Genomic DNA, 56,803 nt, shown 5'->3' with positions numbered 1-56,803 from the left:
GACCCCTGAGCCAGCCACAGAACTATGTTCAAGAAAGAGGAGGGCTGAGGGGAGCCGTGCTCTGCCTGGGGGTGGGGTGAGGAGGAGGTGCCTCGCCCACCCCACCCCCAGCCTAGACCAGTGATGAGGCTCAGAGACCCTCTCACCCTGGCAGGGAGGCCTGCGGGACAGGAGCTGGCTCTGCTCCACCGGGCTGCCAGGCAGGCCGCTGGGTGGGGTGAGGGTGTCCTTGGGAGGGGTCGAAGGTGGGGGCAGAGGCCACCTGAAGGAGTGGAGCTCGGAAGTACAAGGGCTCCTACATACAAGGTGCCCACAGGTCCCCAAAGATCCCATATCCATGCCCTGCCTATCTACCACAGCCACCACGGTGGCCTGGTGCCATCCTGCCCCACCACAGAGCCCCGGGCCTCTCTCCCCTGCCAAGCTCCCCCTTGCGTTGGCCACAAGAGGAGGGAGAAGGCTGGGTTGGGGACCGGGGGTGGGGCTCTGACCCCCACCACAGTGGGACTGCATACCTGAGCACAAATAGTGGTGACCAAGGTGACCTGAAGGGGGACAGGAGCCTATAAGACCTCCTAATCGGGGTCACAGGATGGGAGGGGAGATCTGGCAGAACCCAGTTTAAAGGCAGAGTGGGGTGCGTGACCCACCCATCCCATTCCCGTAGCCCACTGCTTCAGACTGGCCTCTAACACTGACCACCTGCACCCCTGACCTGTGAAGTCAGCTCTCACGTGTCACCTCTCTGGCAGAGAATTTTTGGATTTGCCAAAATTTAAAAATCAACAGATTTAGCAACCCAATCTGGATTTCTCTTCAAAGGCAGTGATCTGGCCACAGGGGCCCTTGTCCCTGCAAGCACTGACCAGCTGGGGTCAGTCACTCACAGCCCCTCAGCTCCTCCAGTTCCCCACGGACCCCCTAACCCCCACCTCGACCTGCCATTTGTCCTCCCGCCCTCCCTGGCCAATGTTACCAGGGGCTGGTGTTTCCAGCGGCTGACTTTTCCCCCCACACTCCTCTCTTCCCTTTCCTGTTCCCTGATTGGCCCCGCGGTGTCTCTATCAGTGACACTTTTAATACAAGTACAAGAAAAAGCTGCAAAGGAAATACTCCAAGACCCCACACTGGTTTGTTAGACAATACGAACAGCGGATTTTTATTCTCTTCTTGACAATCTTCTGAAGGTTCCAAATTCTCTACAACAGACATACTTCTTTTAATATCAAAAGACACAAATTGCTACTTACAAAGAACATCCTCGAAAAGAACACCAAAGAACCCCTCCCCCATCCTTAAGAGTGAGATGTAGAAGGGACGCTGCCTCCTGCAGGGAGTCCTCCTGGATTCTCAGCTGCAGCTCTGGCCCCTGATCCGCACCTGGGCTCCGGTGGCTCCTCAGCTGTCAGCGTAGGCTTCACCTACCAGGCCAAGACTGTGCAGAGGGCGTGGCCAGATCCGGTCATCTGTGTCCCTACCATCCAGCCCAGGCTGGCAATGGACCAGCGTGGGTTTATAGGCAGAATTCACCATGACGGTGTGTCCCGGCCATTTGCAGGGATTTAAGGTGACTCCTTAGGAGGCATCAGGCTCAGGCCAGTGTCCCCAGAGCAGGACAGCCCAGCCTTCGGGGTGCTGGGATGGAAATTAGACGAGGCTCCTGTGTTCCATAGTTCTTGCCATAGGAGGGCAGGGCCGGCCCCTCTGGAGTGTGAGCAAGGGGGGAGGCAGCTCAGAGAGAGGCCCAGCTGGATGGATGGCCGGGCCAGGCAGTGGGTGGAGGGTTAGAAATATGTTGGCAGATGGGCAGAGCGACTGGGGGGCTGGTGTTGAGGCAGGACTGGGCTCAGGTGGGTGCCCTGCAGCTCACTCTGGAGAGGAGGCCTCTCCTCCAGTGCTCCGGCTCAACACTCTGCCTCAACCCACTGGCCCCCACCCTCAGGTTAAAAGGACAGGAGCTTCAGGGTGCCGCCATGGTGATCACCAGGGACCGAGTTGCTACCACCATGTTTTTGTCCTGGGTAGGGGCACAGGCTTAGGATGCCTGTGGCCTCCATGACCCAACGCCTGAGCCTGGGGCCTGCAGGTCCCACCCAACAATGAAGGCTGGGCCCTGGGGTGGGCAGGAAAGACAAGGCTTCAGCCCCAGTTCAGACAGCTGTGGGGACAGTCCCACAGCCTCCGTGGCAGTATGGTGAGCCCTTTGGAAGCTAGACCTGGGAGCCGAGTAGTCCCCAAGGCCAGATGGATGTCTGGTTGCGGTGGTGACAGTCCGTCCTCCAGGGTCCTCGGCCTTCTCTGGCCGGCCACTGGCTGTCAGAGGTGGTGCTCAGCCTGGGGGCCGTGGGCAGCGCGAGCAGAGGCCTCGTCTCTGCGTCCTCATGCCGGGCAGCAGGGCTGGAGGCCTAGATGCGGCTGGACGAGGTGCTGCCCGAGCTGATGGGCAGCCGGGCGCTGTCCGAGCTGCTCTTCAGAGGGGAAGGGCCGCCGCGAGCCTGCAGCCGCATGGACCAGTACCAGAGGAAGATGAGGAAGCCTGCGGGCAGGAAGCAGGGCAAGGCTCGAAGACAGGGCTCCGCTAGAGGACAGGGCTCGGCTGCTGGGGCAGCCCCACAGGCCCCTTGAGCCCCTCCCAGGGTCACCTCGACTCAGATCTACCCTTCGACTCAGAATTCTCTTGAGTCCCTTTCAATTTCACAGGCCAGAAAATGAAGACTCAAAACTTAGGAGTCTAGATGGTGTGGGGAGGGGAGAAGGAGGGTGCAGGAGGCGCCACGCCCCACACCACGCCCCACAGGCCTCGCCCCACCGGCCACGCCCTCAACGACCACACCCATCGACCACGCCCCAAACGGTCACGCCCCCAAATGGCCACGCCCTCACCGGCCACCTTCAGCCACACCCTCACTAGCCACACCCTCACTAGCCTCGCCCTCACTAGCCACGCCCTCACTAGCCACCTTCAGCCACGCCCCCTCGCTGTTCCAAATGCGCAGCCTCCTTCCAACCTCAGAACCTTTGTTCCTACCTCTCCCTCGGCCCAGAGCTCTCCTCCCCAGGCCAGGGCTCCTCAACCTCTATGTACACGCGAATCCCCTGGGCATCTTGTTAAATGCAGATGTGACCACCAGCTCTGGGTGGGCCGCATTCTGCGCGCGCGCACACACACACACACACACACACACACACACACACATATTCGAGCTCCCTGGTACGTGCTGTTGCTGGTCTGTGCCGCACACTCTAGATCTCTCCATGGCTGGACCTCTGTTGTCCTCAAATGTCCTCCCAGGCCACCCTTCCTAAAGCATCCCCGCCCCAGCCTGGCCGCTGTCCATGACATTGCCTGACTCTCTACTCTCTGAGGTGGTGGGGGGCTGCCTGTTCTCTGGCTCATGCTCAGCCTCCCCATCAGCACAGAGCAAGACCCTCCTCCTACGGGCTCACCACAGTGGCCGGGGCTCAGCACAGGGCCTGCGCATGTGAGGTGCCAATACAGCCTGGTCCACTGTGGCCCGGATGGGAAGACTGAGGCCCAGAGAAGGAGAGCCTTTAGCTTGCCCTGGGGCCTCCCTTCCCTCACCTACACTCCCGGTGTGGACAAGCCGCCTTGGGGGGGGACCAGATCCTCCCCAGACCTACCTTGGAAGGAGGTGACGATGCTGAAGAGGTAGAGGATGACGAGCTGGAAGGTGCCAGAGGCAAAGGAGAAGAAGACCAAGGCCCAGGGCAGGCCGAGGACCAGGCTGAGGCCCAGCAGCGTCAGCACGTGGGGCCACTTTTGATTATGTGGGCGCAGCCGCAGGATCTGCACCACCATGGTGCCCAGCATGGCCATGTTGAACAGAAACACCAGGCTGAAGAGGCCGAGGTTGGTGACGTAGCTGACCAGGGAGTCCCGGATCCAGCACCTGTGGCAAGGGCACAGGGCTCAGTGCCCAGCCAGCTGGACCAGCCAGCTGGTCACTGTTATGGCATGTGCTGCTTATTTTCTATTTACAACATTGGTGTGATTTTTTTAAACACACTGAAGTTGCCAAGTTAGACGATTTAAAGAAAGATATTGAGCCAGTCCTGATATGGATGGTAAAGGGGGGAGGCGGGAGCCACAGGCCATGGTGTAAGGGCTGATCATGTCAAAAACACGGAGCCAGGGGATTCTTCCTTCCTGGCCTGGAGGTCAGGAGCTCTCGCTTCCAATCTAGGGTCGGGAAGTCCTCGGGCAAGGCCACCAGGTGAGTGGAGGGGGCTGGGATCAGCCCCACTCATCTCCAGCTGGGAGCCTTTGAGCAGGGCACTGGCTCCGTGTGGGCCGGTCCCTCTCTGGACCTCTGTCTGTGTGGGAAGGCACAGCAACCCTGCCCAGCAGCCAGTGGGGGCCCCTCTGCCCAGCCCCACCCCCTCCATGGATGAGGCGGCTGAGGCTCACAGAAGGGCAGGGACCGTCGGATGGTCACCTGGTAAATTAATAGCAGATCTAGATTTTTATCTCCCTCCATGATCCTTAGCCCAGTGCTCCGGCCACCACTGAGCCAATCCCGCCAGTCACGGGAACCCAGGGTCTCCTGTCCAGCATGGAAGGCACCCAGGCTGCTCTCTGTCCCTGCAGCCAGGGTCCACCTTCCTGCCCCGCCACCCGGCCACTCACATGGAAGGGTAGATGACGCTCACTGGGGTCCTGTGCACAGCCAGGATGATAGGGCCGTAGTTGTTCACGTCCACCAGTGCCACCAACGTCACCAGGAAGATGGGGAAGCCTGAGGGCAGCAAGGCCTGGGGCTGCATCTCCACCTGCTGAGGCCACCTCCCCTGCCCTCCAGCGGGTCTAGGGGTGAGACCCCCTCCTCAAGCCTTTGCTCCCAGAGCCTGCCCAGCCCCATCTGAGGTCCCTGGGAGGAGGGACCACAGCTGTGTGCCAAGGTCTAGATGGTGCAGGGGAGGGGGAAGAATGACAGGACAGTAGTGGGGTGGAGGCCGGTGGTTCCGAAGGGCAGCAGAACTCTGGCCAGCAAAATCTGCACTGGCCTTGACCTTGTCCATTCCCCGACCTCTGCACACCTGGGTCTTAACACAGAACCAACTCAAGGACTTCATGTTACTGGAGACAGTGAATGAAGAGGTGGCCCATAAGGCCCCAGGAGGAGCAGCAAGGTGGGGTTAGGGACCATGCAATGGTGTAAGTCCCTGGGCTCTGAATCTGACATGACTGGTCTGAGCCATGGATGAAATGAGCTCTGGTCAAGAATAAAATTCCAAAGCCACAGAGGATCTGTTACCTGAGGTTCAGGGGGACCCATAGGCAAGGCCACTGTGGCCTGAGTGAATTAGGTGAGTGGCACAGGACCTGACTTCAGTCCACTCATCTCCTGGCTGGCTGCCCTTGAGCAGTGTGCAACCTGTCCATCCATACCTGGTGGCCCTTGTTGCAAATTCCCTTTTGAATGGAGTGAGTGGTGTGGAGAATTGGGAAGTGTTTCTTGGGGACAGGACTCACCACTTTATCTTCCTAAAGGGGACCTTGTTCTAGACCAGGTGAAGGACCCCTGCCGAGGGGCAGGGGAATGAAGCAGTAAGGAAAGTCAGGGAGAAAGGTGGAGAAGCTGAATCAGCTACCTGTGTTCTGCCCGAAGACAGTGGGAGCAAGGGTTCTGGGGCCAATGCCCCCCACTTACCCCAGCCCACGACACTCATCTTGAGCATGTAGCCAGGGACGTAGGTGCCGAAGACCTCGACCACCAGGCGGTAGAGGTTGTAGCCCTCGAGGCCCATCCAGGAGAGGCAGGCGAGGAGGGAGAAGTGCAGGAAGATGGCGCTGGCCCGGCAGCCGGCCTCGGAGCCCGTCAGCGCCACGGGCTCGCTGAGCAGGAAGCTCACGTCCAGCAGGAAGACGGCCAGCAGCAAGTTCATGTGCACCTTGACCGTGTAGTCCCGGGGCTTCTTCCTGCGGAGTCGGGGCCACCACAGTGAGCGCCTCCTCCGCTCACGCATGCGTTCCAGGCCATTCCCTGTCCCTGTGCACCTACTTTGTGCCTGGCGCCTACCTACTGTGTGCCAGACACCGTGTGCGTGTTTAGCAGCAGTCTTGGCAGGCAGTGAGGAGAACAGAGTGGCTGTGACAATGAGCCAGTCACTCCCCAAGTGGAAGAGGACACTGGGGAATCCAGGCCACTGTGCTCCGTGTCTGCCCTCTGTCCTCGCTGTGCCTCTGAGTGCCGGGGTGCGTCTGTCTGCAGATCAGTGTGTGACTACCCTGCTCCAGGGTCCCAAGTGGCCCCAGAAGTGCAGCACACGAGCCCCAGCGTCCCCAGCCTGGGTGTGTGGCCCTGCACTGTCCCCAACTCAGGACCCACCCTGGACCCATCCCTTCCTCCTGGGACTCCCAGTTGTACATCTGTGAAGCAGGAGGTGGGTCTCGCAGGTCGGGGTCAGGGTCACACTGGTGCAAAGCCTGGCACTAGTGAAACTGTCACCTCCTACCAGCCCTGTCCCTGAGCTGTTGGGTGCATTGGTGCTCAGCCAGGTGCTCTGCCCTCCAGCCCACCCGGCCTTCCCCAGGCCCATCAGCTGTCCCTCCTCGTCACCATCACGTGCTCGGCCCCCCAGGTGCACAACGTGGTCACAGACGTGCTGTGGCCTGTGCCACACAGTCATTCGTGCACACGTGTGCTCCCCGCACACACCTGTACAGACTCTCCCATTTTTAAATGGTGGCAATTAACTACACTGTGTAACGCAGTTATCCAAACACCCGGGGCGGGGATGAAATGTGGCCCCGGGGGTCAGCCCCCCTCCCCCAGCCACACACACACATGTGGGGACCGGGCGGGTGGGCCAGTCTCCCCGGCTGGGGGGCCCTCACCTGGAGCAGAGGTAGGCAGCGATGGTGAAGAGGCAGGCCAGGGCGGAGACCACGCAGCCCACGTAGGACAGGAGCGTCAGGTAGTTCCGGTGCTCAGCGCCCACCTCCGCGGAGACCTGGTCAGGGGACGGGGTGGGGCTCAGCGCCAGTGCGCACAGAGGGAACCCGGTGCTGGCCCCGTGTGAACTACAGGTGGGTCCCGACTCAAGGGCTCAATCTGGGATTGTCCCACTTTATCATGGTGTGAAAATGACCTGCACCAGCAGGGGACAAGCTAGGGACCCTTCCGGGGATGCTGGGCACGGCCTCACACGACAGCCGCCAGCCTCTGGCGCACTGTGCCTAAGCTGGAATGTTCTGTGGCCCGGCAGACTCAATGCGTTTGTTCTTTCCTTTTTGGCACCGGGGATTGAACTCAGGGACACTCAACCCCTGAGCCACATCCCCAGACTTTTTTATATTTTATTTAGAGACAGGGTCTCGCTGAGTTGCTTAGTGCCTCACTAAATTGCTGAAGCTCGCCTTGACCTTACGATCCTCCTGCCTCAGCCTCCGGAGTTGCTGGAATTCCAGGCGTGAGCCACTGCACCTGGCTCGGGACATTTTCAACTAACAGTTGGTTTATGGAGACATGTCTGCATCCTAAGTCAAGGGGTGTATACTCTGTGATTTTTCCATAATGTTTCTATAACATTCCATGTGAGGACTGGTTTGCTGCAAGGGAGTGAGCTTCCCACGCCCAGGGGATTCCAGGAGCAAGAACTTGAGAAAAATTCTTTGAGATCTTGGAAGTACTGAAGCCGGCCTCGGGGGCCTCCATGCTGGGCCTCAGCCTCCAGACAGGGACTCAGAAATACACTCCTGGCCCCAGCCCTGTAGGTTAGCAGTGAGAATCTACACTTTCATCACGTACCAATGTTTAGGACTAAAGAGCGCGGGCTTTACAGACCATCTCTTTTTAAAAACAGAATCAGCTTTGTGATCTTGGATAAGTTGCTTAGCCTCTCTGAATTTCAGTTTCCTTATCTATAAAATGGGACGATGACAAGAACTGCCTTGGAGTGTAGTAATGAGGACTAAACAGATTAATAAGCGACAAGTGCCGGGCAGGGGACAAGAATTCAGCCCGTGTTAGGGGTCAGGGGAGGGGCGCCCACCATCAGCACTGCGAAATAGGTGAGGTGGTTGCAGAGGCAGGATGTGTGCGTTTCCCTGCTGATGGTCTCGCACCCCGCGTTGCTCCAGCTCCCGGGGCTGCTCACTGAGGGGGGGGGGGACAGCATGAGGCTCCATCAGTGCCAGTCCCCCAGGACCCCACTGTCCCCACCCCCTCGCCCAGAGGCTGACTGCACCCTGATTCCAGGACTTTGCTCCATGCCCCCGGTCCCGCCCCCGGTCCCGCCCCCGGTCCCGCCCCCGGTCCCGCCCCCGGTCCCGCCCCCGGTCCCGCCCCCGGTCCCGCCCCCAGACACCCCTCCACACTCACTCGTGGGGTCTTCCACCCAGAATACACACTGTAGGGTCACGTTCTTCTGTGGGGACAAGAAAGGAGGAGAGCGGGTCCCACTGCGGCCCGGCAGAGGGGGTCAGGCCGCGCCCACCCCAGCGGGAAGGCGAGGGGGACGCGCCACAGGGACCCTCGCTGCCGTGGGTTCGCGCACGCTCACCGGCTGCGGCTGGTGCTGGAAGGTGAGCACCACGGGCTCCGGGAGGTTGGCGACTTTGGTGTCCTGCACCACGATGCCCAGGACCTTCTCACCCAGAACCTGGCTGGCATTTTTATCCTGATAGACGGGGAGGGAGAAGAGATCAGGGCTGAGAAGAGAGGCTGGACGTCCCCCGGCCTCTGGAGACTGGCATCTATCCCAGCCCTGAGTGCCTCGCGGGTAGTCATTCACACCGTAGTGAGAACAACCACACTTCAGCCTCTCGCAGGCTGTGCTACATCTAATTTTGGACTTGACAGGGAGAAGCTCTGGCTCCTGGAGGTGGGGGCCGACAGCATGCTCTTCCCAACACTCTGTCAGACAGAAGCCCATCCTGGGGGGCGGGGGGGGGGCGGGAGGACGCGGGGTACCTGGAACAGGGCCTGGCTGCTGAAGTCCACCAGCAAGAGTCTCTTCTCGGCCTCCCCTCTCCGGCCTTTGCCCTGCTGGAGGAGGGCGCGGGGCAGCAGCACCGAGTACTCCCGGACCTGGCTCTGCTCCTCCTGCGGACACAGTCCCCAGGGCTCAGCCCACCGTGGACCCTGACCTGCCTGCGGCGCACCCAAGCCCCTCCTCCACACTGCGCTCTGAGCAGCCTCCTCTGGAGGGTCAGGCTGGACCAAGGACAGTCCTTCCAGCCGGCTATGGCTGGGGAGCCCGTGGTCAGACCCAGGGGCGCGAGGCCTGGGAAGTCCGAACAGGTTTGCTGTCTGGGCCCTCAGACACCAGCCCAGCCTGTAGCATCCTGGAGTGGTGGCCGCGAGGGAGGGGGTGACCCACTAACAGACGCCCTCACAGGGGCCTCAGGACACAGGGTGGAGAGCAGACCCTGCCCTTGCCACTGTGACTCAGCACTGTGACAGCCATTGACCCCAGGGTCGCCCTGGGCCTGGAATCTGCCCGAGAGGCCCCAGGGAGTGGCCCCAGGGAGTGGCGGGGGTCCTGCCCTGCAGGGACAGGTCCTGGCCTGCGCTTCCACTGCCCGCCCAGCTCAGCACGCACCTGCCTCCGGCCCGCCCTGCCGCTGACCCTGGCCTCACCTCCTGCCGGGAGTGGATGTGCAGGTCCTGGAGGCTGGCGCTGGGCTGCAGCTTCCACACGGTGGCGTTGACCAGGTCCTCCTCGAAGGACACGGAGTCCCCGGGAAAGCTCACGGCGGCCAGCTTGGACTCCAGGCTCTGCAGCTGCCTGGCCGGGAGGAGGGGTGTGGGTGACACACGGAGGGACCCCGGCGGCAGGGAGACGCAGGCACAAAGGGGGGACTGGGGCAGGGGCGGGGATGAGGAGGGAGGGGACAGGAGGACAGGCAGACCGCAGGTGTGGGGGGGACCGGCCTGGAGGGCGGGGGACAGTCTCGGAGCCACTGCCTGTGGCTCCACCGCGGGCCAAGGCTGTGCCTTCCTGGTGGGGAGTGGCCTGGGTCCCTGCCCTGGGCTGGCTGTGACACTTGTCTTCACTGGCCTTGGGGCTTGGCCTGGGGCCACACGTCAGCTCCAGAGAAGAGTCCAGCCCAGGAGGCTCCGGCCTCCCCGGCAGGTCTCCCTGCCAGCTCCGGTCTGCCCACCTCTGCCCACCTCTGCCCGCCTCTGCCCGCCTCGCGCCCAGAGCACACTCACTGGCTGGCGAGGGTGGACGAGGGCCTCCTCGGGGACTTCACGGGCTGCCTCAGGAGCCGGCTGAGCATCCCCAGGTCCCTCTTCAGGTCACACATGTCCCAGGAGGCGTTGGGCAAGGCCTTCTCGGTGGGCTCTGGGGGAGGAACGGACGGAGGCCCTGAGGCTGGGGCCGAGGTGCCCGTCCCCGACCCTCAGTCCTCAGGAGACTCTCCGAAAGGAAGTGAGTGGGCCCCCAGGCCACCCAAGGATGAGGCCAGCCACGGGCCGTCTTCTAGGACCCTCCAGCAGCAGGGGGGACCCTGCCGGCCAGGCCTCAGCGGGAGGGATGTGGGGCGGGTGAGGTGGTTCTGGGGACTCTGCCCCACCAGCCTCCGGGCCCCACCAGCCTCCCTGACTCCAGGCCCCCTACTCTGGGCAGCCTGCGCCTGAGGGTTGTAGGACCAGACGGGACCACTGGGGTGGGCAGATGGAGACAGTGGCCTGTGCCCTGTGCCACGAGGCAGGCAGGCCCTGGGGGTCTGAGCTTTTCCATTTATAACCCAGAGAGCCTGGCTATGGGCCGATATGAAAACTCCAGCTAAACCCTCTGCGGCCCCAAGCCCAGGCGCCTGCTCCTCAGGACACATGGAGAGAGGCCACCTGGGGGCATCCCTAGCCCTGCCTGCCACGCTGCAGGGCACCGGGCCAGGCCCACCCGACCACCTGGGACCTTCTCTGGCCCCGACCTGCTGACACATCGAGGGGCTGTGTCCCCTGTCCTGGGGACCCCTACCCCCAACAGCAGCTGCCTGAGAGGAGCAGCAGCAAGAAAACCCAGACCCCCGGAAGCCTAGCGCCCTCTGCCACGCGCTTTCCACGCCCTTGGGAGGCGGCAGGCACATGGCACCTGCCACACTACCCTCACCCCTGCCTGAGGCTCACACTGAGTCTCGCTCCTCCCCTCCTCAGGCGCCCTCTATGGCTCCCCAGTGCCTGTGGCCTGAGGCTGTCTTACTGTGGAAGGAGAAGGTGAAGCCGGTGGCACCCGGCAGGCTGCTGTTCTGGGGGCTCCACCAGGAGCTGACGGAGGTGGCGAGCAGCAGGGGCCCCTGGCCCCGACCTTCCTTTTGGTGCTGGAAGCAGAGGAGGTCTGAGGCCCGGTCACTCAGCAGGAAGTCGTTTTTGCCATAGCGAAGGTGGAATCTGCCCGTGTGGCGGGTCCAGTAGAGGCAGAAGTGGTAGAGGCCCCTGGGCTCGGGGAAGGCCCGGGAAGCCTCGGGGACCTCGGGAAAGGGGGCGTGGATGGTGAGGGCGTCCTCGGAGTTCCTGATGGAGATGTGCAGCTCCGGCGTCTGCAGGTACTGGAGCCTGCTCCGCTGCGTCTGGTTCCGCTGGCCACAGAAGCGGAAGTCTTCCCGGGGGCCACCACCATGGGCACCTGGGAAGGCAGAGGCTGCAGCAGGGACCCATGGCAGAGACTAGCCAGGGGACATGGGAGGGGACAGGACCTGGGCTGAGAACATGTGAGCCCAGAGCCGGTGACACCCACGTGTTCCTAGGGCCTAGAGAGCAAAGGGTCTACAAAAATGTGTGGGTCCCTGGCTTCAGCTAGGCGCAGTGGTGCACGCCTGTCATCCCAGGTACTCGGGAGGCGGAGGCAGGAGGATCACAAGTTCAAGACCAGCATGGGCCACTAAGTGAGACCCTGTTTCCAAATGAAAGGATATAAAGGGATGGGATGTGGCTCAGCGGTAAGGCCTTCCTAAATTCAACCCTAATACCACATTAAAAAAAAAAAAAAATCTGGCTTCAAAAAGAGAAAACTGAAAATAAATAATAATTCCAAAGGCAAAAAAAAAAAAGAATTTTAATGGCAATAAAGTATCTCATGAGGACACTGTTACTATGTCCTGTTGTGCAGGCTGTATACTGTCCAACAATATTTGCTGCCAAGGTGAGCAGAGCATCTCTGAGGACGAGGCCAGGTACAGAGGTTGCTAAAACCCAGTTCATGATCCCCATCCCAAGGAGCTGTGTGCTTGTGGGGTTGCATTTGCCAGAAGAAGGAGGTGACCATTTCTTTTCTCCAAAGCACCATTCCAAGCCAAGTGGACCCCCAGACCCATACTGCCCAAAGGGGCTGGCATGTGCGGCTCCTGCCTTGCATGGCCCTGATAGCCCCAGGGCCCCTGGGGAAGGCCTACCTTTAGCCAGGAAGAGCAGACTCAGGAGGAATATCGGCACCGGGGCAGCCATCATCCTCCCCGGAAGTCACCCGGGAAGTCACCACCTGCAAGAGACCCTGAGTGTTGGCTGGGAGCCGGGACCAGGGCTGCCGGGGCTGCCCTGCGGAGGGCCGGCTGGGCAGGCGGGAGGAAGCGGCCTGAGGCGGCTGTGGCCAGAGGCTGAGCCTCCAGGGCCCTGCTCGCCCACTCGCTGCGGGAGCCCGATGAGGCTCATGCAGTGGCTGAGGACAGACCCTCCGGGCCCAGGAGCCGCGGGGTAATCGTGGGGGTGTTCCACCTGCAGCCGTCTGCGCCTTGCCCCTGCCAGGCCTGGAGGAGACCTTGAAAAACGGGGCTCTCGGAGGTCTCCCACAGCGACCGCACGGCGGCCCCGATCGTCCCTGGACCTAGCGCAGAGGACGCCTCCTCCAGGAAGCCCTTCTCCTTTGGTCAGTCCCAGCCTCCTGCGGTTCCCACCGCTGGCCAGAGCCCTCTCTCAGCTTCCCCTGGGCAGGGAAGGGTGGTCAGCCTCTTCTCGGTCACCCAGGGAGCCCCTGGTCCGTCTCTGAGGACGAGGCCAGGTGCAGAGGTTGCCTGGAGAGGTGAACGCTGCGCCCACATAGAAGGATCAGCGCCTCCACGGCGCCCCCTACAGGGGCTCAGGGGAAGGGCGTCTCCCACCATGACCAGCAGGGGGCGCTGCGGCCGGCCCTGGGCCGCTGGAGAGCAGAGGGACCAGCGAGTCTTCACCAGAAACCAGACCCAGCTCTGCCCCTTCCCGCCCCAGGGCTGAATGGGCACCTCTGACCACCCACAGCTGCTCTTGGCTGACTCCTGCTACCTTCCAGCCCCCTGCCCACCCCTGCCCCTGCAGGAATCCTCCCGCGGTTCTGGGTCGGCACCGCTGTTGGGTGAACAGTTGGGACTTAAATGACTTGCGCAGGAATGCTCCAGGCTGGGGGCTTTTCTTGCCTGGTCAGGACCATCGTGACTGGTGCCCATACAGACAAATGCCGGTGGCTTGGCCTTCTGACCACCAGCTGGCCCAGCGACCACACTGCCGGCCGACAGCCGTCCTCGTCCTGTGGGGAGCCGTGTGTGACCACAGCAACACATGCAGTCATCTGCCACAGAGAGGCCGGGCCACCCAGAGGCATGCGAGGAGGCTGAGTTTGGAAGAAATCAGGAGGGCTTCCCGGAAGAGGCAGCTTGGGCCTGAGGTTTGAGGGCAGCACAGCAGCATGAGGGGACCTAGAAGGATCTCATGTCCTCCCGGACCAACCCTCCCTACGCCACTGTGGCCCTGATGTAAGGTCCCCTGTGTCCCAGCCCGAGGGATAAACCTGACTTCGGGGCCTCATGGCTGCAGTCACATTGCAGATGGATTTGTCACCTTGCCCTGGTGGCATCACATGGCCATTTGAGAAAAAGGACGTGAGAGTATTTTAGGGAAGGGCTGCTGTTTCCTGGGCTGTGATTTTAGGGCTTCGCTCTGTCCTCTGTAAGCCTTCAGGTTCCTCAGACCAGCGGAAGGAAACCCAGCATCCGGGGACAGGACAGATCCCTCCCAGACCACCTCCTTCCTTCTGTCTGACACCCCCCTCTAACCTCAGGCCAAATGTCACTTCTTCTAGGCAACCTCCTCCCAGCATCCCCTGCGACGTTCATCCACCGTGAACTTGAAGTTTACAGATCACTTTGAGAATTGGCTCTAAATTCTCCATTTGATGATGGTTGTATCTGAGGCCCAGAGAGAGCCAGTGATTTCTTGAGGTCACACAGCAAGCTAGGGTGGAGCTGACTAGAATTCACATGTATCTCTCGGACCCACTGACCTTCAAAGTGAGTCGCGATTGTCCAGAGACAAGAAAGACCCCAGGAGAGGGCAGAACCATTTGCATCAGCCCCCCTGAACTGGCCCCTGAGAGCAAAAGAGGCAGGCCGGGAGTGAGGTCCCTGTCACTGAAGGATTCAAACACACACAAGGGCAGGTTGTTCCTGACACTTCATGGCTCATTCCATTCCACTCTGGTTATTTGAGTAACCACTCCCAAGAGGACAGCTCTGCTCCCATCAACACTTCAGGTTTGACAAAGAGGGGCCCCTGGACTCCTTCAACCCACCCGAGTGGAATGGACTCTGGAGCCCGACTACCTGAGTTCCAGTCTCAGCCCTGCACTTATGGCTGTGTGTGCTTGGACTGGTTACTCACTGTCTCTGGGCTCATTCTCCTCACCTGTATTGAGGAATAAAAATGAAGCCTACCTCAAGGGTCATTGCGGCAAAGAGCCTAGGACATGCCGTTGCCACAGGCGTCGGAGAAACAGCTCTGTATACTTTCTAAGCGGCTCATGACCCAGCCCTGGACCTCCCTCCCCCTCCCCTGCCCTGACCCCAGCCCCACCAGTGGCCAGCTCAGCTCCAGGTCACCTCAAGGGGAACCTTGGAGCACAAAGCCTGCTTTCCGGAAGTACAACGGCAACGCGGAAACCCCACCCAGAAAATTCCCTGCTCACAGCCCTGGACCCAAGTCTGCAGAACCCCGGGGCAGGACCGCTGGGCTCCAGACGGAGATTCCAGATTGGGCAGAGCCAGGGTGCTGTCCACTTAGCATCCCCTTTGTCCCCTACTGGTCCCACCCACAGGTCTGCTGCCACCCAGCCAGCCCACCCAAAGGGCACGGGCAGTGTCCACGATGGAGCCCCCAGTGTCCCCAGCAGGGCTTTCCGGTGCCCAGGTCACCACCCTGGGTGTCCACCACCTGGCTCAGCCAGGAATGAGGGGGCCTGGGCCCTGGAGACCGAATACCAGAACCAGGGGCTCGCAGCGGGCCACAGGGGCCTGCCCACCTGGGCTCTGGAGGTGAGGAGGGCGGAGCTGGCCAGACCCCACCTTTAGGAGTCTCGGTGCGAAGCCCCACCTGCAGCAGGCCCTGGCCTCCCCCACAGCCCTGGCCGGAGCTGAGAAGGGGCCACAGCAGCACACCCCCGTGGTCACCAATGCTGCGACATCCGTGGCGTCCACCCGGCCCTGGCGGCAGGGCCTCCTGGCTGACCATCTCACAGCCTGGAAACAGGCCAGGGAAGGACGGGCCAGCACTGGTAGAGGTCCCAGGGATGCGTGGCCCCTGGACCCTGGATTTGGGGGTCTCCCCAAAGACGAGGGGAGGGCGGGGGGAGCTGTGGATCACAGGCAGCATAGAAGCGTCCAGGCTGGAGAGGGTGCCGTGGCCGAGCCCCAGGGGAGCCCCGGCCCCCCAGCTCCTCTTCCGGAGCAGCTGCCCCTGACCTCGGGCCTTCCCTTCCGTAAACATGAACAAGAACAGAACGAGCCGATCCGCCCGACACGGTGACACAGTGGGACCCATCGCAGGGTCTCCGAGGGCCCAGCCGGGCGGACGCAGCCAGGGCCTGCCGAAGCCAGACGCCCATTCCACCGCCAGGCTGCTGGGGAGAAGGCCACGCGTGCCCGGCGGGCAGGGGCCCGGGCTCACTTTCTCCCCCGGGCCCTGACTCACTTCCTCGGCCATCCTGTGCGGAGCCACGCGTCACCCTGGCTCCGACGGAGCTCCTGGAAAACCCATTTCCTCAGAGGACGGACGGACGTGGCAGTGGAGGGGACAGGACCTGGTTAACCCTTCCCTGGGGCGCCTCTGACACCTCCAGGCCGGGAGACTCCCTCCCGGGCCCGACCCTGCTCCTGTCCTTGGGCCCCTGGGGTCACGGGTCACCCCAGGCCTCTGCTCAGGAAGCCCACCCTCCCTGGGTGCCCCTGCCCATCTCTGAGACGCTGTCCCAGGAAGCCGCACGTCCCCTGGTGGGCCCAGGCCACACTCGCCGCACTTGGCGTCCACTCACTCAGGGCTCCCCCAGAGCTGCCCAAGCTGTGGGCCAGGCCCAGGAATGAGATGGAGCGCAGACCCTCAGGCCTCTGCTGTCCAGGGTGGGCTCCGGAGCCGGCCTCTAGTATGCAGCCCACTGACATGCCACGGGCTTGGGAACCATGGGACGGTGACTGTGTCCGAGAGCAGAGGGGACTTCAGCACTGGTGGCTGAAGATCAAGGCAGCCCCCAAGGTGCGGCTTCCCCACCCATGACAAGGACCTGCCATCGTGTGGGGTACCATTTAGCTGGGTGCTGGGTACTTGACTGGTCTCCCCCAGGATAGCAGGAGACAGGGGAGGACAGGGTGTGGGACAGGTTGAGCTGGCCTTCACTCCCTGGGCCCCCCCCCAGGGACCTTCATGGTGGGGAGGGCAGAAGAGGCCCAGCCCAGCTGTGAGCCACTCCAGCCCCGGTCCTCAGCTGCCCCCCAGCCTAGGGCTGGCTGGAGCCCAGGGGGGATGAGACAAGAGGGATGTGGCCAGTGCAGAGGCAGGCGAGGATGGCACCTTCAGGGTGTGACACAGCGCGGCGTGCCCGAGTGTGCACTGCAGTTATGCAGGAGGCGAGGAGAGGCCTGGGGTGGGGGCGAGTTAGCTCTGCAGAGGGACAGGGAGGCGGCAGGGTGGGGGTTCCTGCAGGTGCTTCCTGCAGGTGGGTGGGAGGGGCGTGCTCAGAGGACCCTCCTTCCAGTGGTTTCCAAGTTCTGTTATCAGATGAAACCGCCCTTGGGAACACCACACAGCCACCAGCCCCAGGAGATGCCGTTACAGCCAGGTGGGACCCAGGCCACTCCCCAGCCCGCCCACCTGGGGCACCTAGAAGCACCTACTAGCACTGCTGTCAGTGCTGAACCCGTCTCCCTGCCACCGTGACCTATTTCACCAGTGGGTGTGAAGCCCAAGCTCCTGAGCCCCAGAGTTCCAGCCCTTAATCAAGAAGGGCCCCCCGCAGGACAAAGAGGAAGCCCTGGGAAGGCTGGGGCTGCCCGAGGCCCCCACCCGCCCACGCAGAGGCCACACCCCTGCAGCAGCCAACCCAGGAGGCACCTGTGGCCCAGCCAAGCCCCTGGGCCTCAACTCCCTCTGCATGCCCAGAAGGGCCCTGGCCCCTGCCAGCCCACGAAGAGAGGACCCGCCAGGGAAGGGACTCCTGGAGAGCCGGTGTCCCCAGGCTGCCACCCAGCAGCCCCTTCACCTGCACTGAGGCCTGAGAGAGGCCCCGGCCTTGGGGGCCTTTGCACGCCCTGGTCCCCCCCGCCCCGTGATGCAGCTTGTGGCACGTCCGTGAGGGTCCCCATGCCCAGGGCCTCAGCCCTCCACATCCTCTGAGGTCCCATGGTGGCCAGCGGGACGGCAGAGAGCAGGAGGGTCTACCAGGGTGGGTCCGATGTGGTGAAAGGACCCTGGAGTCCCCGAGGAGGAGAGGGGGACCGCAGCCCCCTGGGCAAGGGCTCACGTGGGCTGCAGGCCCCGCACCCTGTGGCTCAGCCTCCACCCGCAGCCAGAGGACTCTCAGTAACTGAAGTCGCGCTATCAGCATCTCCATCCCCAGACAAGGAAACCCAAGTCCAAAGAGGGGAAGTCACAGCCACGGCCACACGGTGAGCAGGAGCGGGTCGTGATTCCACCACGACAGAGCCTCAGAGCCCTGGCATTCAGCCACCATGACCCAGTGTCCCTGCCCCGTGGGACAGGGGCACCTCTTCAGCTGGGACACCTGTCATTAACCCGAAAAACAAGCTCCCGGGAGTCTTGACGGCACAGATAGAAGCCTTCCGACACCCTGTCCCCAACCGCCAGCCCCTCCCTCAGTCCCTCTGAGCTGCCCAGGGGCCATTAGCTCTCCCGAGCTGACCTGCAGGAGCCAGTTGGGCGGCTGGGCTCCCCAGGGCTGCTCGTCGCCCGCCCTGACACTTCCAGGCGAGAGGTCCCCCGTGAGCCAGGAAATGTCCAGGCCCCTCCTACCTCCCACTACCAGCAGCGCCGCGGGGACGGGGCACTGCCAGGCCTGTCCCCAGTGAGCCATTCCATTAAAGGCTGCCATGGCCAGCTGGGTCCGTGGCCTCACCTCAGGGGGCTGAAGCACTCAGCAGAATGTCGCAGGGGGTGGTGACGGTGGGGACGCTGGAGCTCTGAGGAGCCAAGACTCAAGGCCTCTTGAATTTTGGAGTTGGTGGAAGAAGACTTAGAACCCAAGGGAGGGGGAGACCTGGGGAAACACCGGCCAGGGGCCCCTGAAGGAGCCCGCCGAGGGACAGGGCTCGGCACGGGGGTTTCACCTGCTGGTGGCAGTCCCCGTCAGCTGCGTGCTCCTGAAGCAACCCAAAGCCAGGCAGAGGCTGGTGGCCAAGTCTTCAAGACCTGGCCCCATCCACGGAGCAGCTGTGGCCAGCGTCCTGGACACACAGGAGGCAGGAGTTAGAGGCACTAGGTCCAGATAGCTCTGTGGCCACCCGGCCTGTGTCTTTGGACCAGCCTGTCCCCCTCTGGCTGCGGTTTCCTCGCTGTCAAGTAGGTGACCATGACCCGTGTCCCCTGCCTGCCTTCTTGGTGGCCCAGGACCCTCTCACCATTGAGCAGGCTTCAGGATCCCTCAAGTGAGGCCCCGCTTACCTCCAAGCTGGCAGCGGAGAGGGTGCTGGGCCGCCTCCCCCACCCCGACCAGACTCTGGCCAGACTCTCTGCCCGCTCAACTCGCAGCCCGGCTCCTCCATCTGGCCGAAGTTCCCCTTCTCTGTCTGCGCTGCCCAAGGCCAGGCCCACAAGGTCAGCCCAGTTACCTCCCTGCTGGCTTCTGAGAGCTGCAGCTCCACTCCCCCCGCCAGGCAAAATGCCCATCTTTGGAGCGAAGGATCCTCAGAGTTCCCAAGGGCAGCCACCAACCCTCCCTTTCTCCCCGCTTCCTCCTCCAGGTCCCAGATCTCTGGTTCAAGGGCAGACAGGACAAAGCTACCCTCCCTTCTAAGGCCAAAGCCAGGGCCCAGGTATGCCTGAGGCCCCTCCAGGAAGACCATTAGAGACACTGCAGAACTCTGTGCAGCTACTGAGCACCCAGCACAGCCTGGGGATCCTCCAGTTGCCCCCTGCACCCCACAGGGCGCTCACCACCTCCAGTTACACCGTCACTGCCAGAGAGGCTCTTTAGACACACTAGACGGGCCAGGCACGGGCACATTCCCATAATCCCAGCAACAGGGGAGGCTGAGGCAGGAGGATTGCAAGTTCAAGGCTAGCCTCGGCAACTTAGTGAGACCTTGTCTTAAAATAAACAATAAACAGGGCTGGGGTTGTGGCTCAGAGGTAAAGCACCCTGGGTTCAATCCCCGGCACCAAAACAAAACAAAAAACAAAAGCAAAACACAGGAAACGCTAGACAGACCAAGGGGAAGGAGAAGAGGAGAGAAGGCGGAAGAATTGAGGAATACAGTCGACCAAATCATGTAGGTGCGTGGACGACCACCACCCGTGCATTCCAACATCACATGGAACCAGAACGCACCAATTTAAAAAGCAAAAAGTAGATAGAAGGAGGAGCCATAGGGAAGGGGACAGGGGTCGGGGAGGGATGAGGAAGGGGAAGAGGAAATACTAGGACCAGAGAGATAACAAATGCTACATTATAAGCATTTGTGACGATGTCAAAATGAACCCCGCAATGATGTAGACCTCCAATGCACTCATAAAAAATTAAAATCGAAATATAAATAAAAATGCACAAAATGGGGATGAAGATTTTTTAAAGAACGGCAAACAAAGATGGGTTAGAAGCTCTTTCCACACGGGAACACATCCAGTCCTCCTAGCCTCTGCTGCGCACGTCAGGATGCTCACCCAACAAATGGCACAGAAGAGAAGCCACCTGTGCAGGTGGCGAGGCTGGGGAGCCGCCAAGTGGGAAGGGAACCCAGGGCGGCTCCGGAACCGCGTTCTGAATTTGGGATGCGCTTCCCCTAGAACTTACCTGTTAGGCAGGGCTCCTCTGGAAGTCACAAACGTGCTAGACAGTGTCCCCCACAGTGTCCCAGGTCAGGGGCTGTGGAAGCTTGCCCAGGTGACGGTGGATCCCAGCCCTGCTGGAGGGCTCCTCTCTCCGGTGGCACTTCCAGACCTCTCAGCCCTGGACACCCCCTGCCGCTTCCCAGAGGCTTATCTTGGCCGCCCAGAACCCTGGTTTGTGGAGGGGAGGGGCGTGTGGCGCCCAACGACCACTTCCTCCAGATCTCGGCTGCTCTCGATCTAATTGACCATATTTTCTGAGAGTACCTTCTCTGAGTCCCCCAGGGGGCTGCGCCCTAGCGCCTAGGGAGAGTCCCCAGCGCCACCCGAGCCCCCGCATCAACACCACCCCCACCTATTAGCACATGGTCAATGGAGGGGCTGGGGGGGGGGCTGGAGGGGGAGAAGAAAGAAGGGGGAAGGGGGAGGGGAAGCAGAAGGGGAGGGAGGGAGCAGAGAGGAGCCAGCCCTACCTGGTTCCTCCTGGGGACAAAGTGCACTGGGATGCACAAGGACCCCGTTCCAGGGGGGCTCGCCTGGCCTGCAGGAGTGGACTGTCAGAGCCGGGGACAGTTTCTCCAAGTTCAAGAGGCAGCGGGAAGCTGAGCCACCAAGCTGAGCCACCCCGGCGGCCCCTTCACCCGAGCGAGCGGCAAACAAAGGGGGCGGCGGGGGAAGATGGGGCTGAGAAGCCCCAGCCGCCAGCGCGCCAGTCAGGGAGAAGGGGCGCAGGTGACAGCAGCCCCTGGCAACCGTTCCCCTGGCAACCATTGGCAGCTGCGGGGACGACGTCACGCTTGGCTCCTCTCCTGCCTTGCAGCGCGGGCTCCCTGACTGTCCCCCCATGCCCGGGCTGTCTGGCCAGGAGGGAGCTGGCAGGAGGAAGGGCAGCAAGATATGGGGCGCGGGGGGGGGGGACACCTCCTGTCCAGAGGGGACCACAAAGAGCCCCATCTCAGCCTCCCAAGTAGCGGGGACTACAGCTGTGCACCACCAGCTCAACAAACACTGACTTGAAAGTCAAATCTTTCTGGAACCCAATGGGGGTTAACCCAAGAAAGGCTGCCCCCTCCCCCGACCCCGTGACCAAATTAGAAGCCGGAGAGGGGTGTCCAGCCTGTGGCCCTGGCCTCCAGTCAGGCTGGATAGTCCCTAACCTCCACCTTTGGCTGTCCTGCTCCACACTACCCTGAACACTTCCTAGGTCCACCTCCTCCAGGAAGCCGTCCTGGGTTGCCATGACGCACCAAGAACCCTCCTTCTGAGTTCCCTTGGAGCCAGGGGCCCCTCCTGGCTTTCCAGGTCTCCCTGGGGGTCGGGAGTGATCTGGACCCTCTTTTCCAGTCTGGGAGGGAGCAGAACAGAGGTGGAAGCTTCTGAAAACGCTACTCGTGCCCATCCCTGCCCGGGGCTTTATGGAGACCCGCCTCCACGGCTTTGCAAGGAGAGCCCCGTTGAATGCGTCTTACAGGTGGAGCAACTGAGTCCCAGGGACATGGAATTCAGACAGAGATCTCCTCCGGGACGGGAGGACGTCAGGCACAAGCATCCACCGGGTGCTGGACCGACCCCCTCCTTCTGCGTCGAGCGCACATTCAAACTTTATTTGATCACCTCTAACGCCAGGGAGCTCACTTCCTCCCCAAAGCACGTATCCCTTGGGCTTCTAAGAAGTCGTTTCTATTCTCTGAGTCAAAGGGAAAAGACTCCCAGTACCCTGTGGGGGCGGGGGAGGGGGACGGGGCAGGACACAGACAGACCAGCAGCAGGTCAGGGGACAGCCCAGGCCGAGGATCCCGGGTCCCAGCCCCGCAGCTGCAGGTATTTTCCCAGAGCACAAGTGGGAGCCCCTTGGGGAAGAGACCCCCGGGGGTGGCGGGGCTGCCGCAGGCCATGGGAAAGGCAGCAGGGGCCCGCCCCGGGCTAGGCCGCCTCTGAAACTGCCCTGTGTGGACCCCAGCCAGGAGGCGGCCGGTCCGGAGGCTGCCATTGTCTCCCTGCCGCCAGAGCCGGGCGCTCAGGCACTATTTTCAGGCAGGAGGAAGAGGGAAAGAAAGGAGCTGCTGTCTCCGGGGACCTTAGCCGCCCGCCCGGAAGGTTCCAGGGCCTGCCGGGCTGAGAAGGCGTCCTCTGTTGGATCAAAGGACCCCTCCGTGCCTCAAAGAGGCTGGCAGGGGCTGTGACTCAGGCACCCGGGGGGAGGGCACCCTGGCCTTCTATACACACTTGGCACTCACTGCAGAGAGACAGGGCACAGCACCCCAGTCCCACGGCTGTCCCTGAACACCCCCCCTCACACACACTTATCACCATGGAAGTCCTGCAGCTCATTACAGCCCAGAGCCCAGAGCCAGAGAGGCTGAGAGCTGCTTCCTCACTTAGCTCCTGATTGGAGTGGAGGTGGGGAGCAGAACCCTGTGCCTCATTTGATGTGAGATGATATAGACAGGGGCCCCACGGCGGTCCTCTCACCTTCCAAGGGCCACCTCTCCCTTCCTTGCATTGGCTAGCTCTGGCTGTTTTGGACTCCTCTGACATACCCCAGGACCTTTACATGTGCTTCCCCCGCAACACAGCACATTCTTTCTAGGACCCTTGCTGTGACTGACCCCATCTCAGCCTTAACTCAAATACCTTCCATGACCACCAAACCAAACTGATCTTCTGTTTCCATCACGGTCTTCCTTGTCACCTCCTTCAGTATCTTTAGAGCACCCAGCCCTGACTGAAGTGGCCCTGTGATGTGCTCCCTAGCACCCCACCACTCAGTCTTGCCTGTCTTGCCCACTGCTGCCTCCAGTCCCACAGCAGCTGCCCCGTCCGTGACTGCTACTTGAGTGAATTAACAAACAAGACAGAGCCGGGGCTTGACGACAGGCCAGACAGCCTCCAACCATCTTCCCAATAGGACATGATTCCATATACTCTGGATCCAAGTTCAAAAGCGCCACTTGGACTGGGTTTGATGGTGTATGCCTGTCATCCCAGTGACTCAGGAGGCTGAGGCTGGAGGATCACAAGTTCGAGGCCAGCCTCAGCGACTCAGACTCAAAACTTTATTTTGAGACTCTGGGGTGTAGCTCAGTGGTACAGCGCTTGCGTGGGTTCCCTCCCCAGTACTGCAGAGAATTTTGAAGAAGTCCATTCCTTGCAGGGGCCACTGAACTATCCCGCTCCCTGCCTCTGCCTTGGTCAGGACACACACACCTCTGCCAGGTGCTTGGCCAGAGAGAGGCCCCTGAGAAGGTGCAGGCCTGACTCTGGGAAGGGATCTGAATCAGGTTCACTCTCCCTCCTCCCCCGGCTGGGCACTGAAGGCCCTGAGAAGTCCCGCAGCACGGAAGCCCCGCCAGGCGCTTCCCCAACCACTGGGACCACACACTGGCTCAAAGGTTTCTGGACTAAACAACGTCCGGGTCCCACCTGCTCCTGTGAGCACCAAGCCTCCGGTTTTCTCCCTACAGCCCTCGAAGGCCCACTCCTAGGGCCCAAGCCAGCGATGCCCAGGAAGGAAACTTACCAACGAGGGCGGGTCACCAAGCCACTGGCGCAAATGCTAAGCCTCCTCTGGGCTCCTGCAGGCCACCCGGGTGGGGCAAGGAGTCGGTGATGGGGCACGGGGGACTAGGGACCTCTGGCAGGGTGCTTCCAAGGACCAGCCCACAGAGAAGCAAGTGGGAGCCGGGCACGGAGGGAAGCACATGCCAGCACAGCCCTGTGACATGCCCCTGACCGCGAGGTCCCCAGGCCGCCCTGCAGGAAGTGCTCTCGTCCCTTCTGCACCAAGGAAAACAGGCTCAGAGGAGGAGCTCCCTGCCTGGGGACACAGAGCCGGCAAAGTGGACGCGAACCCAACCCAGTGCACTCCTCTGCCGTCACCCCACCTGGCACCCCCGTGGCACGGCCACTCTACAGAGGTAGATGTGGAGGCCCAAGGAGGCCGCACCATGGTCCCCAGGCCCCCCAGGCCCCTCAGCCCAGGAACCGCTGGGTTCTTTGAAAACACTACTGTCCTCCTGCAGTGACAGTGACAGCAACTTCTGACTCTAGTTCCCCAAGCCCAGGGGACAACCAGACAGAGACAGATGCCTGTCTGCGTTGACACCCACTGGAGGGTCTCCATGGGGACCCACTGGCCGTCCTCCCTGCCAGGCCTGGGAATGGGTCCCACTCCTACTACCCTGGCTCAGGTACCAAGGCCCAGGCAGCTGAGGCACTGGGGACCTGACCCTGCCACGGGGCCCTCAGGAGGGCACACGGAAGCAGAGCCCCTGGAGGTGTGGCGGGCAGAGCCGGGCCCAGGACGAAGAGCTCTGGGTTAAACCTGCACGAGGCTCAACCAGCCCTGCCCACTGCCAAGGGGTCCCATGCAAGTGTGTGTGTGCGGGGAGCACCAGGGTCAGGAACAGCCACCAGCTCCGGCCAGGTGGAGACCAGAAGCCGGGGACTCTGGTGACTAAGCTGGTGGCTAGGCACCTCCCAGCCCGCCAGGCCAGCTGGCCTCGCCCTGGCCCTCTGCGGGAATCCTGGGTTACTCAGGAGCTAACAGGAGCCTCCTAGAGATGGAATTGGGTGGCACTAATGGGCCAGTTCCTGTTTGGTGACCGGCAGGGCCATGGAGAGATTTCTCAATGGAGACACCACCTGCCCACAAACATCACCTGCGCCACCAGAACTTCCCAGGGGCTGCTGAGCACTGAGGTAACAGGGAGGCCACGGGAACCGGAGCCCCTCCCGGCCTCAGATGGAAGGAGCCTCATGACCCCCAAGTCCCTCTACAACGTCCCCAGAGCCTTGAGCACCTGTCGGGGGGTGCACCACGTTCAATGGGAGCAGCCAGCATGGTACCAAGGGAACGAGTCCAGGCCCAGCAGAAGAGACCTGGGTGCTGGTCCCTACAGCCTCTGATGGCCCAGGGTCCCTGGGACCTGCTTCATCGGCTGTGAAACCTGAATAAAGACTCAAATCTTAGGAGCACCTGAGATGAATAAAGGTCTTGTGGGCAGTCACGTGGAGGCACCAGGCTGGGGACTGGGGGTGAGTCCCCCCCCACCGAGCTGCCTGGCCCATGCCCAGACAGTGACATAGCAGAGGGGCAGTCAGCCGAGGCACAGGGCCGACGGTGACTCAGCTGCCCAGCCAGCCTCTGTGTCCACCCCCTGCATTGGTCTCAAGATGGGTCTGAGCAGCTGTCCCCTGCCACGAGGTCAGAAACCCAGGTGCCAGCCACAGAGCCACACCCAGGGGTGCAGACTCCAAGGATGCAGGAAGGTGGACATGTAATGTGGCCCCCAGGGGCCAGGGGAAGCCAGTCCAGCAGAGAAGTGACCTCAGAACGCTGCTCAGCCCCAGGAAGCCAGCCCAACACCATCCAGGCCTCTCCCAGGGCGCAGGACTGTGGCCAAGCAGGTCAGCCTGTCCCACTGTGCTCCTTGGCCAGGCGCTGTCCCCTCCCTTTGCCAGCATTCTGAATTCTCACCTGAATGACAGCGGCAGAGCCACCTTCCTTCCTCCCGAAAGAACCCAGAACACCGGGACCTCCAGATACCATCAGAACCCCCCCCACCCCGGGCTCTGCAGCCCACACATGCCCCGGCACAAAGCATGTAAATTGCTGTGAGGTTTGACCTGCAGAAAATAACAGGTCTGTCTGCAGGAGGGAACTCGCCCCAGGCAGCTAAGGCGACTGCACGTTCCCACCAGGAAAAACTATGGAGGCGCCCAGCCACCAAACCCTGCTCAGCGCTCAGCCTGCTGCCCATGTCTCCCTGCACCTCCTGTCTGTCCCCATGAGAGCCCCCGCTATGCCTGAGTCCCTCCCCAGGACGGAGCATCCAGGATGACAGCCCCTCCATGCTCCGGGGAGCAGTCTTGACACACACTCTCTCTCCGTGCCGACGCTCATCTCCAGGGAACTGGCTTTCAAGGGCATCAGTGGATCCAGGTCCAGTAACCGGGTCTCAGGGCCTGGGAGCAGAAGGGATCCCCAGGCTGGACAACGCCCCTGACCAGCACAGCAAGACTCCTGGGATGGGAGTGTGCCCAGGAGTGGGCTCTCTGGGGATCAGCACTTTCCCCAGCGACCTCGGGAGAGGATGGAGCTGTTGGTCTGAGATAAAATCTCTGCTGCTCCCTACAAGAAGGACTCCCTGCAGGAAGGCTGCAGTGACAATGACAACAGCCTCCACTATGTGCCAGGCACAATACTGAACACGAAATCCAGGGGCTGCCTTAACCCCCTCAAGGCACAATCACCATTATAATTTTAAAGCTTTAGAAAAGTGAAACACAGAGAGGTCGATACACCTGCCTAGGTTCACACAGCTGGTGGAGCTGGGACAGAACCAGTCACGTCCCTAACCACCCAGGGGGCCACTGAGCTGGAAGCTGGAGAAGCAGGGGTCTGAGCTGAGGTGGGGGTCCAAATGGCATAACCTCCGTAATGTGGGGCTGTCCCCGTTCATCTCCACAGGGTCTCACTTAGATATAGAGATGCAGTGATCTTCCTCTGCACGGAACGGCCTCATGATGAGGCTTTGAGGAAGTGACCCCTTGCTCACAGTCACCTGTCAAGGACTCGAAACTGGTTCTAAGTCAACCTCCAAGCAAGGCTTATGCAGACTCCCAAGTCCACATATCATTATAATTTCACACTCTGCACCATGTCACCCTGAGTTCCAGCAACGACCCTGCTGGGGTGCGGGGGGCTACTATGTCCATTTTCAGGCAGGGAAACTGAGGCCCAGAGAAGTTGTGCCTTCTTTTTTTTTCTTTTTTGGTACTGGGGCACTTAACCACCGAGTCACACCCCAGCCCTCTGCATTGTTTATTTTGAGACGGGGCCTGGAGCCTCCCTAAGTTCCTAAGGCTGGCCTTGAACCTGGGATCCTCCTGCCTCAGCCTCCTGAGTTGCTAGGGTTACAGGCCTGCGCCACTGAGCCAGGGAAGCTGTGACTTCGAGGAAGTGATCCCTTGCTTAGAGTCACCGGTCAAGGACTGGAACCTGGTTCTAAGTCAACCTCTAAGCAAGGCTTATGCAGACCGGCATCTCCAGCGCCCTTCCCCTTCCCCCATGGAGGCCCTGAGGGTGCAGGTGGGGGACACCATGGGGAGGAGGAGGAGGCCCAGGAGAGAGGGGGCCTGACATGCCGTGTAGGTGGCCTTTCAGCTCCTCTGGGCTCGTTGTGGAGTTAAAGGGGCCCCGAGTCTGGGAGCCATTCCCTGCAGAACCACTGGCTCTTCAAGGGGCTGAGCGGGGCTGGACAGTAGCCTGTCACCCTGCCCATCCGCGGCTGCCACAGGGCCTGTGCACTCTGCTGGGAGCTCTGCCAGCTCCTCGGGCCTCGGCTCCTATCTCTGCTGCCCAGAGCCGCCAAGTCCACCCACAAACTACCTAAGCCAGCGCCAGCCACGGAGCCCGGTGCCCAGCGCACCACGCCAGCCCCCCTCCCACAGCAGAGATCAGGCTACTAGGGACGGGGGTGAGTCCTGCCCGCGTCCGACACTCCCAGAGATAAGGGGCACGGGAAGAAGGGCTTCTGAGTTGCTATAAGTTACCTCTTGCCTCAGTTTACCCATCTGTCCAATGGAAGAATGGTAAAGGCCAGCATTTCTGCAGGCCAGGGACACTTCTGAACACTTTCCTGTCCTAACGCTCCTAGTGACCACAGCAGCCCCCTGAAGAGGATGCTCTTAGCTACAGTTTCCAGGTGAGGAAACCGAGGCGTCCGCCACGTCCACACACCCAGAGAACAAAGCCAAGATCCCCCGGGGCTTTGCTCTCTTTCTAGGTCCCCAGGCCCAAAAGAAATAGGGGCGTGGCAGGGGCCAGAGTGGGATTCAAGACAGGGACACACCGTGTGGCCCTAGCACAGTGCCTGGCCTGGATGAGGAATTCCCTACCCACCAGAGGGACAGAAGAGCACAGCAGGTAAGAACTCAGACTCCAACCCCAACGACCCTCACGGGGTAAGCCTCCTTGCCCCAATATCCTCCTCTCAAAAATGGGCACAGATGCCACGTACGGAGCCCAGCACCAGGCAGGGGCTGCCACAGAAACTTGGGGACTTTCCCACCCAGGCTGAGCACCGGGGGACCCTAGAGAATTAGGGGCATAGAGTCTGGGAAGGTGTCTGGGCCCAGACCATGCCAGGACAGGCCAGCAGAGAAGAGACCCCGTCCCAAGCACCTCCCTCACCCTTGGCCCCTGGCTCTGGCAGCCCAGGCCTGGCTCCAGAATGGGCAGGGCTCCCCAAGGGTCCCCGAGAGCTCCAGTGGGGCATGAGCTGGAGTAGCACCAAGCTCTCAGCTGACCTCAGGGGGAGCAGGGCCCGGAGGCTGAGGCCAGCGCCCGCCCTTGCTGTTGAGAGGCCCCTTTGTGCCAGCCCTGCCCCACCCCCCACTTGCCATCTGCCAGGTCCCTGGAGTCTGCTCCCCCTCGGCCGCTGGTTTGCTCACATGATGCCCCCATCTGCTGTGAGTCAGAAGGTGGGGTCCACAGGGTCACCCCAAGGATGGGGATGGGGGATGGGACCCTGCCTAGGGATCTGGTTGGGGAACAGGAGGCAGCATGGGGCTTGGACTGTGGGGCCACATTATCCCATCCTCCGGCCCCCTCCCCACCCACTGCTTTCTCTCTGCCTCCCAAGACCCTGCCCCACACCCCTGCTACCTGGAAGCCAACCCATAGCCCTGACACGGGCAGAGCACCCAGCATCCAGTACCCACGCTCGGCTTTCACCCGGGATGCAGTGACACCCACCGTGGCTCTTTCCCCTGCCCGTTCCCCGCTCCTGTCATGCCGGGTCCTGCTAAGAGGGCCATCCCTTGATACGTGGACCCTGCCACAGCTCGGCCACCTCTTTTACCTGCCCTGCGCCAGTGCTGGACGGGCACCTCCACCCCTTTCCCTCAGCTAGGAAGCTGTCCCCAGCATGAGCCTCACACTGACAGCCAGGCCAAGGCCACTGCGCAAGCCTGTCACCCCATCCCACTGGATGGCAGCCTCAGACCCCTCTGGCCCGGCTGCCGGCCACCCTGCCCAGCCCTCCTGCCTCCTTCCCCTGCAGAGCAGATCAGGACCTGCCACCCGGGCAGCGAGTCCCTTCAAGTGGCCCGTGCCCAATCTCCAGTGCCATCTCCCTCCACACACCCTCGGGCTCTCTTCATTCCCCAAACCTTGCCCCACGCCAGTCCCTCTGCCAGGAACGCCCCCACCCAGCCACAGCCGCCGCAGCCCTGTCCCCTCCCGGCACCCGAGCCCAGCCGCCCTTCCCAGAGCCCCGTGCTCCCGGCAGAGGCCTCCTCTCGCACCGTGCTCGTCTCCCTCCTCCTCTCACCCCCTCGCTGTCTGCCTGTGACCCTGCTGGGGGGTGTCGTGCCAGCCTGGCTGCCCACCGCCCAGAGCACAGGTTCCCCACACAGACCAACCTGGAGCCCGACTTCTGTTCCTCCGCTAAGGCGCACCCTGGGCCCACGGGCAGGACACCTCGGGTCACCCCACACACCCACTTAGCAGCTAGGGCCGCCAAGCCCAGGGGACAGCAGGCAAGGTGTCCCTGGTGGTGAAGCTACATCCCAGGCCCCTGGGGTCCCTGCTGCACAGGAGGTCAGCTCAGGCAGGGAAGGGAGAGCCACTCACAGGACTGCTGGCCTGGGCTCGGGAGACCCTGCAGCACGCGCTCCCACTGACCAGTCGAGGACCCCAAGAACCAACCCTCTGCCCTCGGGGACCTGTGGAGGAGCAGAGCTGGCCCCGGGCTGGGCTGCCCAGGAGTTCCAAGAGACCTTCTTTGCCTCATCTACCTCCATGTCCCCAGGATAGTCCAGCGCACACAGAAGGCACTCAATAAGTGTTCATGTAAACAACTTCCATGGTTTCTGAAGGGGGTGCTAAGGCTATTCCCACCCACCCCACCTACCTCAGGCCACGGCGGCTCCAGGTGGGGCAGGGGGTGACAGGGACCTGCTACATTCAGTCGCACCCCTTCAGTCAAGAAAGGGCCCTGGGGGACCCCAACCCAGCACCACACAAGGGCAGCTGGTTGGAGAGAGGACAGGAGCCTTCAGTGTCCTGCCCCTGGGGCACAAGGAGGAAGTGGTCCCCAGCAGCTGGGCGCCGGGCTGGGTGGTTGGCGGTAAGGAACTCTCCAGCCTCCACGGCTTTCCCACCCGGCTGCCTGGTTCCCAGGACTCACACCCAAGCCCACTGCCGGGGCCATGCCTGCCCACCTGAGTGACAAAAAGCTGGCTTACTGGGGGCCCAGACCCCAGGACAGCTAGAGGGGATAGTACCCCGAGGATCTCCATGACTGGCCCCAAAGCACCCTCTCCTCCCAGCACCTGGCTCCTGGCTCCCCATCCCTGCACTTGCTGTGTGACCTTGAGCCAGCCACCTGCCCTCTCAGAGCCTCGGTTCTCCCATCTGTGCAATGGGAGCAGTGCCCTCCAGGCACAGAGGGCAGATGGCCTGCTGGACCCTGGAGAGCCCACTTGCTATTCCCCCACTCCCAGAGGGCCAGTGGCTCTGAGTGTCCCACTCCTCCTGGGTGCCCTCCCCCCTCAGGCAGCGCCTTTTCATGCCCACCCCACCCCCACACTGGGGGTCCGCGCACAGCCAGGCTCCTCTGGGCTAGACCAAGACCCCCCAGTCCTGTCCCCGCCCCTGCCCCACCCCTCACCAGCCCCAGCACATCACCCTCCCCTGCCTCCCACCTGCCGGAGCCCTTGGTTGGTACCTGGTGCCAGGTGGAGGGTCCTTTAGAGGACCCCCTTTCAGGATCGACCCCAGAGGTTCCACCTGGCGCCCGGGTCCTGCCGCCTGCCAAGCCGCGGGCTGGGGAGTGAGCATGGGAGGCGCCGGCCCCTCTCCGGTGGCAGCAGCCGGTGGAGCCAGGGGAGGGGCCGGGGACACCCCCTCCAGCCTCCCGGGCTCCTCCTCCCGAGATGACTGTGTGAGTCACGGGTGTCTCAGAGGAGGCAGGAGGAGAGGCTGACGGAGGGCGGCAGGGGCCCTGGGGGATGCCCATGACTCAGCACCTGGCAGGGGGCCTCCGCCTCCCCCCAGCACCCAGGGGTGGATGCCAGGCTTCAGGGGGGACGCGGGCCGGGGTACCTCTGCCTCCCCACCCTGCACCTATCATCATCCCATTCTCCCCACCTTCCCGCAGGGAGAGGGTTGCCGCGGCAACAGGCCACTCGGATGCTGCCCCCACCCCCGGGCCCTGGTGACCACTGCCCCTTCCTGAAGACAGTCCAGCCGCCTTGGCAGCAGGCGGGGGCGGCGCTGACCGGCAGAGCGGAAGGCAGGCCAGGAGGAAGGCAGGACTCAGGCACCTGGCACAGGGCCACACACCGCTGGCCGCTGACCTCATGGCTTCTCCGGGCCTCCGTCTGTCTTCTCAGCAGAGGAGCACACGTCAGGCTCCCAGGGACCCACAGCTCCAGGGATCCAAGATCCTGAGCCCCGGGGCCTTTAGGAATGGCCTCTTCAGTCTGTCTGCCCAGCAGAGGGGAGATGGAGGCGCCGGAAAGAGTCGGTCCCAGTGCCTCCAAATGGTCGGAAAGAGGAATCTAGAAGTGACCAGCGCCCCTGCCCCTCTGGCCACCGCCTCTGTTGGCCGCTCCCTCCTGCTCTGGGGTCCTGAGCCCCTCTAGAACCTTGGGGGTAGCTTCAGATGATCATGAGCCCTACAGAGTGGGGACCCCGTCCGCCTCCATCAGTACAGTGTGGATGAAGGACTCCAAGTCACCAGTGCGTGAGGGTTTCGCCTACAGGGCAAGGGCAGCCACACAGGGCCAATAAAAAGAAGAAAAATAAATACTCCCTTTCTGGAGCCCTATTTCCTTCTAGAACCTTCCTCCTCCTGTCTTCAGGGTACCCACCTGACGCTCAATGAGCTGTCAACAAATATTCCCCAGGACGGTGATGAAGCAGAAGGGACTCGAAGCTCACCGAGGAGAGCTAACTGTCCAAGGGCACGCAGCTGGGAAGTGGCGGGGTTGGGTGGGAGCCAGCAGCCCGGCTCCCCAGCCAGTCCTTCTAGCCACTCATAAGCCAGCCTCCCTGGGCCTCCGGCATGGGGCCTCGACCCCCCGGGGAAACTTGAGGTCCCTTCTCTCTGGTAGGGGTCTCTCTGCATCCTAGAGAGGGGTCCTGGGAAATCCCCCTTCACCCACATGTGACACCAGTGAAAGCCTTTCAGGCAGCCGGGGACGGCTGAAGGCCACTCCCCTACCTGCCCGCTCCAAACCAAGCTGCCTGGTGGGGTGCAGGGAGCCACAGGCCAGACCTTCCAGAAGACCATTCTATGCTCCTCAAAGTCAGCGCCCCGCTGGCCAGGCTGTGGGAGATGCCTGCCCCATGCCGTAGTGGGCACTTGGCCCTGGTCAGGCCTGCTATTCCCACCCAGGGCCTTCATGGGCATGGCCTTATTACCAGGGCAGGAGGGGCCAGTCCACAGTGGGGTGGGGGCACAGCAAACAAGAGGACAGGAATGAGTTGCTCAGAGAAGGACAAAAGTCCCTGACATACCAGGTCTCTGGGCAAGTCACCACCTCTGAGCCTCAATTTCCCCGCGGTTGGTTGTTCAGGGCCCAGGCAGCAGGTGGCGGAGGCTCTAGGCCAGCAACACAGCTGCGTCCCACCTGCCCACAGAGAGCACTGGCCAGCAGGCTCAGAGGGAGAGCTGAAGGCTCCCCTCTCGGTGCCCATGGGCCCCAGAGCCTGGGACAGCTGCCAAGGCCACATAGGAGAGACCCAGGTCTCTGCCTGCCCCTCCTATCATCCGGCTTCTCAGACCTACTTTGTGCTGGGCACTGTGCCAGGCTCCAGGCTCTGGCCCCAGCTTGGAGCTTGGCCAGGGACATGAGCCTAGCTCTCATCTATGGTACCTAGGAGCCAGTTATTAGCTCCAGAAGATCCCTAGAAGGTTCTGAAAGTCAAAGTGGAGAATCCAAATAAATGATTAAATGATTCTATTATTGGTTCTGGTAACAGGATGAGTAGGAATCTCCCATGCCGTAAGTATTTGGGTCACTCTTACATCATCACTGCGACCCTATGATGGGGCATCACTAGTATGTGGAATGAGATGGCCAGAGACAGCAGTAACTCAGCCAAGGCCACACAGTGGGCACATATCTGGGCCTCTAGCTGTGTGGCTTCACCCAACCACCTAGCAGGTGTGGGTCCTGGCTACGCAATTTACATTCACCATCTCCTTTGCCTTTCATGACAGTTGCTAGCCCACTTTATAGAAAGCAGCCCGAGGCACAGACAGGGCAGGTGGCTTGCCCACGCCTTCAGTGACAGAGATCCAGGATCTAAAACAGGGGACTGACCCCGGAGCCCCTGTGGGCTCTTAAAGGAGACGAAGAGGACTTTGAAAACCAGAGCAGCAGGAAGGGCATCCCAGGTAGAGTGATCAGATCAACAGGAGTCAAGAGGTGGAAGAGGAGCCGCGGGGGAAGAAGGGGGATCTGTTGTGGCAGGAGGGGGCAGATTCTGGAAGACTTGGAAAGCATGGAGTTTGGGCACTGGGGAGCCATAGAAGGTGTTTGATCAGCACTCAAAGTGTGGTGCACAGACCCAGAGCAGAGCCGGAGAGCTTGTTAGGGTCTCAGGGTGCCCCAGGTCTGCTGAGTCAGAACCTGCAGTTTAACAAGACGCCCAGGTGGGTCCCGGTACCTGGTGAAGCATGAGAAGCCCCAGCCTCGACTCTAGGGGCCGGTACCAGCCTTGGTTGGGGGCGGAGCCCAGGCCCATCTGGGGCCTTGAAGAAGAGGGAGCCAGAGGGAAGGGTGGGAGGGGGACTCGGGTCCAGGAGACCAGAAGCAGCCCACCCAGGCCAGTGGGCCTGAGGGAGAGGGGAGAAGATGTCAGACGCTTCCCTGAAGCTTAGGGGTGCGGGAAGGGAGCAGGGATGGGAGGAGCTGCCCGTGGGCACCTGGAATGAGCGTGACCTGCAGCAGGTGGGGTGTCATGTGTACCCCCTGCTGGAAACACCTTGCTGGGGCTCAGCAGTGACAAACTAGGGGTTCCACAGGCCCAGGGAAGGGCATGGGCATTGCTGGCTGGGGACAGAGGTCAGAGGTAGGACAGGAGGCCCAGAAAGCCGAAGGGGTCCCTTCCTCTTAGAGACGGAGGAGGGGGCAGTGAGGCTTCCGCTCCGCTCTGCCAGCTGGGGGTCTGGGCAAGCGTCTCTGTCCCCACCCAGCCCTCATTTGTCAAGAGAGGACAAAAGCTGCGCCACCTCATGACCCCCCACACGAGTCCACACGGGTAAAGGGCACGCCTCGGCCTGCGCAGAATGGGCACCTTGATGAGGCCCGCCAGGGAGCCACTGTTCAGAGCAGCCTGCAAAGGTGACAGAGACGGGCTCCCAGGAGGGGCGGGGAGGTGGACCTCAGGACAGAATAAGAGGTAGGGTGACCCTGGCCACCGACTGTGACTAAGGCCGGAGCAGAGGCTGGGGGAGGAGGAGGACGTGGCGGGGTTGTAAGAGGTCTCCTGCCACGGTGAATTTGGGCAGGAGCCACCTTGCCCACCCCTGTAGAGGGTCCTGGGCACCACCACTTGCTCGGGAGTGGGCTTTATCAGACAAGAGGAGCTCAAGTCCAGGCTTCTCCTCTCGCAAGCTGAATGACCTTGGGGATCCTTGAGCTCCCTGTCTGGCACCCAGCAGGTTTCGAGACATGTTGGCCCATGTCATTAGCATCAGAGACAGCACAAGTGTCACAGACCTGCACTCCACCATTGGCAGAGCATCCGGTACCTCCGCCACAAAACAGTGATGATCAGAGCTACGGAACAGCGACGGACTCAGAGAGGACCTCCCACCACGCAGAGATCAGCCTGGGACCCAGACTGGCTCTAGCCACCTCCCTGCTGTTCCCATGGGAAAGCCTCCAGGCCAGGAGCGCGGGGGCCGCCGCAGCCCTGTGATAACGCCATCTCCGTCATACCCGCCCCAGGGACCAGCAGCGATGGCAATGCCCATGTGACTCAGCCACCCTCACAAAGCACCCTGTGTGCCCTGGGCCTACCTACCCCACCCATGGCCCATCCCCCACTCCCCAGCAGAGGGTGGTGGAGCAGGGCTCCTGAGACATCCAGCTGTGGAGAGCCAGAGCCACCCTGTGCCCAGGTTAGTGGGGTTCAAGCCCAGGCTTAGGGTGCAAGGAATCCAAGCCAGCCCAAGTGACGGAATGAAAGGCATGGCAACCAGGGGGACTTTGCCCGGGTCCAGACTGTCTTCTGAAGAGACCTTATTTGGAGCTCCAGGGCCACTCCAGCACACTGGCTAATCAGAGTGCAGCTGGCCAGCTGCCCCGCCCACATTCACCTGCATCGGGTTTCAAAACACAGGGACTCAGGCAAGAGGCACTTCCCCAAAGCCAGAGGGCCCTTGTCCACACCTGGTCACAGCACAGTCCTGTCTCCACCCCTGCTCCTAAAAGTTCCAGGGAGCCCAGGGACCCCCAGTGCACCCCTGTCCTGGGCCAGGAAAGGGACTTGCACTTTCTCCCGCTGACCTGCTGAGGAGGCCCGGCCCCATCTGCCGGGGAAACTCAGGCTCAGAGAGGGAGAGAGGCCAGCCCAAGGTCTTGGAGGACTGGAGCCGATCTGACCTCAAGGCCTGCTTCCCTCGCCCCTAGTACCTCTTCCTGGTCCCAGGGGCGCCTTGACCACATGCCAATAAGAATTAACCTTGAGCCTGGTGCACACAGAAGCAGAGGGACACACTTTCTCCCCCACAGTCAAGCCCTGCTGGGAGGGGCCATTCCAGAACACAGTTGCTTAGACTGAGTTCAGCCTGGCTGGGCCTCCGAGGGCTGCCCCCACCCCCACTGACCCCAGGAGGTGGGCACGCCTGGGTGCTTGGGTGCCCAGCTGCCCCAGACAGAAGGTAGGCAGGGCCATGGCCTGCTCCTCCTAGGCATGACGGAATGTCTGACCCTCAGCCCCCTAACAGCACTTGGTAGGAGGTTGGATCCAGCTAGAACAGGCCTGGAAGGTCATTCTGGTCATGCCCCTGCCTCTCAGCCTCCAAAAATCCCTAAGCCCAGGGCCAAAGCAGCTGATCCCAAACAAGCCCTCTCCTCACCCCCGTCATGTGCTTCCTGGCCTGGGCCCCTCTTCACATGTGCAAAGATGGTGTGCAGGGCTGGGTGTGCAAAGGCCTGGGCTCCTCCAGGGAGACGCCACCCACCTCTGGATGTCAGGGTACCCTCTGCAGCTCAGTGCACTGAGGGGAGGTGGTCAGGATGGCGCTTCCTACTCTGCACCTGGGACCCAAAGTGCAGCCCCTACTGTGGGCATGGCTCCCAGGAGGACCCCTGTCTGGCATCTTGCAGGGAGGAAGCCATGACTGTGGAAGTCCCCGTGACTGGGGGATCCACGTGGCTCCTCATCAGGATTCCCCAGCACTGCCCCCACGGTGTCCAAACACCAGCCATGGACTCTGGCCTCAGATTGTCCCAACTGGACGTGTTTCTGTATTCTCAGTTTTAAAATGGGGAGGGATGCCTACAGCCAGGACCTCTGAGAAGAGCAACAGGGACCTATCCCTCTCCCACCTCTCCCACACCCCTCCCCAACATGGTCAGGAACAGGAGAGACTCAAACTCCTCCATAAGAGGCCCATCCTAGGGGCTGGGATTGTGGCTCAGCCGTAGAGCGCTCGCCTAGCATGGGTGGGACCCGGGTTTGATCCTCAGCACCACATAAAAATAGAGGCATTGTGTTGTGTCCATCTACACCTAAAAAATAAATATTTTAAAAAAAGGCTCCATCTCAAAGAGAACAACGTGCCATCTCACTGCCAGAGTCCCCAGGGTCCAGAATCTCTGCCTTGATCTCCCTCCATGCCCACTTCCACCCCCAGCCCCTCTACACACACTCGTGATTGGCACATGGTAAGGTCCTGGCTACAGGAGATCCCGGGAAGTTGTTGACATGGCGCCTCCGTGTCCTCAGCTGGAAGCCCGGGCTACCCCTCTTCTCTTGGTAAAACAAAGAGCTGGAATTGAAACTGTCTGTGGAAATCCCACGGAGCGCCCAGCCCCCGAGCCCCAGGAGACCCCCCATACCTCCCAGAACCAATGCCAGCCAGGCAGCCCGGGAGCCCCCAGGGTCTCCCCCTAAGTGCGGGGTGCAGCTGGCTCCGGAGGTGTAATGGAGCAGCGATGACAGCTGCTCATTAGCAGCAGGACGTGGGGGGCCCATTTGCTGCCCACACACCCCAGGGAGCCAAGTTGGTAGAGGCCGAGCTGGGCCTGGGCTCAGCCACCCACCTGGCCTGGCTGGGAGCAGGTCCATGAGTCAGGGCTGCGGGGGGCGGGGCACTACTGCTTCAGCCCCTGCCCCCCATGGCCCAGGTGGAAGCCACGGCTGTCATAGCCCCCAGTCCACCATTAGGGACTCCCAGCACAGGGCCCAGTCCGCAGGGACTGCTGGGGAGCGGGTGGCACAGCAGAGCAGCGGGCTGCAGCAAGAGCACCCAGGCCTGGGCTCTCTCCCTACTCCTGGAAGACGTCCCACCTCCTCCTTCCTCCTTGTTAAAAGTCAAGGGCCGCAGGGCAACCTGCTCCCTAACCGGTTCCCCAGAGGATCCCAGGAGAAAACAGGCTCCGGGCGGGCGGCGCCGGGGGAGACACGGCCCGGAGGGTCCAGACCTCCCATGCCCCCTGCCCATGTGCCAGGGGCCAGACTTTTGCCCTCACCTCCTCCTCTGAGCAGGAACACACCCCGCGCCCTCCAGGGTCCCGTGCCAGGATGACCACCACGTGAGCGCGCCCAGCCCACACGGAGCAGCAGGGCTAACCCCAGAGAGGCCAGGCCTCCCATTCAGTCCCTCCCCTTGGGGATCCCAGAGCCCCGACCAGACCAGGCCCCTCAGGGGGTTGCCCGGACCCCAGGGATAGCCAAAGTCAAGTGGGCCAGGCTGGCAGCTGCACCTGCTGACCCGAGCCCCTGCCCCCACCCGGAGCGCAGCCTCTCACCTCCGAGTGTAGACGGGGCCTCTGCGACTGACGGCGCCTCCTCCTTCCTCCACCTCCAGCCAGGCGCCCAGCCTGAGCTTGTCCAGACTGGTAGGCAAGTCTCGGGCCCAGGTGAGGAGGGCTCTACCTGCCTGGCCGGCTACCTCACTTCCGGCTGCCCCACCGCCTTGGGGCACTACTACCTGCCACCCTGCCTTCCCCTGCAGGGCTGGTCTGGCACTTTGGGGACTGAATCCCCCCACCCATGACCTCAGCCCTCCATGGATTTTGGACAACTCAACCCACGGAAGCGCAGGCTCCTCCTGGACAGGCTCAGGGTCACCGGTTATCTGGGCATCTCAGCAGCTTGCAGCCCCCGGGGCTGCCGGGCTGCAATCGGCCACGCCCCCAGGCCTGCCAGTCTGCAATTGGCCACGCCCCCCAGGTTCTTTCTCTAGGGCCCCACCTGAATGGGGGCCCAGCCCCACCTCCCTAGTATAAAACCCAGCCACAACCAGCAGCTGCCTGGAGGCCAGGCCAGAGTGGGGTACAGGTGGGGGGATCCTGCTTTCAAAGTGTCCAGCCTTCTACAGGACATGAAGGCGGAGTCGGGTGGGGGCAGGGACAGGAGCCTCTTCCTGGGGAGAGGTTGGTGGCAGCTGCCCCAGGTGCCCTGAGAGGCTGCTGGGGAGAGGGAACGGACAGGCGCCATCCCTGGCCCTTTCACCCCCTGCTCTGCTGCACCCCCAGGCCCCACCTCTGGCCACCAATTGGGGCAGCAGTTTTTCAAAGTTCTCAAGGCCAGACCCCTTCCCCTAGAGGCACCTTCAGATTCCCGCCCCACCCCCACAGTGGGGACCCGCTGCTGAGCCTGGAAGCCATTCCACTTCCCTGTGAGTCATTCCTCAAAGTCAGTATCAGGCTCTCCCTGGGCCAGGTCCCCGAGGGGCTGTAGGTACCAGAGTGCACCTCCAGAATCTTCTTCACCTCCCCTGCCCCATCGGCCCCCCACAGCCACCTGGAACGCATTCCCCTGTGTCAGGATTCTTTCTTTCCTGGTCTGTGTGTCCTTCCGGATCCCCACACCAAGCCGTAGTGCACGGCCTGGTCCAGAGGAGGGGCAGTGACCGGTGGGTGAAGAAGGAAATGGGGAAGAGGCTGGACGGGTGGGTGGAGGCAGTGAGGCCCCTAGCACATGCTTGTTGAGGACCTACTGCGAGCCAGGCCCTGTGTGTGCCCCCGACAAAGATCTCTCTTCTTGAGCTGCGGAAAGACAGACGATAAATTAATTATTAATAAGCAAATCAATATGACATCTCTCCAGACTATGGTAAGAACTGCGGGGCAAAATAGCCCAAGGAAAGGGGCAGAGTCCTGAGGGAGGCAGCCCCAGCCCAGCAGGAAGCCGTGCCCCTCCCACCTAACACAGATGGGACCTCAGGAGCATCTGGGAGGGGCCAGGAAGACAGCCTGATTCCTAGGCCCCAAGTTTCCCACGGCCTCAGAGATGCCACCCACCCGAATGAGGACACAGGGTGACTTCCTATATACCCACTGGTGACTCCTGGCTTTTGGCAGCCATGCTACTGAGCCACACCACCCTGCCCTTGAGGCCCCTGGCCGTCATGCAATCCCCAAACTGTCACTCAGGAAGCAGGGGTTGGGGCTGGAGCCCCAGGCTTGGGCCCTCTTTTGCTGGGGAAGTTGCTTAACCTCTCTGTGCCTCAGGTCACCTATTAAACGAGGACAACTGCCTTTGCCTTGCTTGGCCTCCAGAGGCAAAGGGAGTCCGTTTGGCATGCCCTGCCAACAGCAGGTGCCCGAGGAGCATTTGAGAGGGTCGGGGTTTGTCTCTAGGACCTCCCCAGTCCATCCCCTGGAATGAAGGCTCCCACTCTCACCTGACAGCCACAGAACAGATCCCCGTAGCTAAAATCTCCAGCCAGGCCTGGGCTGAACCCATTTTGTGGATTAGACCATTGACTTCTTACAAGGCAGGAAGCACTTTGAAATACTGTGAGTTTACAGACAAGGGGCAGCGGGGTTAAGGAGTGGGACTGAGGTCACGCCCACACAGTCTGCCTTTGGAACTCACCCCAGGACCCTGGGTAAGCCCTGCCTCCCCCTGCCCACCTCACCCCCACTCACGGGGGAACCTCAGGGAATCAGAAGCCTTCCCTGGAGAGCCTCAGAAAACCCCAGCTCTGGCATTCTGTGCTCCCCCCAGAGCCAGGCTCAGCTTCTACACCCCTCAGAGAACTGACAAGGCCCCCAAGGTCAGGGGGTGAGCTCCCCGTCCCTGAGGGAAGCCAAGGAGGTGCTGAGCTGGGGCACTACAGGGTCCTCTGTGGGGAGGACTGAGCCATCTCCAAGATGGCTTTCTATTCATGGGTTAATTGACCTGGGCCAGTTTCTGCATTCATGCACTGAACTAATATTTGCCCAGTAACGACTACGTTCCAGGACGAACTTCCCAGGTAGACAGCAGAGGTGCCATGGGGCGGGGAGAGCAGGCTGCCCGGGGTCCCCGGCTGCACCTGCTGGTCAGTCACCCCTTCGCCTTGGCCTTGGCCATCCTGTCTGCACACTGTGAAAGCCCACCCCTGCCTGCTGGGAGGATCCTATGGGAAGAGGTTGATGGCCCCCTCCTGTCCTCAGCATGGCCTCTTTGTTGAATGGAGATGGCCTCTGCTCTTCCATTAGGACAGCAGGAAAACCCTCCTCCCTTTTGGCAACTTCTGGAAGAAGGTGGTCTCCACGGCCAGTTGCGATGTCCAAGCTGATGGCTCTGGGATGGAGCCCTGTGGCCAGCCGCACAGCCCCACTGTGCTCTCAAATGAAGGCAGCGCCTGCATCCCAGCGACCTGGGAAGCTGAGCCTGGAGGATCCTAAGTGCCACTTACGCAAGACCCTGTCTCGAAATGAAAAGGCGGGGGACGCAGCTCAGTGGTAGAGCACTGGCCTCACATGCACAAGGACCTGGGTTCAATCCCCAGCACCCCCAAAACATCAAATAAAATGAAGGAAACAGGTCGGGGGGCAGCCCTCAGCATGACCTTGCCCTTGTTAAAGTTATGGTGAGTTCACGCCCCACTCTGCATCCTTGGGTCAAGTTCAAGTCCAGCCTTCCAGGTTCTGCCAAAGTCAGCCACCCGTCTGTGCTCTGTCTGGGGCCAAGAGACCTTGTTCCCACCCTGGGTCTGTCACTCACAGTGTGAAGCTGAGCAGGTCAGGGCCCTTCTCAGAGCCTCAGAATCCCTCATCTGGACAATGAAAGGACCCCTGCTGAGGTGCTTTCAAGTGGATCTCATGAGGACCTTTGGGGCAGGGGCAGGAGCCTCTGGAAATGCACCGTGTTAGGAGAAGGCTCACTTGACTGCCCCAGTGGCTCTGAGCAAGGGCTGCTGCCATTTCACAGATGAGGAAACTGAGGGCAACCAAGAGCCAGGCCTCCGTGAGTCAGTAGCACCAGGCCACATCCTTGGTGTTCCGTGCAACTCAGGAGCTCTCTGTGAGCCGCGTCGGGTTTGCTCTCCAGGTTTGCCCGAACCTCAAGTTGACTGAGTCCTTTGGGGAATCAAGATTGAGGCCACTGAGTCACCACCTTTGGGGCATTTCCAGCCTCAGGGCATCTTATCTGGGCCTCACCAGGCCCCCTCGGAGTCAGCACCCACCAAGGCGTACTAAACACAGGAAGCAGGTGAAAACCAAACGCCGAGACTGTGGGGCAGAGGCGGGGACCAGAACATGGCAGCTCAGGCCACGAAGAAAGCGTGACATGGGGAACCCACTGTAGCCAGGCAATCAGGGAGGCCTCGTGGAGGAGGTGACTTTTGTAATAAGGTGCTGGTGGGTAGGGAGGGTCCAGCCTTGGGGAGAGCGCACCTGGGCACAGAACACCAGGGAGGAGGAACATGTGCACTGTACTCCCAGAGCAGGTGGGTTTAAGCAGGTGTTGAGGGGATCGATTTATTCTCAAGAAGAGCAGCTGGAGGACCCAGCCCAGGTCAGAACTGGAGAATAGCCCTCCTGCGTCCTGGCTGCTGATACCTCACCACAGGGTCCTAATAGTCAGAGCCTGGCAGAAGCAACCACCCCAGGACAGAGGGTAGAGGAGCTGCCCACCCTCATCCCAGGGCAGACACAACGCTAGTCCTCCCAGAGCATCTGGAAAGCAGGCCTCCCTCCTCCGACGGGCAGCCTGACCCTACCTGCCCCCCAGGCCTCTGCAGCCTTGGACAGCCAGGCACAGTGGACTCCCCCCCGCCCGCCCTTCCCAGTGGTGTGCTGGCAGATGCTAACAGCAGGCTCTCTGCGTGTTGTTTGGATGTGCCTGTTGTTTCCAGGTCCTTTGACCAGGTAAGATGAAACAGGGAGGATCTATGTGGGAACCTCATTTATAGTCATGTGCACAATGTTTTGCTGAACTGGGAACAGAATTCAAAATACTGAAAAACTTGGCTGAATCGGATCCTCAAGTTCCGTTTTTTGTGAGTTACTCGTGATGCGACGACCACAGACATGGTACCTGTGTTGAACGTGCTGTTGACATCTTCTCTGCCACTTGCTCCAGTCTCCCCATATGACCAGCAAAACGGTGAATTGACACCACTTGCAGATGCCCACGTACACACATTCCCACCAGAGCCAATTTCAAGATACCAAGCAGCAGACACAGAACTGGGAACAGATGCCCAGTGGCTTGGCTTTATCTAGTGTTTCTACGATGACACACCCTGAGGTGCCAGGTTTAGGACTCAACAAATGGATTTGGGACAAAGGGTGACAAGATTCAGCCTATGACAATCAATTGTTGCAAAATTTGGTAATTGGGTTTATATCATTTAACTCTTTTTGGTTTTTGGTATCAGGGATGGAACTCAGGGGCACTCGACCACTGAGCCACATCCCCAGCCCTTTTTATGTTTTCTTTAGAGACAGGGTCTCGCTGAGATGTTTAGGGCCTCGCTTTTGCTGAGGCTGGCTTTGAACTCAGGATCCTCCTCCCTCAGCCTCCCATGCCACTAGGATTATAGGCGTGTGCCCCCATGCCCACTTGTAATTTAATTCTTAATAGTGTATAACAAACAACTCACAAAATGTCTAGAAATTGAGCCCCCTGTTCCAGTGAGCCAGGACAGGCAGACCCCAACCCACCACTGCCCCTGCCCTCCCCTCAGCCCTGTCCCGAGTCCCCAGCCTGCTTCCTCAGGCTCAGAAGTGGTCAGGCCAGGAGAGCTGGGCTGGGTCCTGAGCATCTTCTCCAAGGAACCCCAAGAGCCTGGTCTCCTCCTCTCAGGAAGGGCCCTGAAAAAAGGCTGCTCTGGGGACAGTCCAGCTGCCCAGGGCCAGGAAGAAGCTCAGAAATCGCAGCCTGGTCTGTCCCTCTAGGGTGACCAGCTGTCTCACTTTGCCTGGGACTGTCCATGCCTTAGCAATAGAAGTTCTGCATTTCAGGAAACCCCTTAGACTTGGACAAACTGGGACAGTTGGTCACCGCACCTCGTATGTGCTCGCGACAAAAAGAAAGAGCTCATGATGCTAAAATCAGTAAAAATAAGCAGAAAATGAAGGCCGTGTCTCTGTCAGTCTCGGGGATCTGTCCCTGCTCCGAGGCAGGGCTGGTACCTGGGGGCTGCTTGGACAAGCTCCGCGTGGCATGGCGGGAGGGATGGTGTCAGATTTGCACGTCTGGTCAAGCCTCATGGTGGCAAGGTTGGGGACAGGTGGCAAGGAGCGGCAGTCCCAAGAGGGTGAGAGAGGACCCTGGAGTGGGTTCAAGTCCTAACTCTGCCACCCACGAGGTGCCTGACCTTGAGGAGGTGACCTACCACTCTGCCTCGGTTTACCCATTGTGACATGTCCCTTCTCCGTGGGGTGGTTGTGGAGTTTGAGGTCGACCTTGAGGAGCACAGTGTCCCTGCTTGTTCCAAGCCCTGGGGCGATGCTGTCGGGAGGTAGAATTGTGGGTGCTTCTTTATCTTTTTCTGCTACAGAATTATTTCCTCTGTGGCTGTTCCAATACCGTGTGTGCAGTCAAAACAAAACAAAAACCATGAGTATGTAGGTCCACCGCGGTGTATAAATAGAGCCAGAAACCACATTGGGGACTGCATTGGGGTCCATGGGGGCACATGGAGGCTGTGTCTGGCCGCTGCTGCCAGCTCTGAAGCACACCTCACCTCGGAGATGCATTCTCAGAACAGCTGACCGGAGAGGTGGCGGGGCCTCCCCGAGGGCACAGCTCCGACAGCTGAGGAAACAGGAGGTGGGCGAGTGTGGCTAAGTCAGAGAGGGTGTCTGGGTCCCCAGGGCAGCCCAGCACAGACCCCTCCTCCGCGTCTGACACCGATTCTGTCCCTGTCGTGAAGCAGCCTGGTACCTTGGCCCCAAAGGGGGGAACTCTGCCCCACGACACAGAAGAGGCAGCCGCACCTCGCCCCAGTTGGTGGGAATAAGCCCCCTGAGTTTCCACTGCCCAGGGTCCCGTCCCAATAATGAGTCCATCTAGGCCAGGGAGAAGCCAGAGAGGTGCCAGGGGCAGCATTTAAGAAGGCACCGCCCTGTCCTTTAACCCTCTGTGACTTTCGAGGGTGGAGGGGAGGGTCTGTGGTTATCCCATCTTATAACAGAAAAAGAAAAAAATTTTTTCAATTAATAAAAATTTTGAAAGAACAAATGTCAGAGAGCTAAGGTTACTTGCCCCAGAAAGTGGCCAAGGTGACCCCAGGGCCATCAGCCTCTGGCATCTGGTGACTTCACTAAAGAGCCTCCTCCCTTCTGTCCCCTGCATCCCTGGCCAGTCCTCGGGTGGCCAGCCTGGCAGAAAGGACACTGCAGCTGGGTTTGGAGGCTGGAGCTGGGGTCTCGACTCTGCCCAGCTCCCCGGGCCACCGAGGGCAGCTCCGGCTTCTCCGGCCTCAGTTTCCTGGTCTCAGGAGCTGGTGGCTGTGCTGCAGGGGAGCTGCAGACGGCAGTGGCCACGGGGCTGGGAGCGGGGCAAGCGAGGGCCAGGGGAGGTGGGGAGGTCAAGGGACTGGGGGGCTGGGGTGCACGGGAGGGCCCACCTGCTCGGTGAAGTCCCTTAAGGGAGTGTCCAGTGTGGCCTGATCCGGAGTTTTCAAGGTTAGCCAGCAGTGCCATCCTTAGGGGAAACTCCTCATTGTCAAAAGCTGGAAATCAAATGAAGCCTGTCTCTGGCCAGAGAGCGGCCATGGGACTCTGTCGAAGGCCGCAGGTGCTCCGCCGTGTCCACTTGCCCCTCTATAGGAACAGAAGCTCCAGTTGTAGCGGGGCTGGTGGCCCCAGGACAGAAACTCCACCCACCAGCTTCCCTCACAGCCAAGTACGGCTGTGGCCAAGTTCTGGAGCACAGCGGTGACAGGGAGCAGGGTCAGCAACTTTGGGATCTACCCTCCCAAGGAAGAGACGCGCCCACCCCTTCCTGCCCCCTGCCTGCTGACCAGGACAAGGACATGGTGTGGGTGGCCATGGCCCAGGGTGCAAGCCACCTGGGGGTGGAAGAGCGAAAGAGGGAAGGGGATTGGGTGCCCTCTGGCCTGAGCCACCACACCGCCCCCCACCATTCCCTGAGAAGAGGGTCCCTCTGGTTTGCGCTGTGTGGTGACTTCCCTGCAGGGAAGGAGCACAGCCCTTGGAGGGATCTTTCTTGGGTTTCTGTTTATCACTTATTTGTGTTTGTTTCTGCAGTGCTGTGGGTCGAGCCAGGGCCTTGCCCATGCTCAGCCAGGGCTGCGCCACTGAGCCAGCACCCAGAATCCCCAGCGCCCACTCCTGCCCACTCCATCACCAACTTGCACTTCACAGGTGGGAGGGAAAGCAAAGAGTGTGAAGCTTAATGAGAAAACAGCCTAGGACAGTCCCAACGCCAACAGGACCCCGTACCTCACACACAGCTGCAAGGAACACACCGTCAGCAGCAAAGTGCTATTGGCTTGGGGACAGTGCCACCTAGACCCTCTCAGGGGCTGCTGTGTGGTGGACAAGGACTCCCCTCACGGCCAGGGCTCCCTGTGAGCCCCAGGTTTGTCCCCAGATGCTGCGTTCCTTCTGTTGTCTGCCCTCCCATTCAGCATGCTTCTCTTGAGGCTGAAGAGGTCCTCAGGACACGTCTGTGTCCTCATCCCATGGCTGCTGTGTGACCACTGGCAGATCACTGCCCTCTCTGGGCTCCTCACCTTCTAAGACCCAAGATGCCCCACCACCATCTCTGATTTAATTGGTTTGGGAGGGTGCCCGGTGTTGGTCATTGTCTATGAAGTCCTCCCCAGCAGGGGACTCTGGGCTAGGGAACGGAAGGGTACTAGGCATGAGGTGCCTGCCCTCCCCTGACCTCAGCTGCTGCTCAGCCTTCCCCCCTGGAGATGCAGGGCTGTAGGGACAGTGATCTGGGAGGGTAGTTGTGCGGAGGACCTTGAGGGTCAAAGTCTCGCCCAGCCGTGGTGGAGTATAAAGCCCTTGGCTGGCCAAACCTGGAGGCTGCACCTGCCGCTCAGCAAACACACCTGCCCCCGCCTCTGGGCAGCAGGAAGCCTCAGTCCAGCCTCCAGCAGGTGCTCCGCCAGGGCCACTCCCAACCCTGCTGAGCCTGTGCAGCTGAGAGAGGCCCCATGGACCGGGGGCCCACCAGGGTCCCTCCCATGGCCATCACAGAAACAGCTTGGCCTTGCAGCCACACAGACAGGGCCTCCCTCCATCACCAACTTGCAATGACCTTGAGCACGTCTTTTTTTAACCTTGAGCCTCAACCAGCCTAGTTTTGGCAAAAGTGCTGCTGAGTGCCCAGCCCGGGTCCACAGCAGCCAGTGCAGCAGTCTGTTATTAAGGAGAGACAGGGTCGTGTGCAGTGGCGCACGCCTGTCATCCCAGCAGCTCGGGAGGCTGAGGCAGGAGGATCGCAAGTTCAAAGCCAGCCTCAGCAACACAGAGTCACTAAGCAACTCAGTGAGACCAGGGCTGGGGATGTGGCTCAGTGGTGGAGTGCCCCTGAATTCAATCCCCAGGACCAAAAAAAGAAAAAAAAAAAAAAAAAAAAAAACAAAGAATAGGAAGAGAGAAGAGAAGGGGAGAAGATAAGCTGGGTTTTCTTTTTTGAGTGCTTGCAGGAGTCAATAGATAATGCCCCAAGTTAATAAATCAAGAAATGGCAGGGTCGGCTGTTATTTGTGGCTCTGGAAGTAACCACCACATGAAGCTGTTAGACGGGGGGTGGCCCTGGGAAGGAGCCTTGCAGGAAATGTGTGTCTTTAAAAGTCTGTTTAGTAGAAGTTATTTATTTAAAAGGGACTTGACCTCTCCAGTGTGGATTTGAGAGGTCACCACCAGTAACAGAGGTCTTTGGGGACTACAAGGCCATGTGCAAGGTAAAGTGCTCAGGTTGTGGGGTCAGATTGCCAGGGTCAAACCCTCGCTCTGTAATTTACCGGCTGTGCCACCTTAGACAGCTACAGAAGCACTCTGTGCCTCGGCTTCCTCATCTATAAAATAGGTTGAATAATAATTCCATATTCCTCACATATACAATAAACAGTAACTGTGAGACATTATTTTTATTATCCCTGTAACATGTAATGGAATTGTTTTACAAAAATAAAATGAGTACGCTATACAGAGTTTTTGCATCTTTCTTTCCTTTTTCTTGCCAAGATATAATTCCAGGTCAGTACCTACATTTCTATTCCATTCTCCTCCCCCCCACACACATACTGGGGATTAAACCCAGGCGTGCTTTACCACTGAGCTACATTCCCACTCACTTTTAATTTTTATTTTGGGATAGGGTCTGGCTAAGTTGCTGAGGTTGGCCTCCAACTTGTGATCCTCCAGTCCCAGCCTCCTGAGTCGCTGGGATTACATGCATGCACCTTGGCAACCAGCCTCCATTCTTCTAAACTTATGTAAGATGGCTGGGGTGGTGGCTCAGTGGTAGAGCGCTTGCCTAGCATGTGTGAGGCACTGGGTTTGATCCTCAGCACCACATAAATATAAATAAATGAAATAAAGGTATTGTGTCCATCTACATTTAAAGAATTTTTTTAAAAAATTAAAATGATGCAAGAATTCCATTGCACAGAACATAAAGTTATCTAGGAAAGTTGGGCAGTTTCCATTTTTAGTGTACTACATTTTGCAGTAATGAATGTATATTTAGGGACACACATGTAGCTATTGCTTTCAGGTTCCTGAAAGAGAGATTGTGCCACAGTCGGCAGCATGTTCCTGTAACCCTAGTGACTTGGGAGGCTGAGGCAGGAGGATTATGATTTGGAGGCCAGTCTGGGCAATGCAGTGATACCCTTTCTCAAAATAAAACAAAAAGGGCTGGAAATGTAGCTCAGAGGTAGCGCATCCCTGAGTTCCATCCCCAGTACCAGAGACAGAAAAAGAGAGAAAGAGATGGTAGGTACAGAATTTGTACAATTAAACTTTTTATTGGTACACCTTTACAAGTAGTACCAATCTAGAGTCACACCAATACCCTATGAAAGGTCTCATTACCCCATATCCACACATTTTTTTTAAATTTTTGCCTCTGGTAAGGGGTGATCTCATTGTTTTAATGTGCTTCTCTCTAATTACAGGTGCAAGTAAACATCTTTCCACCACTATATCATCCATTTTAATTCCTTCTCCTGCAAAACAAATATTTGTATCCTTTACCCATTTTTCACTGGACTTTTTATACTTTTTCTACTAATTTATAGGACCTCTTGCCTATTAAAAACCTTAATTCTTTAAGAGGTGGAAGACAAATATTTTCCCACGGTCTACTGTATACAATTTAGTGAAATTCTTGGTGCGCCTTTGGTCATGGAAGATTTTTACATTAGTATAGAGTCAAATATAATAGCCCCTTCCGGTTTTCATGTCTTACTTTAAAGGACTTACTTTGGCTGGAATTTATTTTAGATTCTCCTATATTTTCCTTTAATACTTGCATAGTGTTTGTGACATTCAGTCCCTCCGTCTTTAGTCCGCCTGAAGTGCTTGTGTGTGTGTGTGTGTGTGTGGCGTGAGGTAGGGATCTCACTTTCTCATTTGCTTCTAAATGAACAACCAGCCAGGGGGCCCAGCATCATTCACAGATGGATCCACCCTGTCCCGTCTGACGGGATTTCTCTTTGCCGCATGCACCTGGCAGAACTCTCAATGTTGGCTTTGACAGCTGCTGAGATGACAGCTGAACGAGAGCTGGCACTTACCACCGTGAGGCAGAGCTCGGGGCCCAGCACCCACTACTACCGATGGACATCGGTGCCTTTGGTTTTGACTTTATTTTCAGATCAGCTTTGCTTACTCACAATTCAGCTTTCCACATTTCACAGACACAGGTCGATAACTTGACAAGTGAGTCCACTCTCGTAACAAACACCCCAATCATGATACAGAGCACGTCCTTTTTTCCAGAAAGTTCCTTTGTTCCCGGTTGCAGCCTCCCACCCACTTCCACCCTAGGCGACTACTATAATTCTAAACCACACGTATGCAGTGCATTGATAACATTTTCAGGGAAATAAATAACCCAGCTGCAGCTCGGGTCCGTTGGCTGAGGAGGGAGGCCAACTTCCCCCCTGGGGAAGACAAACACCTCCCCAAACCCAGGGACAACCCAGCCTGGGTCTCCCCCACTTCAGGCAGACAAGTTCCGTTCCAAGTCTAAACATCAAGTCTGCCAAATACGTACCTAATCTTTTCTTCTCCATCAATTGATCCTTTTATACTGACTTCAAAATGATTGCTTTCAGAAGAGAACACAATATCCCGCAAGAAATGACCAGGGCACCCGTCACTATTAAAGAAGTGTTATTTGTGATATCAAATTAAAAAAAAAATTAATCTCCTGGCTGGGAGTGGGGAGCCCTTGCCTAGCATGTGCAAGCTCCTGGCTTCAATCCCCAGCACCTCAAAAAAAAATTAATCTCCTGTTCCACCTAAAATCACATTGACATTCCCTCAGGGGATAGCCACAGACCTGGGGGAGAGAAGTGAGCAGGAGCAGAATTCCAAGCTTCCGGAGGGAGGCTGGTGCAGCGGTGGGGGGGCAGGCCAGGAGAGGGCGAGGCCACGGGTGGAGGAGGGGGAAGGAAACAGCCTCTTAGCTCATAAGTTCCAGGGTTTTTCAGCCATGAAAGCAAAACAAGGAGTTTTTGAAGGGTCACTCAAAAGGAAATACCTTTGGAGTTAGACAGACGACTGGGATCCATTTCTACTTACTCATGTGACGTTGGGGAAGAGAATACCCTTTCCAGCCTCAGTTTCTTCATCTGTAAAATGGGCATCCCAATAGCACTTCATTGTAAGGATTGAAAGAGACGGGTTTGTGAAGCATACAGCCCAGCCCTGGGTTAGTTTTCCAGAAACCAAAGTCTTTGTTCCCCCAGGACTCTGGAGGGTGCGAACCCACGGATATCTGCTTTTGTCGGAATAACCCAGGGATTAATAAAATCAGCCCGGCTCAAAGAAGTGGCTCTGACAGTCAACAGTTTTATTAATTAATTGCTCATTAAAGTGTTCTTGTTTTGCTAATGAGAGCAATTAATTGCCTGCAGGCTGGAAGTCCTGACTAAGTAATGATTTCAGGGGCTGCCTGGAGTCAGGCAGAAATCTGTGGAAATCTCAGCGACAGAGGGGGCCTCCAGCCCCTGCTCCAGACCAGCCTCCACCAAGGCCCGGCCTGGCCTCCCCTGGGGGTGGGGGCCCCGGGCGTGCAGGGGCCTGGGAGCTGACTCCCACCCATGAAGCTGGCAGAGGCAGAGGGTGGGCTTTGGAGGACTGGAAATCACTGAGTGTTGCTGACACCCACCCTGTACCAGGTCCTGGGTGAATGATCCCCAGGAATCCTGCCAGCCCTGCCCGGGGCTGTACTGCCCTCCACAGCCACAGGGGAGGAACATGAGGCCCAGAGAGGCCCAGGCAGCAGGGGGTCTGACCCTTGAACCAATGTCCACACTCAGCCCTGGCTTTCTCCTGGGAGGGAACAGGCAGAGACCAGGGCCACACGTGAGCAGGGACCAGCAGATGTTTGCCTGACAGGCAGGGCAGGAGGGGACCTTAGACTTATCTACACTGCCCTGTCCCCTTCTCTGAGGCCCAGAGAGAGGCAGAGGCTGGCTTGAGGCCGGATCCCAAGTGTGCTGCCTCGGCCCAGGGAGGCAGGACCAAGGAAGACCCGGAGGCCCAGAGAGGGAGGCCAGCCTATTGAAAGCTGTCTAGCCCAAGCAGGGTGACAAATTCTCACCCAGAGTGTCGTCTACCCCTCCCCATGAGAACCGGCCTACACACGCCTGATATTGGGTAACACCTGTCTAAGCGCCATGGGTGTGGTGGCCGCTGAGGCCCCACGTTCTCAAGCCTGTGGGTTTGAGCAGAGTGTCACACCATGGTTCCCCTGCACGACCCACAGCTCCTCGAGGTTCTTGAGTCACTTCAGCAAATTTGACCCTCAAAGTCGCCCTCAAACTTGGGGCTTGACCAGAGCTGGGGGCTGGTGGAGGGATGACCGGCCCTTCCTCTTGGATCTCCAATTAAAAGAACCGACCAGGCCACAGGCGCCCCACAGCCTCTGTGGTGGCAGAACCGGCCGCAGAACCCTGGAGCCCCAACCCCAGGTCAGGAGCCAGCGGCCTGCTGGGCAGCTGTGCTGGCTCCCTGCCCTCTCTGGGCCTGTTTCTCATCTACAAAATGAAGGGTTGCCCAAGGTGAAAATGACCTTGGGAGGTGCAGGAGACAATCTTGACCCTCCCACGTATACAAACAAGCAGAGTTTTCAGTGTCTCCGTGCTGCAGATCCAGAAACCGAGGCCTGGAGAAGTTAGGTGACTGTCCTGGGTCATAAAAATGGGCGTTGGGGATCCCGCCGGCCAAGGTGGCTTCTGAGTCCCAGCTTGTAAGCCGTCATTGCCTAAGACAGGGAGGGGGAGGCAGGCGGGCCTCAGGGCAGCTCAGGGGCCAGTGGGTACAGGAGAGGTCACTGGGATGTGGCCACCTGCCCGCCTCCCCAGGAGGGGAAGGTGCTGGCATTGCTGGGCTTCTCGTCTGCCACGTCTGACGCACTCCTGCTCACAGCATCCGAGGTCCCATCGTCCCGGCCATGGTTCATGGAGGTGGTGACAAGCTGTAGGCTGGATGTGGATGGAGGCCAGGGTGGTGAAGAGGCCATTTTCCCTTCTGGGACACAACACAGAAGGGTCACTTGAGGGATGTGGCCCCTCCGAGCCTCAGCTCAGGGAGTCTCACACTGATGTCAAGGCTTCCGTTTCCGTGAGGGCCACTTCCTCTTCCCACCCAACACAGCGAGAACTTGTGAGTCAAGAATGTCAGTGTTGAAGGGCCCAGAGAGGGAGGCCAGCCTCCCTGAAGACCCAGCAGGCTGCGTCTGAGGGGAGGAAACACGAACCCAGAGGGTTGACCCAGGATGAAGCCACCCAGGCCACTTCCGTGTCAGGGCCTGGCAGCCCTGGGCGTGGGGGCTCTCAGGGGGAGCAGGACCCAAGTCAGGGCCCAGCTCCTGACAAGGGAGGGGGGTCTTAAAGCAGACCCTCGCCATCCAGGGCGTGGGCCCCCTCTGGGAAAGGAATACCCAGAACTTCAGCAGGCCCTGTCCCTGGGCCCAGACAGCTGCTGGGTCCTCAGGCGGAAGGGGAAGGAGCCCTTCTGAGAAGTGGTGGCCACAGAGCCCCACAGGAGCCTCCGCCTGGGGCAGCCCAGGAGCTGCGAGCTGTGGGCAGGGTCTGATAGGTTCCCAGTTCCCCTCAGAACAAAGGCAAGGCTCAGGGGGGTTGCACCCATCTGGACTTTGGGGGAACCGCACAAATCATTCTTCACAAACAACAACCACCCTTGAATCAGGAGAGAATATCTGGAATGCACCCCAAAGGGACACAGAGGTGGAGAATCCTAAGAGAGGAGAAAACCCGGGAGGTTGCAGCGACAGAGAAGAAAAATCTAACCTCTATTGAGTCAGAATCTCCAAAAGAGAAAAGAAGGAAGGGGTCGGTCTGAGGAAATATATAAAGAGACAATGGCTGAATATTTTGAGTATTTTCCAGAAATGGTATAAGAGGTCCACCCATTCAACGATCCCAGGAAATCCCAAGCAGAACACATGAAAAGAAATGGGGACCTAACGTAAGACGAAAACAACGAGGAAATATTAAAACCAGCCAGAGGGAAAAGACAGTGACTTCCCCAGGAAGGGCAGTCAGACTCCCCGGGTCACCTTCAAGAGCAAAGGTAGCCGCCAAGGACCGTGGAATGAAGTCGTTGATGTTATTTTGCTGCAACAAGATAACTGCCAGCCCCGAATCTCCAGTCAGCTCAAATATTTTTCAAGAATGAAGACAAAATAAAGACATTTTCTAGCAAATCAAACCTGAGTTCCTCACCAGCAAACCCACACTGAAGAAATTCTAAAGCATGTACAGGAGGCGAGGAAAAGGGTCTACGTAGAAGGACAGAGGTTATAAAAAAAATAGAAAGAGGGACTAGGAAACAGAAATGGTGAACATGCACAAATGTGCACAAACATGGAATGTACAAAACAGCCATGATTTCTACTGGAGTTTAAAATAAAATGACTAGTTGGGTGCAACGGCACACATCTGTAATCCCAGCTCCTGGGGAGGCTGAGGCAGGAGGATCACAAGTTTAAAGCCAGCCTCAGCAACTTAGAGAGGCCCTAAGGAACTCAGCAAGACCCCGTCTCATAATAAAAAATAAATAAAAAGGGCTGGGAACTTTACTTGGTCAGTGGTAAAGTGCCCCTTGGTTGAATCCCTGTTTTTTTTTTTTTTTTTTTTAAAAAAAAAGGAAAGAAAGAAAGAAGTTATAAAATTTTATTTTAAACTCCAGTAGAAATCATGGCTGTTTTGTACATTCCATGTTTGTGCACATTTGTGCATGTTCACCATTTCTCTGTTTCCTAGTCCCTCTTTCTATTTTTTTTTCTTTCAATAACCTATGAATTGGGGATGGGAAGTCACAGAATCAACGTGTCCTAGTATCTGTGTTACCCAGAGGAAGGGTCAAAATTAGTTTTAGGCTTTGATAAGTGAAGTGAGCATGTTATCAATGGAGGTGACTAAGGTGACTAAAAGGCCCGTGGGCCAGAGCAGATTGCAGCCTGTTTTGTAAGGCTGCCGGCTCAGGACTGTTACAGCATCTTTAAATGGTTATAAAAATTCAAAGAATGTGTGGTGGGCTGGCTGCGGCCCACAGAACCTAAACTATTATCTGGTACTTTTTTTTTTTTGGAGAAAAAAAAGTGTTGCGGTGAAGGAATAGAAGCAAGGTGTAGTATTTCAGACAAGGCAAAGGAATGCAATAAGATCATAAGATGCATGTCAGTAATTTTTGAAGGCCAGGAAGAAGAGAAAAGTAGGAGAGTAGATAACACAAAGTAAGATGACAGAATGAGTTCTGAATGTCTAAGTACATATTATGTTTATATTCACATTAAATGTAAATGAACTAAATGTTCCAGTTAAAAGGCAAAGTATAAATTACAAAAAGAGATTCTGGTTACAGAGAGAGAGAGAGAGATCTAAAGCATAAGAACAGAGCAAGAGGCCTGGGTTTGTGGCTCAGTGGCAGAGCATTTGCCTCACATGTGTGAGGGCCCCGGGTTCAATTCTCAGCACTGCATATGAATAAATGAATACAATAAAGATCCATCAACAACTAAAAAAAAAAAAATTTAAAAAAAATATCAGGGCAAGATTTAAAGTTATAAGATAAAATCACTGGTAAAAAGAAAAAACCGGGCACAGTGACACATGTCTGTAATTCCAGCATCTCCAGAGGCTGAGGCAGGAGGATCTCAAGTTCAAAGTCAGCCTCAGTGACTTAGTGAGGCTACAAGCAACTCAGTGAGACCCTGTCTCAAAATAAAAAATAAAAGGGTTGGGGACTTTACTGGCTCAGTGGTAAAGTGCCCATGGGTTCAATCCCCCATAAAAAGGAAGGAAAAAGGAAGGGAGGGAGGGAGGGAGGGAAGGAAGGAAGGAAGGGGAGGGGAGGGGAGGAGAGGGGGGACGGGGATGGGGGAGAGGAAGGGGGGGAGGGAAGGAAGGAAGATAGATGATGTAGCTATTTGTATTCATAAAAGACATAATAATTTATTATTACATAAGGCAAAAAACATTATGTAATAATAATAAATATAATAATAAAAGTTAACTTTAGTAGCAAAACATACAATATTAAATTTGTGTGTATAAGTTCAAGTTATGTAAAGCAAAACTTAATAAGACTTCATGGAAAGAAATAAATATACAGAACAGATTTTAAGACACCGTTTTCAATGCTATTAGAAAAGGAGATGAAATGATATGAAAGATCTGAAGAACTCAGTTAATAAACTACCCAATGAACTTGTGTAGACCACCCAAGAATAACCCCACAAGGTACACTTGAAGTATTCCCAGAACATTTATAAATATGGCTCATGTTCTGGGCCATACAACAAATCTCACTAAACTTCAAAGAATCTGAATCATTCACATAATGTTTCAAATTAAAGAACAAATCTTCCCACAATGAAAACTAGAGACCAGAGAGCTTCCCTGGAAAATTCTACCAAACATACTGGGAAGAAATGATTCCAGGTTGGCCCAAACTCTCAGGAAGACTCAGACTCCTTTTACAAAGTGAGCATCATCTTGACACCAAACCCAACGAGAAACAAGAAAAAAAAAATTATAGGCTACTCTCACTCAAGAACACAGTTGCAATAATTCTAAACAGTACATTAGCAAACTAAATCCGTAATGTATAAAAGGATAATGTTATGATCAAGTTAGGTTTAACCAATGCTAGGTAGACAAAACATTAGAAAAAGTGAATGTGATTCATGACAGTGATAGATCAAAATATAAAACTTCAATAATCATCACAATGTGTCCAAAAGGGATATTTGGTAAATTCAATGTTTTATTCATGTTTTTTTTCTTTTCTTTTTTTGGTGGCACTGGGTATTGAACCCAAGGACACTCTGCCACTGAGCTGCATCCCCAACCTTTTTTAATTTTTTATTTTGAGACAGGATCTCACTAAATTGCTGAGGCCAGCCTTGAACTTGCAATCCTCCTGTCTCACCCTCCTAGTAGCTGGGGTTAGAGGTGTGTTCCACCATGCCTAGCATATTTATGATTTAAAAAAAAATCTGGCAAACTAGAAATAGAAGGGACTTCCTAAATTTGATTTTAAACACACACACACACACACACACACACACACCTACAGCAAATATTATATTGTCAGATGAGATTGTCGAAAATTTTCTCTTTGAGATTGGTAGCAAGATAAGGAAGCCTGCTGTTACCACAGCTGTTAAGATATTGTTTTAGCCTAGGCTTTGCAGTAAAAAAAGGAAGAAAACTAAACCATACATAATTTGGAAAAATAAAATAAATTTTACCATTCATTAACAATATAATGAATACATAAAAAAAATCAGCCAGGTGCAGAGGGGCACTCCTATAATCCCAGCAACCTGGGAGGCTGAGGCAGGAGGATCCACAAGTTCAGGGCCAGCCTCA

General features: G+C 58.5%; 1 protein-coding gene across 5 annotated transcripts; it reads right to left on the bottom strand.

Annotated features, from left to right (window-relative positions):
* Positions 1-1,131: 1,131 nt before the first annotated feature.
* Adgrg1 (adhesion G protein-coupled receptor G1) lies at positions 1,132-39,362 on the bottom strand. Of its 5 annotated transcripts, none has more exons than XM_027939048.3 (14): positions 39,265-39,362; positions 12,365-12,450; positions 11,176-11,598; positions 10,182-10,314; positions 9,606-9,753; positions 8,937-9,068; positions 8,527-8,643; positions 8,346-8,391; positions 8,017-8,120; positions 6,860-6,975; positions 5,673-5,941; positions 4,649-4,757; positions 3,643-3,911; positions 1,132-2,536 (listed from the first exon to the last, which is right to left on the bottom strand). In XM_027939048.3, the coding sequence occupies exons 2-14, from the start codon at positions 12,417-12,419 to the stop codon at positions 2,406-2,408; spliced, it is 2,052 nt and encodes a 683-aa protein (XP_027794849.2). In that variant the 5' UTR covers positions 12,420-12,450; positions 39,265-39,362; the 3' UTR covers positions 1,132-2,405. The 5 variants fall into 5 exon arrangements, with proteins under 5 accessions (XP_027794849.2, XP_027794848.2, XP_027794851.2 ...); XM_027939047.3 differs by lacking the exon at positions 39,265-39,362 and adding an exon at positions 38,268-38,610; XM_027939050.3 differs by lacking the exon at positions 39,265-39,362 and adding an exon at positions 31,001-31,207.
* Positions 39,363-56,803: the final 17,441 nt, after the last annotated feature.

The sequence above is a fragment of the Marmota flaviventris genome, chromosome 18 (assembly GCF_047511675.1).
Source record: "Marmota flaviventris isolate mMarFla1 chromosome 18, mMarFla1.hap1, whole genome shotgun sequence".
NCBI classification, from domain to species: domain Eukaryota; kingdom Metazoa; phylum Chordata; class Mammalia; order Rodentia; family Sciuridae; genus Marmota; species Marmota flaviventris.
Note: the sequence above shows the minus strand (reverse complement) of the source record. Positions and strands in the feature narration are given on the sequence as shown.

Bases quoted from the DNA above. Each gene is read 5' to 3' on its own strand.
- Adgrg1 (XM_027939048.3), bottom strand. From the start codon at position 12,419: ATGATGGCTGCCCCGGTGCCGATATTCCTCCTGAGTCTGCTCTTCCTG. The intron at 11,599-12,364 runs GTAGGCCTTCCC...CTGCCTTCCCAG, and splicing joins TCTGCTCTTCCTGGCTAAAG to GTGCCCATGGTGGTGGCCCC. The intron at 8,121-8,345 runs GTGAGTGTGGAG...CCCCCCCCTCAG, and splicing joins CTGGGTGGAAGACCCCACGA to TGAGCAGCCCCGGGAGCTGG.